Source organism: Nicotiana tabacum, chromosome 5 (genome assembly GCF_000715075.1).
Source record: "Nicotiana tabacum cultivar K326 chromosome 5, ASM71507v2, whole genome shotgun sequence".
Taxonomy (NCBI): Eukaryota; Viridiplantae; Streptophyta; class Magnoliopsida; order Solanales; family Solanaceae; genus Nicotiana; species Nicotiana tabacum.
In genome coordinates, this window is record NC_134084.1 from 15,312,075 (window position 1) to 15,384,163 (window position 72,089).

The 72,089-nt window shown below is 40.2% G+C and overlaps 2 protein-coding genes across 2 annotated transcripts; both read left to right on the forward strand.

The window, feature by feature from the left end:
* Positions 1 to 30,835: 30,835 nt before the first annotated feature.
* Positions 30,836 to 32,785, forward strand: LOC107790769 (uncharacterized). The gene has a single exon (XM_075252747.1). It carries the CDS (start codon positions 30,836 to 30,838, stop codon positions 32,783 to 32,785), a length of 1,950 nt encoding a protein of 649 aa, XP_075108848.1.
* A 4,427-nt stretch (positions 32,786 to 37,212) lies between these two features.
* LOC107792393 (pectin acetylesterase 8-like) lies at positions 37,213 to 39,878 on the forward strand. The gene is made up of 13 exons (XM_075252652.1): positions 37,213 to 37,323; positions 37,451 to 37,540; positions 37,660 to 37,742; positions 37,829 to 37,955; positions 38,011 to 38,090; positions 38,173 to 38,259; positions 38,356 to 38,480; positions 38,650 to 38,710; positions 38,826 to 38,882; positions 38,977 to 39,054; positions 39,150 to 39,255; positions 39,362 to 39,507; positions 39,600 to 39,878. The coding sequence occupies exons 1-13, from the start codon at positions 37,296 to 37,298 to the stop codon at positions 39,690 to 39,692; spliced, it is 1,161 nt and encodes a 386-aa protein (XP_075108753.1). The 5' UTR covers positions 37,213 to 37,295; the 3' UTR covers positions 39,693 to 39,878.
* The last annotated feature ends 32,211 nt before the right edge of the window (positions 39,879 to 72,089 follow it).

A 72,089-nucleotide genomic window follows, 5' to 3' on the forward strand; every position in this document is an offset into this window, starting at 1 on the left:
TTGAAGTCGGCACATACCTCCAGATAAGTCTCCATATTCCTTTCCCCGAAAGGGACACCTTTTGTTTAAGCACAGTTCTTTTTCACTTCTAATTATTATTCTATTTTTACCCATAATTTTTCTTTGAGTCCCTTTCGGTCTAATCCTGCATCAAAATCGAAGCAAAGAAAGGGCTGCAAAACTGGATATAGTTTCCCTGTAAGGTCAAGCACAATTTGGGGCATATATGGCATTGACGAAGGCACAAATCCATCTGTGATCTCATTTGATAAAGCTAACAAAGTGTCTCAAAGAAACTGAAAAGGTCGCCTAAGCAAAACCTACTTCATAAGAAAAGTTGATAAGCACTACAGACACAAACTGATATTGGGTGCAAGACAACTGAGCTTGATTTTAAAGAAAAAATAGCCTTGCCTTAGAGACAAGGGTAGCGGTACCATGGACATCTCGGTACCACGCTGACAGAATAGGTTCTTCGACAGTAGTGGCCGTGAACCAAGCTACTCAGGGCATCAAGGCCACAAACCAACCACCACTTTGAAAACTCATAAATTTTTCTTTGTTTGAAGCAGGAACAAAGCATGCAGAATGGTGATTCTAAAAAAATGAATGTCACCAAACGTAAACTCCTTGAAATCTCCATTTTTCTTTTACTTTTGGCATACGTTACTATTGTTCCCACCTCCTATTTTATTTAGATTAACCCAGGTAGAACTTTTTCGCCTAGGGGGATCCAGCTCATAGTTCCGGGTAGAAGTACTCTTCGCTTAGGATGTTTTACGTAGCTTAACCCAGGTAGAACTTTTTCTCCTAGGGGGATCCAGCTCATATTTCCGGGTAGAAGTACTCTTCGCTCAGGTTGTTTTACGTAGCTTAACCCAGGTAGAACCTTTTCGTCTAGGGGGATGCAGCTCATATTTCCGGGTTGAAGTACTCTTCGCTCAGGTTATTTTACGTAGCTTAACCCAGGTAGAACCTTTTCGCCTATGGGGATCTAGCTCATATTTTCGGGTGGAAGTACTCTTCGCTCAGCTGTTTTACATTAGCTTAACCCAGGTAGAACCTTTTCGCCTAGGGGGATCCAGCTTATAGTTCCGGGTAGAAGTACTCTTCGCTTAGGTTATTTTTACATAGCTTAACCCAGGTAGAACCTTTTCGCCTAGGGGGATCCAGCTCATATTTCCGGGTAGAAGCACTCTTCGCTCAAGTTGTTTTTACATTAGCTTAACCCAGGTAAAACTTTTTCGCCTAGGGGGATCCAGCTTATAGTTCCGGGTAGAAGTACTCTTTGCTCAGGTTATTTTTTCATTAACTTAACCCATGTAGAACCTTTTTGCCTAGGGAGATCCGGCTCATAGTTTTCGGGTAGAAGTACTCTTCGCCCAGATTTGCTTTTATTAGTTTAACCCAGGTAGAACTTTATCACCCAGGGGGATACAATTTTTTTTTTGGTCAGTAATACAGGGTGTCAACCCCTGGTTACATTTCTTTTTCAATAATACATGGCACCAACCCCTGGTTACATTTCCTTTTCAGTAATACAGGGTGTCAACCCCTGGTTACATTTCCTTTTCAATAATACATGGCACCAACCCCTGGTTACCTTTCCTTTACCAGTATAGGGTACGCTAATCCCTAGCTAAGCTTTCCAACATAGGGTCTCCACTCCCTAGTAGACTTTTAGTATAGATATAGGGCCCACTCCCCAATCCCTTTTTCTCAAGGATACACAATTCTGATTTTATTGTTTTCAATAAAGAAGTAGTTTAGAATTTTGTTACAATAACTCACGAAATTTTCCTAGAGAAAACTGGGGCAGAAAAATTTCGTTCGTTTGTTTGCTTTGGTGTCTGAGCAGGTTTTACCTCGAGGCACAGAGTTCAAGATGCCCAAAGAATGAGTCTCAATCCAGAATAAAGAAAAAGGAAAAGAAGTGAATCCAAAGTGCAGAAGCGAAGGAAAGATGTGGATTGCTCAAGACATAGTTAAAGTTACAAGCTCTTCATGTTCCGTTTTGATCTGAAAAGCTGAAGAAGAATGAACCATCGGTTGCAGCTAACAAGCATCAAGATTGAGATTAGAGTCTGCAGGAAGAACCATCCAAGACTCAAGATCAAGCTTCAGAAGACTCAAAGATAGAAATCTTGTAACTCATAGCTGATAGGCTTGTTTAGTTTCTTTTTTATTTTTGATGTAATAACAGACTTACGGACCGAAGCCTCGACGGAACCTCACTCGACTTTTCAACTCATCATTCCACAGTTCTCCTTGAACTACACGCGACCTGATTCCCCTATAACCCGGGATATGTAGGTTGTCCAAAACCAAGACTCGGTTGCACCCTTTCTCTTTTCTCTTATCCTTATTTCTTCCCTTTTGAATAAAAATATGTTCAAAAATTAGTCACATGGCTCACCTTATCTTTGCTTGAAAACTCTTCATGTTTCCAAGCAAAGAGGGGCAGCTGTGAGCACCTAATTTTTGACAATATTTAATTTTTTGTCACTTCTTCTATGTAAATATTTTAGGGGTTTTAACCTACAATTTTTAGCTTTGTTACACTTTTTATTATAGGGTAAAAATACAAAATTTTAAAAGGTGAATTATTACTATTACTATTATTTTATTTTTTATTTTTATTTTTAAAATAATAAAAAAATCCGAAAAATATTAATTTTTTTTTAATTTTCGGGTGAGATATAAAAAATAAGAAAAAAGGAAGTATGGAATAAAAAAAATAAAAGTAAAAGTGGGTGGAATTCTCTTTTAAAAAGTAAAAGAAAGTGGAAAATTAAAAGTAAAGTTTTGTGAAAATTTTAAAAAAAATAAAAAGTAAAGAAAGTTGGAATTAAAAAATAAATATAAAGGTAGCTGAAAATTAAAAAAAATTAAAGTAAAAGAAAGTAAAATTTTTATAAGAAAAGCAAAAGAAAGTGGATTTTCTACTCGTGTTATTCTTTCTTCCTCTTTCTTTCGAAAATTTCCAGCAATTCAACACCCCAAAACCCAACAAAAATACTTCAAAATATCCCCTTTTACACGCCAAAGAGTGGTGTTAACAGTCGAGGTCGAGGATTTCGTTGGAGCTCTGTTCACCGGCTTTGATGATCATCTTTGCTTATGCTTGTTCGGCGTTCGTCTGAGTTGTTGTACATATTCTTGGAGACTCATTTAATTGGAAATCTTCCATTAACAGGTTTATTCTTCCCTCTCTTTTTTTATCTTATTTTATGTGATTTTATTTATTTATCTTTAAACTTTATAAATAATAATGTAAATCAATCCTTAAATGTTATATGTTTAATCATGTTTCTGAAAATATAGTATTTAAGCTTGCTAAAAGTTTGGAAGATTTGGACATTAATAAGTTTAGGCTTCAATTGTTGGGATGTAGGGTATTGGTATATGATAATTTATTTATTCAAATATCTAAAATCATACACTTTTTCCACAAACAATTCCATAACTTTTGGCCTTACAATAATCTTAAATTAGTTTAGGAAAATATTTCAAGTGCGCTAGTTTATTTAGGTGCCCTTTAAATAATTAAATATCATGGCTATGTGTATGCTCTCCGTGGCATAATTGTAATATGTAACAAAATAAGTATTAGAACGCGTAACTTATTTCAAGATAACTTTTTTTCATAATTTTAATCAAGCAATAAAGCGGACATAGGTAAAAGATGAGAACTAATAAAACACAAGTTATCCAAAAAATAGTATAAGCCAAATATAGTCAATAAAGCGACCGTGCTAGAACCACGGGACTCGGGGAATGCCTTACACCTTCTCCCCGGTCAACAGAATTCCTTACCCGGATTTTGTTTTCGCAGATCAATAATAAAAGAGTCAAACTTTCCTTTGAATAGGGATCAAATAAAAGGTGACTTGGAACACCCAAAAATCAATTCCAAGTGGCGACTCTGAATAACAAAATAATCCCTATTTCAAATTTGTCACTTTAATTGGAAAAAACTCTTTAACCCACAATCCATAACATACATTTTCTTTTGGAGGGGTAGAAAAGGGGTGTGACACCTAGCATGTGCATATACGCTCGTCACCTCATATATGTATCACCCCCACATTTAGCAAATAATGACAATTAGTAGAAAAAATTTCCTCAAAAAAGTTAGACAAGACACTTACCTCAGACAAGCCAAGTCGATACACTAGAAGCGTCATCCCGCTCAAATCATCCTCGGAATGGCTCGAAACTAGACAAAGGCAACTCAGAATCATGAAATAATGTCATAGGAAACAAACCCAATCGATAAAGGTCGATTGTTGTGTATGCTGACCCTAAAACTGACCTCGTCGACCTAAGTAACTACCCTGAAAGCTTTGGAGCGCAGGTGCACTAATAGGATATCAAGACCCCAAATACCTGGTCATGATGACACCTATCACATTATTAGGCCAACCCAAACCATTAACTACAATAAATTACTTTTATAAAACCATTTTTCTAACACAAGTTTAAAACCTCAATTTTTCATAAGAAGTGCATAAAACAACCAAAAGGTGCGGAAATCAATACAATGTTAAACCAACATAGCCCAACCATCTGGTGTCACAAGTCTAGAGCCTCTAGCATATACAAATCCGACTGTCTGATACAAAACAAGTCTAAAATGCGGAAAAACAAGGATAGAGGAAGAAAGTAGGGCTGCGGACGCCATGAAGCTACCTTGCAGTCTCCGGCAAACTCTGACAATGCTGAGGACCCTCACTCTGCCGTTCGGGCACCAAGATCTGCACACACGGTGCAGGGAGCAACGTGAGTACCCCAACTCAGTAAGTAACTAAAGTAAATAAGGTCTGAAAGCAGTAACGAGCAGTTAAAAATCATACAAATGAATGAACAACAGGATAACAAATCAACTTCACAGTTTAAAACCAGTTTCGTCGTAAAGTCATCAATTTCAATTTAAATACTTGAAACTATATACTTAGCAATTTTTTCAACGGATGCTTATTTTAAAAGAAGAGTGAAATTAGTGAAAATATCATAACTGGGCCCCTCGGGCAAGGTGTCTCTCAGAATATGGCCTCTCGGGCAGCCTCTCAGTCACTTGTGACTCAACTCTCGTCACTCAGTACTCACTTTCAGCACTCAGGCTCATTAATATCTTATAATAATAGAAATCATAGTAACCACTGTGGCGTGTAGCCCGTTCCATAGTTTATAGTCGACTACGCTCACTAGGGGTGTACAGACTCCAGAGGGGCTCCTACAGCCCAAGCATCATATCGTTGCGGCGCGCAACCCGATCTAATATATATATCGCTGCGGCGTGCATCCAATATATATATCACTGCAGCATGCAGCCCGATCTATATAAGTATCGTTGCGGCGTGCAGCCCGATCCATAACTCATACATATATAAATGTCCTCACCATTAGGTTCTCAACTTCTCTCAGTCATTAACCTCACAGCCTCTCGGGCACAATAGTAGAAATTAGGGAACTCAGTCCAAACAGTCCTCACATTTAGAAGTAGAGTGATAAAACCAGTTTTAAACATTTAAATAGGTAAAACATGACCGAGGATATGCTTTCAACAAGTAGAGTGAGAAAAAATAATGCCCCTAAGGGTCTCAACAGGTCGGCACAAGGCCCCAAACATGGCATACAACCCATAATACAATATAAATGACTAAAGTACGGAACATCATAAGGTTCTAAATCAAATACGCAGCTTAATAGTTGCAACGGGACGGACCAAGTCACAATCCCTACCGGTGCACGCCCATACGCTCGTCACCTAGCATGTGTGTCATCGCAATTATCAAAACAAGTCAAATATCGGGGTTTTGTACCCTCAGTTCCAGATTTACAATGGTTACTTACCTCAAACTGGTGAAAATACTACTCTGCGACGCCTTTTCCCTTCGAATCGGTTTCCACTCGCGTCAAATCTATCCAAAATCAAAATCATGACGTCAACATATGCTAAGGGAACGAAGCCCAAGCGAAAATAATCAAATTATACCACAAATCTCGATTTATTAGGTTTAGATTCTATGATTTATTAGGTAGATTTCACATTAGAATCGGGTTTTAAGTCCAAAATTCTTACCTCCAACAAGTCCTCCTTGATTCCCTCTTCAATCTCTCTCAAAAAGCTTCTAAACCGAGTCAAAAATGATGGACTTAGGCCAAAACTTGCGAAAATGACCTTTTAAACATTCTCCCAGCGATCAGAAATCCTTCTTCACGAATGCGGTCAAAGCCTCGCATTCGCGAAGCACAAAAATTCCATTGACCAAAACTCTTCTTCGCGAATGCGATGCCTCAGCTTCACCAACCTTCGCGAACACGGGACTCCCCCTAGCGAACGTGAAGGCCAATTCTGATGCCTCCCTTCCTAACCCTTCGCAAACGCGAGGGTTTACTCGCGAAAGCGAAGAACAAAATACCTGCAACAGCTGAAACCAAAGCAACTTTTATTTAACTTAAAATGATTCATTCAACCCTCCGAAACTCACCCGAGGCCCTCGGGACCCCAACCAAACATGCCAACATATCCCATAACCTCATTCAAACTTGTTCCAACCCTCGAAACTCCCAAAACAACATCAAAACACCAAAATTACAATGGATTCAAGCCTAAGAATTCTAAAAACTTCTAAATTCCGCTTTTGATCAAAAACCCAACCAAACCACGTCCGAATGACCTGAAATTTTGCACACACATCCCAAATGACACAACAGAACTATTTCAACTCTCGGAATTCCATTCCGACCCCTATATCAAAATCTCACTTACCAACCAAAAATTGCCAAAATATCAACTTCGTCAATTCAAGCCTAAATCTACTCCGAACCTCCAAAACTCATTCCGATCACTCTCCTACATCCCAAATCACCTTCCAAAGCTAACCGAACCATTGGAACTCACATCCGGACCGTCTAACTCATAAATTAATATCCGGTTTACTTTTCCAACTTAAACTTCCTCAAAAGAGACTAAGTGTTTCAAACCTTACCAATTCCTTTCCGAACCCGAGCCAACCAACCCAATCACATATAAAATCTATAAACAAAGCAATAAGAAGCAAAAATGGGGAAAACAGAGCGGTAACTCATGAGACGACTGGACGGGTCATCACATCCTTTAAACAAACGTTCGTCCTCGAACGAGTTAAGAAACATACCTGAAGCGTCAAACAGGTGAGGTTATCTGCTCCTCATCTCTCGCTCGGTCTCCCAGGTAGCCTCCTCCATGGGCTAACCTCTCCACTGCACTTTCACAGAAGCTATATCATTTGACCTCAACTTTCGAACCTGACGACCCAAAATAGCTACTGGCTCCACATCATAGGTCAAATCATCATCCAACTGAACTGTGCTGAAATCCAGAACATGAGACGGATCCCCAATATACTTCCAGAGCATAGAAACATGAAATACTGGATGCACACTCGACAAGCTAGGTGGCAAAGCAAGCTCATAAGCTACCTCCCCAATCCTCCGAAGCACCTCAAAAGGTCCAATGAACCGAGGACTCAATTTACCTTTTTTCCCAAATCGCATAACACCCTTCATGGGCGAAAACTTCAATAGAACCTTCTCGCCAACCATGTAGGACACATCTCGAACCTTCTGTCAGCATAACTCTTTTGCCTCGACTGTGCGGTACTAAGCCTCTCCTGAATTACCTTCACCTTTTCTAAAGAATCCTCCACCAGGTCTGTCCCCAATAGCCTAGTCTCACCGGGCTCGAAACAACCAACTTGAGATCTACACCGCCTCCCATACAAAGCGTCATACGGAGCCATTTGAATACTCGACTGGTAGCTATTGTTATAAGAAAACTCTGCAAGTGGCAGAAACTGATCCCATGACCCTCCGAAATTAATGACACAAGCACGCAACATGTCCTCCAATATCTGAATAGTGCACTCGGACTGCCCGTCCGTCTGAGGGTGAAAAGTTGTGCTCAACTTGACCTGAGTACCCAACTCTCGCTGTACAGACCTCCAAAACTGCGAGGTAAACTGAGTGCCCCTATCCGAAATGATGGAAACTGGGACACCTTGCAAACAAACAATCTCCCGGATATAGATCTTTGCCAACCGCTCTGAAGAATAGGTAGTACACACATGAATGAAGTGCGCAGACTTGGTCAGCCGATCAACAATTACACAAACAACATCGAACTTCCTCAAAGTCCGTGGAAGTCCAACTACAAAGTCCATAATGATCCTCTCCCACTTCCACTCTGAAATATCCATCTGCTGAAGCAAGCCACCCGGTCTCTAATGCTCATATTTCACCTGCTGACAATTGAGACACCGAGCTACAAATCCCACAATGTCTTTCTTCATTCTTATCCACCAATAATGCTGCCTCAAATCCTGATACATCTTCGCAGCACCCGGATGAATGGAATACCGCGAGATATGGGCCTCCTCCAGGAATCAAATCCCAAAGCCTATCCATATTGGGCACACATATCCAACCCTGCATCCTCAACACCCTATCATCACCTATAGTCAATCTCTAGCATCATCATGCTGAACTCTGTCCTTAAGGACAAGCAAATGCGGATCATCAAACTGGCGCTCTCTGATGCAATCATATAAGGAAGACCAATGTCACGACCCAAAATCCCAACACGGTCGTGATGGCGCCTCTCGAGAGGACAAGGCCATCCAATCAACAAAACAATACATCTCTTTATAATTACTTAGTAGGAATAAGTCTAAATCATGGGCAATATAATCTTAAATGCAAAATAAACGTAATAGAACAAGGAAAACCCTCCCAACTCAGCCCGAAATCGGGGTGTCACAAGTCATGAGCTACTATAGAGTTTACTAATATTTTACAAAGTCTGGAATTATCATAAATAACAAAGATAAGGGAGAAAACGGGGTTGCGGACGTCAACAGCTACCTCGTTACTCCTAGTCACCGCCTGGTCTGGAAAGAATCAGCGCTCAGGAGCGAACTCAACTCTGCATGTATCTGCACACATGGTGCAGGGAGTAATTTGAGTACTCCGACCCAGTGAGTAATAAAAATAAATAATGACTAAAAACATGAAATCTCATAACCGCATAATATAGCGCTATCCCAAGCAGTAAAATCAGTTATACAGTAAAATAGTGAGTATCAGATAATTCTTCTTTTAAAACAGTAAAGACAAATAATTTCCAAAGTAAGGATAAATCAAAAGCTTGCCCCTCGGGCTCAATATGTAAATCTCAGTATAGTATCAGCCCCTCGGGCTCACTCCCAACTCACCAGCACACAACATCAGCCCCTCGGGCTCACTCCCAACTTACCACACATAAGCAATGGCCTCTCGGGCCGACTCCCAACTCACCTGGGTACCCTGCGCTCACTAAGGGTATGTACAGACTCCGGAGGGGCTCCTACAGCCCAAGCGCAATATCAATAGGCCTGAAAGCCTTCACACATCACACACGAGGCCTGAAAGCCTCCTCATATAACACTCGAGGCCTGAAAGCCACCTCACATCACTCAACGTATCCTCACGTATGGTCCTCGGCCTCAATCAGTCTAGAAAATAATCATAAGCCTCTTCGGCATCAGTAAAACAATAGTGCTCAGCTCAACAACATTATAAATATCATTAAATCTCGAATTGAGCATAAATGTAGCTGAGTTCACAAAATAATATAATTCAATTGGACTGAGTTCAAATAATATTTTAATTCGTGAGGAAAATAGTGATGTAAATTCACAAAAGATTTCAGATAATTGGCACGAAGCCCAAATATGGCAATAAGCCCAATCATAGTGAAAAATAATAAATCTTTATCAATTACGCGGTAAAAATATCAACTGGGATGGACCAAGTCACAATCCCTAATAGTAAATGACCCCGCGCTCGTCATACAACACGTGTCTCATCTCCACATAGCAGTATGTTGTGCAATCCGGGGTTTCAAGCCCTCAGTGCATCATTTAAAATCATTACTCACCTCAAGACGGTCCAATGTCTACTCTGCTATGCCCTTGCCTCTCGAATTTACCTCTCCGCACATCGAATCTGGTCAAAACCACAACGAATACATTACAATAGGCTAAGGGAATATAACCCAATCGAAAAGACTCGAAAAATATCGAAATTCGCAAAACCCGAGCCCTGGGCCCACTTCTCAAAAAATTACGAAAGTCACATCACCATATTCCCCGTCTCCCCACGAGTTCGTACATATAAAATTTACCAAAATCGGAGTTCAAATGGCCCCTCAAATCTTCAAATCTTATTTTCAAATCCCTAGGCCTAAATCTTCAATTTACTCCTCAAAAACATGTAATCTAGTCGGATTATTCGATGATAATTCAATATTATGGAGTAGAAATAATCACAAGTGACTTACCTCAAGATTTCCCAAGATTTCTTGCTAAAAATCGCCCAAAATCCGAGCTTGGAAGTCAAAAAAAATGACCAAACTCGGACTGCTGGACATTAAATCTGTCCAGAAATTTTCGGTACTGTTCACGCAGGGCACTGTTCATGCGCGTGAGGTCACTGTTCATTGTTCACCCGCGCGGGTACTGTTCACTGCTGCAGAAAATACAACAGCTTTTAAGAAATTTGCAGCACAGCCATTTTTCACTAAAATGGCTCTAACTCCATCATACGAAATCGGAATTAGACGATTCTTGTTCCTATGAGTCACAAATAATAATACGAAAACAACACTTCAATCGAAACTCAATTCGGAGCTCGTTTGACCAGTTCAATACCCATTTCGCTCGTTAAACAATTAACTCACATTTTACGTCAAAAACCCAATCGCGACTTGATGAAATTAAACCAAAATTTTTAGATCAGTCCTATAATTCATAATTTAAATTCTGTAAGTCTCAAAATCAAATTTGGATCTCTAGAACTAAAAATGAACCTTTAGATCATTACATTTATGCTCAAAACGGCAAAAAGCTTCCAAAAATGACCCGTTGGGCATCCGAAACACACCCGAGGCCTCCGGGACCTCGACCAATAACACAAACCAGTCCCAAAATACATTATGGACTTGCTCGAGGCCTCAAATCACATCAAACAACGCTAAACTCATGAATAAACCTCCAATCCAAGTTTTATGAACTTTAGAATTTCCAACTTCTATTTCCGATGCCGAAACCTATCAAATCACGTCCGATTGACTTCAAATTTTTCACATAAGTCCAAAATGACATAACGAAGCTACAAAAATTCTCGTAATTCCATTCCGACCGTCGGATCAAAATTTCACCTATCAACCGGAAATCGCCAAAATACTAACTTCGCCAAAATGAGCTAATTTCTTCACCGGACCTCCAAAATTAATTCCGATTGCGCTCCTAGGCCTTAAATAATCCCCCGAAACTAACCGAATCATCGGAATTCAATTCCGAGCCCTCTAACTCACAAGTCAACGTCCGGTTGACATTTTCAAACTAATTCTTCCTTAAAGAGACTAATTGTCTCATTTCATACCAATCTTGATCCGAATTGACTCAAATTCACCAAGTACGCATATTGAAACATGAATAAGCATTTAACAGGGAATACGGGATGAAAATACAGGAAACGACGGTTCGGGTCGTTACATTCTCCCCAACTAACATAAACGCTCGTCCTCGAGCGAGTTAAGAAACATACCTGGAGTTTCAAATAGGTGCGGGTACCTGCTCCGCATCTCCTGCTCGGTATCCCAAGTAGCCTCCTCCACGGGCCGACCTCTCCACTGTACTTTCACTGATGCTATATCTTTTGATCTCAATTTTTGAACCTGTCGACTCAAAATAGCCACTGGCTCCACATTATAAGTCAAATTTTCATCTAACTGTACTGTACTGAAATCTAAAATATGAGACGGGTCCCCAATGTACTTCCGGAGCATGGACACATGGAATACCGGATGAACACCCGACAATCTAGGCGGCAAAGCAAGCTCATAAGCCACCTCTCCAATCCTCCTAAGTACCTCAAATGGTCCAATAAACCGCAAACTCAACTTCCCTTTTTTCCGAACCTCATAACACCCTTCATCGGTGAAACCTTCAGCAAAACCTTCTCGCCCTCCATAAATGACACATCTCGGACCTTCCAGTTCGCATAACTCTTCTGACGCGACTGAGCTGTGCGAAGTCTTTCCTGAATCACCTTCACCTTTTCTAAGGTATCCTGGACCAAATCTGTCCCCAACAACCTAGCCTCACCGGGCTCAAACCAACCCACTGGAGTTCTACACCGCCTCCCATATAAGGCCTCATACGGTGCCATCTGAATACTGGACTGATAGCTGTTGTTGTAGGCAAACTCTGCAAGTGGTAAAAATTCAACCCAAGAACCTCCAAAATCAATCACGCAGGCACGCAACATATCCTCCAATATCTGAATAGTACGCTCGGACTGTCCGTCCGTCTGAGGATGAAATGCTGAACTCAACTCCACCTGAGTGCCCAACTCGTGCTGAAAAGTCCTCCAAAACTGAGAAGTGAACTGAGTACCTCTATCCGAAATAATAGTAACTGGAACACCATGCAACCGCACAATCTCCTGAATAAAGATCCTACCCAGCCGCTCCGCAGAATATGTGGTACACACCGGAATGAAATGCGCTGACTTGGTCAGCCTATCCACAACGACCCAAATCAAATCAAAATTCTTCAAAGACTGAGGAAGGCCACTCACGAAATCCATAGTAACTCTCTCCCATTTCCACTCAGGAATAATCATCTGCTGAAGCAAACCGCCCAGTCTCTGATGCTCATATTTCACCTGCAGACAGTTCAGACATCGAGCTACATATCCCACAATGTATTTCCTCATTCTCCTCCACCAGTAATGCTGTCTCAAGTCCTGATACATCTTCGCCGCACCCGGATGGATGGAATACCGCGAACTGTGGTCCTCCTCAAGAATTAAATCTCTAAGCCCATCAACATCGGGCATACAAATACAACCCTGCATCCTCAATACGCCATCATCACCTATAGTAACATCTTTGGCGTTATCATGCTGAACTCTGTCCTTAAGGACAAGCAAATGCGGATCATCATACTGGTGCTCTCTGATGCGATCATATAAGGAAGATCGAGAAACCACACTAGCCAATACCCGGCTAGGCTCAGAAATATCTAACCGCACTAACTGATTGGCCAAGGTTTGAACATCAACTGCAAGAGGCCTCTCCCCAACTGGGATGTAAGCCAAACTCCCCATACTGACTGCCTTTCGGCTCAACGCATCGGCCACTACATTGGCCTTTCCCGGATGATATAGAATGGTAATATCATAGTCTTTAAGTAACTCAAGCCATCTCCGCCGCCTCAAATTAAGATCTTTTTGTTTAAATAAATGCTGAAAACTGCGATGATCAGTGAATACCTCACAAGATACGCCATATAAATAGTGCCTCCAAAATTTTAAGGCATGAATTATAGAAGCCAACTCCAAATCATGAACATGGTAGTTCTTCTCATGGGGCTTCAACTGACGAGAAGCATAAGCAATAACTCTACCCTACTGCATTAGCACACAACCAATCCCAACTCTGGAAGCATCACAATATATTGTGTATGAACCTGTAGCTGATGGTAACACCAACACTGGAGTTGTGGTCAGAAGTTCCTTGAGCTTCTGAAAGCTCTCCTCACACTCGCCGGACCATACAAATGGGGCACCTTTCTGACTCAACCTGGTCAAAGGCGATGCAATAGAAGAAAACCCCTGAACAAATTGGTGATAATAGCCTGCTAGCCCAAGAAAACTCTGAATCTCTGTGACTGAGGACGGTCTAGACCAACTCTGCACTGGTTCTATCTTCCTTGGATCAACCTGTATACCCTCGCTGGACACTATGTGTCCCAAAAATGCCACAGAACTTGGCCAAAATTCACATTTGGAGAATTTTGCATAAAGCTTCTCCTCTCTCAATCTCTGCAACACTACACGCAAATGCTGGGCATGCTCCTCCTGGCTATGTGAGTACACCAGGATATCATCAATGAATACAATAACAAATGCATCCAGATAAGGCTGAAATACATTGTTCATCAAATGCATGAACGCTGCTGGGGCATTGGTCAACCCGAAAGACTAACCAAAAATTCATAGTGACCATATCTAGTCCTGAAGGCAGTCTTGGGAATATCCGACTCTCTGATTTTCAACTGGTGATAGCCCGAACGGAGATCAATCTTAGAAAATACCCTCGCTCCCTAAAGCTGATCAAATAAGTCATCAATGCAAGGCAAAGGATACTTTTTCTTCATTGTTACCTTATTCAACTGCCTATAATCAATGCACATTCCCATTGTGCCATCTTTCTTCTTCACAAATAAAACAGGTGCACCCCACGGGGACACGTTAGGCCGAATGAACCCCTTATCTAGGAGTTCCTGAAGCTGCTCCTTCAATTCTTTCAGCTCTGTTGGTGCCATACGATATGGAGGAATAGAAATGGGTTGAGTGCCTGGCACTAAGTCAATGCCAAAATCAATATCCCTGTCCGGCGGCATGCCCGGCAGGTCTGCAGGAAATACATCAGGAAAGTCCCTCACAACTGGGACAGAATCAATACTAGGAGTCTCAGCTTCAACATCCCGCACAAAAGCCAAATATGATAGATAACCCTTCCCAACCATACGCTGGGCTTTCAAGAAAGAAATTACTCTACTAGAGACATAATCAGTCATGCCACGCCACTCGATCCGCGGTACACCCGGCATAGCCAAAGTAACTGTCTTAGCATGACAGTCTAGAATAACATGACACAGAAATAACCAATCCATGACCAATATAACATCAAAGTCCACCATGCTCAATGGCAATAGATCAACTCGGTTCTCCAGACCCTCAATAATCACAACACATGACCGGTACACACGGTCCACAACAACAGTATCACCCACTGGGATAGATACATGAACAGGTAAAGAAGGAAACTCTCGGGGCGTACCCAAATAATGAGCAAAATATGAGGACACATAAGAATAGGTGGAACCGGGATCGAATAATACAGAGGCATCTCTGTGGCAGACTGGACAATTCCTGTAATGACAGCATTTGAAGCAATAACATAAAAAAATAGGCCCGTCCACCACCTTATCGACCTTAATCCCCGTAAGCAATAACTGACTCACCAACACGCCTCAAACTGGAACCAATATAGCACAAAATCGTGCAATCAACTTATTTAATAGCAAACTCCCCAACTTGGCTCAAATACATAGATCAAAATGCACTCAATAAATTATAATGCACATACTCTATTATTGTTGTAATACCATATTGAGATTGAACTCACTCCTTCATAAGCTTGTGGAAACACAAATCATCTAGAATTTTAACTCTTCTGCAATTCTTGCATTCACTCACATAATAGTTAAGCCCACTCTCTAGGCGACCAAATTTAGATTTCAATGCATATTCTTTACTTGTAAATGAGATCTTCTAATAGACAGTATAAGAATCGCACCACCTTAGAACACTCCGCAGGAGATAACCCACATGTTTCACTTCTAATTAATATTTTTGTATACCTTCCACCGTCATTCACATTACACAATCACTTAGTCTTCCTGAGTCTAAACTCATATCGTAACATGAAATTTACTTCACTCCAAACAGGAGACATGAAATGATTCTTCACGCGCCCATAACTCGGGGCTACACATCAGATCACAATGAAAATCAAACACTTAATAGTTCATCTATTATCCTGATGCCCTTCCTCGTCACCTCCAAGTCATATAGATATATCTCGCAGTACTAACATACTCCTCACGTGGCTATCCAACCATCATTCCCACTAATAGGGACAATACTTGACATATAATTTTAAAATTCTTGCTCGCACAATCAACACTTTGGTGCTCAAGCCATAGGCAAGGATCTACCCTCAAGTCCTCTAGACTGGCCTAACATCAAACTTATAGTGATTACGTCTCGCCCTTCGTCCGGGGAATTACAAGCCATCAAGGCATATCTAATACTGAGTGCTCGTTCGCGCATACGAACACGTGGATGGAATTGTAAGAGTTACTTTTTTTTCAGTTGAATCAAGGACGCACGATAAGAATTCAAGAATATAAAATTTTCCTAAAGGTACTGCAGCCTCTCGAGGATAAATACAGACGTCTCCGTACCGATCCGCGAGACTCTACTAAACCAGTTCATGACTCGCGAGACCTAGTAACCTAGGCTCTGATACCAACTTGTCACAACCCAAAATCCCAACCTGGCCGTGGTGGCGCCTCTCGAGAGGACAAGGCCAGCCAATCAACAAAACAGTACATCTCTTTATAATTACTTAGCAGGAATAAGTCTAAATCATGGGCAATATAATCTTAAATGCTAAATAAACGTAATAAAACAAGGAAAACCCTCCCAACTCAGCCCGAAATCGGGGTGTCACAAGTCATGAGCTACTACAGAGTTTACTAATATTTTACAAAGTCTGGAATTATCATAAATAACAAAGATAAGGGAGAAAACGGGGTTGCGGACTTCAACAGCTACCTCGTTACTCCTAGTCACCGCCTGGTCTGGAAAGAATCAGCGCTCAGGAGCGAACTCAGCTCTACCTGTATCTGCACACATGGTGCAGGGAGTAATGTGAGTACTCCGACCCAGTGAGTAATAAAAATAAATAACGACTGAAAACATGAAATCTCATAACGGCACAATATAGTGCTATCCCAAGCAGTAAAATCAGTTATACAGTAAAATAGTGAGTATCAGATAATTCTTCTTTTAAAACAGTAAAGACAAATAATTTCCACAGTAAGGATAAATCAAAAACTTGCCCCTCGGGCTCAATATGTAAATCTCAGTATAGTATCAGCCCCTCGGGCTCACTCCCAACTCACCAGCACACAACATCAGCCCCTCGGGCTCACTCCCAACTCACCACACACAAGCAACGGCCTCTCGGGCCCACTCCCAACTCACCTGGGTACCCTGCGCTCACTGGGGGTGTGTACAGACTCCGGAGGGGCTCCTACAGCCCAAGCACAATATCAATAGGCCTGAAAGCCTTCACACATCACACACGAGGCCTGAAAGCCTCCTCATATAACACTCGAGGCCTGAAAGCCTCCTCACATCACTCAACGTATCCTCACGTATGGCCCTCGGCCTCAATCAGTCCAGAAAATAATCATAAGCCTCTTGGGCATCAGTAAAATAATAGTGATCAGCTCAACAGCATTATACATATCATTAAATCTCGAGTTGAGTATAAATGTAGCTGAGTTCACAAAATAATATAATTCAATTGGACTGAGTTCAAATAATATTTCAATTCGTGAGGAAAATAGTGATGTAAATTCATAAAAGATTTCAGATAATTGGCACGAAGCCCAAATATGGCAATAAGCCCAATCATAGTGAAAAACAATAAATCTTTATCAATTACGCGGTAAAAATATCAACTGAGATGGACCAAGTCACAATCCCCAATAGTAAATGACCCCGCACTCGTCACACAACGCGTGTCTCATCTCAACATAGCAGTATGTTGTGCAATCCGGGGTTTCAAACCCTCAGTGCATCATTTAAAATCATTACTCACCTCAACACGGTCCAATGTCTACTCCGCTATGACCTTGCCTCTCGAATTTACCTCTTCGTGCGTCGAATCTGGTCAAAACCACAATGAATACATTACAATAGGCTAAGGGAATATAACTCAATCGAAAAGACTCGAAAAATATCGAAATTCGCAAAACCCGAGCCCTGGGCCCACTTCTCAAAAAATTACGAAAGTCACATCACCATATTCCCCGTCTCCCCACAAGTTTGTACATATAAAATTTACCAAAATCGGAGTTCAAATGGCCCCTCAAATCTTCAAATCTTATTTTCAAATCCCTAGGCCTAAATCTTCAATTTACTCCTCAAAAACATGTAATCTAGTCGGATTATTCGATGATAATTCAATATTATGGAGTAGAAATAATCACAAGTGACTTACCTCAAGATTTCCCAAGATTTCTTGCTAAAAATCGCCCAAAATCCGAGCTTGGAAGTCAAAAAAAAATGACCAAACTCGGACTGCTGGACATTAAATCTGTCCAGAAATTTTCGGTACTGTTCACGCAGGGCACTGTTCATGCGCGTGAGGTCACTGTTCACTGTTCACCCGCGCGGTTACAGTTCACGCGCGGGTACTATTCACTGCTGCAGAAAATACAACAGCTTTTAAGAAATTTGCAGCACAGCCATTTTTCACTAAAATGGCTCTAACTCCATCATACGAACTCGAAATTAGACAATTCTTGTTCCTATGTGTCAAAAATAGTAATACGAACACAACCCTTCAATTGAAACTCAATTCAGAGCTCATTTGAACAGTTCAATACCCATTTCTCTCATTAAACAATTAACTCACATTTCACGTCAAAAACCCAATCGCGACTTGATGAAATTAAACCAAAATTTCCAGATCAGTCCTATAATTCATGATTTAAATTCTGGAAGTCTCGAAATCAAATTTAGATCTCTAAAACTATAAACCTTTAGATCATTACATTTATGCTCAAAATGGCAAAAACATTCCAAAAATGACCCGTTGGGCATCCGAAACACACCCGAGGCCCCCGGGAACCCGACCAATAAAACCAACCAGTCCCAAAATACATTACGGACTTGCTCGAGGCCTCAAATCACATCAAACAACGCTAAAATCATAAATCAACCTCCAATCCAAGTTTTATGAACTTTAGAATTTCCAACTTGTATTTCTGATGCCGAAACTTATCAAATCATGTCCGATTGACTTCAAATTTTGCACACAAGTCCAAAATGACATAACGAAGCTACAAAAATTCTCAGAATTCCATTCCGACCGTCGGATCAAAATTTCACCTATCAACCGGAAATCGCCAAAATACTAACTTCGCCAAAATGAGCTAATTTCTTCACCGGACCTCCAAAATTAATTCCGATTGCGCTCCTAGGCCTTAAATTATCCCCCAAAACTAACCGAATCATCAGAATTCAATTCCGAGATCTCTAACTCACAAGTCAACGTCCGGTTGACTTTTCCAAACTAATTCTTCCTTAAAGAGACTAATTGTCCCATTTCATACCAAACTCGATCCGAATTGACTCAAATTGACCAATTACGCATATTGAAACATGAATAAGCATTTAACGGGGAATACAAGATGAAAATACAGGAAACAACGGTTCGGGTCGTTACAACCAAGAAACCACGCAAGCCAATACCTGACTGGGCTTCGAAACATCTAACCTCACGAACCGATTTGCCAAGGCCTGAACATCAACTTCAAGAGGTTTCTCCCCAGCTGGAATATATGCCAAACTCCCCATACTCACCGCCTTTCGGCTCAAAGCATCGGCCACCACATTGGCCTTCCTCGGATGGTACAATATAGTGATATCATAATCCTTAAGCAACTCCAACCACCTCTGCTACCTTAAATTGAGATCCTTCTGTTTGAACAAGTGTTGGAGGCTACGATGATCAGTAAACACCTCGCAAGACAGACCATACAAGAAATGCCTCCAAATCTTCAACGCGTGAACTATGGAAGGCAACTCCAAATCATGAACGGGGTAGTTCTTCTCATGTGGCTTCAAATGACGAGAAGCATAAGCAATAACTCTACCCTTCTGCATCAATACACAACCAATACCAACTCTCGAAGCATCACAATACACGGTATATGAACCTGAAGCTAATGGCAAAACTAACACTGGAGTTGTGGTCAAAGTTGTCTTGAGCTTCTGAAAGCTCTCCTCACACTCGTCTGACCATATAAATGAAGCACCCTTCTGAGTCAACTTGGTCAAGGGCGATGCGATAGATGAGAATCCCTAAATAAACCGGCGATAATAACCTACCAAACCAAGAAAGCTACGAATCTCTGTGGCTGAGGACGGTTTGGGCCAACTCTGAACTGCCTCTATCTTCTTCGGATCAACTTGAATACCCTCGTTGGACACCACATGCCCCAAGAAAGCCACTGAACTGAGCCAAAACTCACACTTGGAGAATTTTGAATAATGTTTCTCCTCCCTCAATCTCTGCAACACAACTCTCAAATGCTCCGCGTGCTCCTCTTGACTACGCGAGTACACCAGAATATCATCAATGAAGACTATGACAAACGAATCGAGATAAGGCCGATGAACAACCGGAACACGTTGTTCATCAAATGTATGAACGTTGATGGGGAATTGGTCAGCCCAAAAGACATCACCAAGAGATCATAATGACCATATCAGGTCCTGAAAGCTATCTTAAGAATATCTGAGTCCCTGCTCTTCAACTGGTGATAACTCGAACGGAGATCAATCTTTGAGAACACTCTCGCTCCCTGAAGCTGGTCGAATAAATCATCAATGCGAGGCAAAGGATACTTGTTCTTAATTGTTACTTTGTTCAATTGCCTATAATCAATGCACATCCTCATAGTGTCATCCTTCTTCTTCATAAATAGAACCGGCGCACCCCACGGTGACATACTAGGCCGAATAAACCCCTTATCAAGGAGTTCCTGAAGTTGCTCCTTTAGCTCTTTCAACTCTACTGGTGCCATATGATACGGCAGAATAGAAATGGGTTGAGTACCCAGCACCAGGTCAATACCAAAATCAATATCCCTGTCCGGTGGCATGCCCGATAGGTTTGCAAGAAACACATTGGGAAAATCCTTCACAATTGGGACAAAATCAATACTGGGAGTCTCTGCATTGGCATCCCCCACAAAGGCTAGATACGAAAGATATCCCTTCCCAACCATACGTTGGGCCTTCAAAAATGAGACCACTCTACTAGGAACATAATCAGTCAAACCTCGCCACTCAATCCATGGCATACCCGGTATAGCCAATGTGATTGTCTTGGCATGACAGTCCAGAATAGCACGACATGGAGATAGCCAACCTATGCCTAAAATGATATCAAAATCCACCATACATAATAATAAAAGATCCACTAGGGTGTCCAAATCCCAAATAGTCAGCACACACGACGGGTACACATGGTCTACAATAATAGTATCGCCCACTAGAGTAGATACATGAACAGGTAGAATAAGAGACTCATGGGGCGTATCCAAATAACGGGAAAAGTATGATGACACATAAGAAAAGATAGAATCGGGATCAATTAAAACTGAGGTATCTCTGCGGCAGACTGAAACAATACCTGAAATTACGGCATTTGAAGCAGCAGCATTTGGTCTACCTGAGAGGGCATAGAAACGAGCTGAACACCACCTGATCGACCTCCCCCTCTAGGGCGACCCCTAGCTACCTGACCTCCACCCCTATCTAGTTGGGCGGGTGGTGAAGTAATTGGAGCTGAAGTCGAGGTCTGGCCCCTCTGTTGAGATAGACCATCATGAAGATGATGACACTGTCTCCTCATATGCCCAAACTCTCCACACTCATAACAATTCCTCGGTGTTGGAGATGGGGACTGAAGGGAACCCCTGGCACCAGAATGACCAGTAGAAGGACCTGGCATGGAAGAACCCTAAATTGATGGAGCGCGGGATGAACTCTGGGCTAGAAGGGCACTGAGTTATGAGTGGCCCTGATGAGAACTGTGAGAACCATGACCCGACGATGCCCTACAATAACATGGGCGAGCTGAATGAGCATGCCTAAATAGACGGCCTCTGCCCTACTGGAACTGACCCCTCAAAGGAGCACTACTAAAGCTATCAGATCCCTGAGGCCTCTTGGCCTCCCTCTCCTCTCGCTCCTGGCAGCGAACCGACTCAATCTCACGGGCGATGTCAACAACCTCCTCGAAAGTAGCACCTGTCACCCTCTCCCTAGTCATGAGAATCCGAAACTGGTATGTGAGACCATCAACAAACCTCTTAATCATCTCTCTAACTGTCGGAACCAACCAGACCGCATGACGAACTAACTCAGAGAACCGTATCTCATACTGTGTCACAGTCATCTCTCCCTAACGCAACTACTCGAACTGTCTGTGCAGCTCCTCTCGGCGAGACTGTGGCATATACTTCTCTAGAAAGAGAATAGAGAACTGCTGCCAGGTAAGGGGCGCTGCACCAACAGGCCTACGCCACTCATACGCCTCCCACCAAGTGAAGGCAGTCCTAGAAAACTGAAAGGTGGTAAAAGCTACACTATTGGTCTTTAGAATACCTGTTGTACGAAGCATCCTCTAGCACTTACCCAAGAAACCCTGGACACCCTCGCCCTCTGCCCCGCTGAAAGTCGGAGGTTGAAGTCTGCCAAACCTCTCTAATCGACGCTGCTAGTCATCTGGTATAACTGGTGCCACAAACGCTTGAGCTGGTGCAATCAGCTGGGCCGGAGGTGCCCCCGGTGTCTGGAGTCCCTGCACAACCTACTCAGGTGTGCGAGCAACGGGAGTCTGGGTGCCTCTCCGGCCTGAGAAGTAGCTACGGTCGTAGTAACTGAGACTGCCTAAGCCAAACCGATACACACTGACAATATCTGAGATAAAGCCTCTTGAAGGCATGGAATCACAATAGGACGGCGGATGCCTGAGGTGGTGTTGTTGTAGCGTCCACATCTGGGACCTAATCTTGAACTGGGGCAGCTGGTGGATCTACAGGTGCTACCCTAGCTGCTCTGCCCATACCACGGCCTCCACCGCGTCCTCGACCTCTAGTAGCCCCAGCTGGTGGTACTAGTGGTCGTCCATCCTACCCGGTAGCATGTGTCCTCACCATCCGTGAGAGAATGGAATAACAAAAGTTTACTACTCGGATCAATGGATTCACACGACAAGAATTTCAAGAGTATGAAGTTTTTCCTAAAGGTTCTGCAGCCTCCCGAGGATAAGTACAGATATCTCCGTACCGATCCGCAAGACTCTACTAAAACTGCTCATGACCCGTGAGACCTATGTAACCTAGGCTCTGATACCAACTTGTCACGGCCCCAAATACCCGGTCGTGATGGCGCCTATCACATTACTAAGCAAGGCAACCCAAACCATTAACTACAATAAATTCCTTTTATAAAACCATTTTTCTAACACAAGTTTTAAACCTCAATTTTTCATAAGAAGTGCATAAAATAGCCAAAAGGTGCGGAAATCAATACAATGTTAAACCAACGCAGCACAACCATATGGTGTCACAAGTCTAGAGCCCCTAGCATATACAAATCTGATTGTCTGATACAAAACAAGTCTAAAATGCGGAAAAACAAGGATAGAGGAAGAAAGCAGGGCTGCGGACGCCATGTAGCTACCTTGCAGTCTCCGGCAAACTCTGATAATGCTGAGGACCCTCACTCTGCTGCTCGGGCACCTGGATCTGCACACATGGTGCAGGGAGTAACGTGAGTACGCAAACTCAAAAAGTAACTAAATTAAATAAGGTATGAAAGCAGTGAGGAGCAGTTAAAAATCATATAAATGAATGAACAACAGGATAACATATCAACTTCACAGTTTAAAACCAGTTTCATCATAAAGTCATCAATTTCAGTTTAAATACTTGAAACCATATACTAAGCAATTTTTCCAACGGAAGCTTATTTTAGAAGAAGAGTGAAATCAGTGAAAATATCATAACTAGGCCCCTCGGGCAAGGTGTCGCTCAGAATATGGCCTCTCGGGCAGCCTCTCAGTCACTCGTGACTCAACTCTCGTCACTCAGCACTCACTCACAGCACTCAATCTCATTAATATCTCATAATAATAGAATCACAGTAACCGCTGTGGCGTGCAGCCCGATCATAGTTTATAGTCGACTACGCTCACTGGGGTGTACAGACTCCGGAGGGGCTCCTACAGCCCAAGCGTCCTATCGCTACGGCGTGCAGCCCGATCTAATATATATATATATATCATTACGTCGTGCAGCCCTATCTATATAAGTATCACTGCAACGTGCAGCCCGATCCATAACTCATACATATATAAATATCCTCACTATTAGGTTCTCAACTTCTCTCAGTCATTAACCTCACAGCCTCTCGAGCACAACAGTAGAAATTAGGGAACTCAGTCCAAACAGTCCTCACATTTAGAAGTAGGGTGATAAAATCAGTTTTAAACATTTAAACATGTAAAACATGACTGAGGATATGCTTTCAACAAGTAGAGTGAGGAAAAAGAGTAAAAATGCCCCAAAGGGTCTCAACAGGTCGGCACAAGGCCCCAAACATGGCATACAGCCCATAATACAGTATAAATGACTAAAGTACAAAATATCATAAGGTTCCAAATCAAATACGCGGCTTAATAGTCAATACGGGACGGACCAAGTCACAATACCTACCGGTGCACGCTCACATGCTCGTCACCTAGCATGTGTATCACTGCAATTATCAAAACAAGTCAAATACCGGGGTTTTATACCCTCAGATCCAGATTTACAATGGTGACTTACCTCAAACTGGTGAAAATACAACTCCGCAACACCTTTTCCCCTCCAATCGGCCACCACTCGCGTCGAATCTATCCAAAATCAGAATCACGACGTCAAAATATGCTAAGGGAACAAAGCCCAAGCAAAAATAGTTAAATTATACCAGAAATCTCGAAATTAGCCAAACCCGACCCCCGGACCCACATCTCGAAACTCGATAAAAATTACATCAAAGGAATCATTATCCTCCCACGAGTCCATACATATAAAGAACACCAAAATCGGAGTCCAAATGACCCCTCAAATTCTCATTTTAAAGTCTCTTAATCTCAAGCTCTAATTCCTCAATTTTAGGCTTAGATTCCATGATTTATTAGGTAGATTTTACATTAGAATATAGTTTTAAGTCCAAAATTCTTACCTCCAACAAGTCCTCCTTGATTCCCTCCTCAATCTCTCTCAAAAAGCTTCAAAACGTAGTCAAAAATGGTGGACTTAGGCCAAAAATCGCAAAAATAGCCTTTTAAACATTTTGCCCAGCGATCAGAAATCCTTCTTCGCGAATGCAGTCAAAGCCTCGCGTTTGCGAAGCACAAAAATTCCATTGACCAAAACTCTCCTTCGCGAACGCGATGCCTCAGCTTCACCAACCTTCACGAACGTGGTCAGGCCTCTCGCGAACGCGATGCTTCCCATTCCGGCCCTTCGCGAACGTAGGACTCCCCCTCATGAATGCGAAGGCCAATTCCGATGCCTCCCTTCCTGACCCTTCGCGAACGTGAGGGTTCACTCGCGAACACGGAGAACAAAATACCTGCAACAGATGAAACCAAAATCTGCAACTTTTCTTTAACTTAAAATGATCCGTTCAACCCACCGAAACTCACCCGAGGCCCTCGGGACCCCAACAAAACTGCCAACATATCCCATAAACTCATTCAAACTTGTTCCAACCCTCGTAACTCCCAAAACAACATCAAAACACAAAAATTACATTGGATTCAATCCTAAGAATTCCAAGAACTTCTAAATTCCGCTTTTGATAAAAAAATTCCAACCAAACCACGTCCGAATGACCTGAAATTTTGCACACACATCCCAAATGACACAACAAAACTACTTCAACTCTAGGAATTCCATTTCTACCCCTATATCAAAATCTCACCTACCAACCGGAAATCGCCCAAATATCAACTTCGCCAATTCAAGCCTAAATCTACTCCGAACCCCCAAAACTCATTCTGATCACGCTCCTAAGTCCCAAATCACCTCTCGAAGCTAACCGAACCATTGGAACTCACATATGAGCCCTCTAACTCATAAGTTAACATCCAGCTAACTTTTTCAACTTAAGCTTCCTCAAAAGAGACTAAGTGTCTCAAACCTTACCAATTCCTTTCTGAACCCGAGCCAACCAACCCTATCACATATAGAACCGATAACAAAGCAATAAGAAGCATAAATGGGGTAAATAGAGTGGTAACTCATGAGATGACTGATCAGGTCGTCACATAGGAGTTGGTGGTGCACTGTAGGCTAGCTAGTCGGAATGAGACATATAAGAACCGCGACCACCTAAAGCACTGTGAGATGCCTGGAGTGCTGAATGAAACGGCATGGGAGGATGGCCCTTACCAAAATTACCCCTGCCTCAAGATGAGGCACCACTAAATCCACCGGAATGACAAGGCATCTTATCAGACCCCTGCCCTCTCTCCTATGAAAGAACATCTTCGATCCACCTGGAGACATTAGCAGCCGTCTGAAAAGAAATCTCACCCCTAGTCTCCTTGGCCATCTGAAGCTGATAGGGTGAGCGGGTCCCTCAATAAACCTCCTCACCCTCTCTCTCTATCTCTCTCTCTCTCTCTCTCTCTCTTGACCTCCTTACCCACACTCTCTCGGTAGGAAGCAGAAGAAGAGCATGACGGGCTAGATCCATAAAATGGGTCTCATACTGAGTGACTGACATACTTCCCTGCTGGAGACGCTCAAACTGCTTGCGATAATTCTCCCTCAGTGTGATATGAAGGAACTTCTCCAGAAATAGCTGCGAGAACTGCTCCCAGGTAAGTGCAGGCTAACCAAGCTAGTCTGGTCAACATATAATCTCTCCACTACCTCTTGGCAGAACCCGTCATCTGAAACACAGAAAAATTGACCCCATTGGTTTCAACTATGCCCATGTTCCACAACATTTTATGGTAGCGGTCAAGATAATCCTGTGGGTCCTCAGAAGTTGCACTACTAAAGTGAATTGGGAAGAGCTTTGTGAACTTGTCCAATCTCAATAAGGCCTCAAAAGAAATGGTTGATCGATCACCAGCCTGTGTCGCACCAACCAGCTAAACTACCTCAACTGAAGGGGTTGCTAAAGTCTGATACTGGGGATCCATCTGCTCCGGAGTGCGAGTAGCGGGAGTCTGTGCTCCTTCCCCAGCCTAAAAGACAGCTGGTGACATAGGAAATGTACCTGCCTCGGCCATACTCTCCATAAGGCCCACCAAACGGACTAGAGCGTCTTGAAGCACTGGGGTGGCGATGAACCCCTCCGGGACTTCAGCTGGTCCAATAAGTGCAGTTTGAGCTGGAATTGCCTCATCAAACTCCACCTGAGGATCCACTGTTGGTGTTGCTACTTGAGCTCAAGGTTGAGTTCTACCCCTACCTCGACCTTTGGCGTGACCTCGGCCTCGACCTCTGCCTCTCGTAGAAGCTGCCACTGGGGGCTCCGGCTACTGTCAAGCTGAAGATGCAGTATGTGTTCTCGCCATCTGCAAGAGAACAAGAGTAAAAGACTTCAATTAACAATGAGAGAACAAGCACAACAGAGGATAATAGACGTGAAATTTGTTCCTAAACTTCATAGCTTCTGGAAGATAAGTACAGACGTCTCTATACCGATCCTCCAGACTTTACTAAGCCTACTCATGACTCGTGCGACCTAGGCAACCTAGTGCTCTGATACCAACTTGTCACGACCCGAAATTCCCACCTTCGGGACCGTGATGGAGCCTAACATTTCATTAGCTAGGCAATTCGATGTTAGAAAATCTTTGAGCCAATTTTAATCAATTCTAACAAGTACAATTAGTTAAGTCAAAATAAAGCTAAAACTGAGTGCGGAATAACATAAAACACAATAACATCTAAGTACAACCCGGATCTGGTATCACAATTCACGAGCTTCTAGAGTTTCAACATATAGAGTTTGAAATAAGTTCAACTGTCCCAAATGATAAGAACTATAAATAAGGGAAAAGTGGAAAGGGATTTTAAGGTCTGCGGACGCCAGCAGATCTACCTCGAGTCTCCAAGTCAGCTGATCCGAGATAATGCACCTCATCGGCAACTAGGACCAGTACCAAAATCTGCACAAGAAATGTAGAGTGTAGTATGAGTACAACCGACCCAATATACTCCGTAAGTGTCGAGCCTAACCTCGGCGAAGTAGTGACAAGGCTATGGCAAGACATCTATGTACATAGACATGTGCAGATAACAGTATACATATAAGATAACAATAAATAAAGGCTAAACATATATTATTGGGAGAGGACATGCAAAAGGGGGAATAAGATATGATAAGTACAACATGGAATGATATCAAGAAATAGTAATAAGCCCTTAACCAGTAAAACGAATAAACATAATGAACAAACTGCACGGCATCACCCTTCGTGTTTTTACTCTCACTTTCATTATAAATCAATAGATACGGCATGACATCACCCTCTGTGCATTAACTCTCAAAATATGGCACGACATCACCCTTCGTGCATTATATCTCACAATATGGCATGGCATCACCCTTCGTGCATTAACACTCAAATATGACACTGCATCATCCTTCGTACATTAACACTCAAAATATGGAAAGGCATCACCCTTCGTGCATAAACAATCTCCCTTACCATATAACAGTGAACATATAACAACAGGGCGATAGAATGAATAAGAACAAGCCTTACATCAAAAATGGTTCCACAATACCAACCTCAACTTCAGAAAAAATACTCAATTACCATCGGCAGTTTATAAATGCGAAAAAAGTGATCAATTTAGTAATTAAACAAGTCTAAGCATGTATATCATGATCAAAGAAAGCAATAATTTACAAGAAACAAGTCTCACCCGCATGCTTTAACCCAACAACAACGCATAAGTACTTGTCACCTCACATATACATTATCGTCGCATCTAAAAATGTAGCAAATAGACAAATAAGTCTTAATCCCTCAAGTCAAGGTTAGCCACGACACGTACCTCGCTCCAAAGATCAACTCAAAGCTCAACCACAACTTTGCCTTTCAAACAAGCCTCCGAACTAACAAAATCTAGCAAATTACCAACCAAACAATTCAGAATAAACCTTAGGAACTACCCACGATTGCAAATGATTCAATTTAGGTCAATATTGAAAAATCAACAAAAGTCTACTCCCGGGCCCGCTTGGTCCAAACTAAAATTCGGACCAAAACTTGATTACCCGTTCACCCCCTAGCCCGGTTATGTAATTTATTTTGAAATCCGACCTCAATTTGAGGTCTAAAACCCAATTTTACAAAAATCTCTAATTCTACCCAAAATCCAAATTTCCACCATGAAAATACTAGATTTTAGGTTGAAATCTTATGATATGTAATCGAAAAGTAAAATAAAATAGGTTAGAATCGCTTACCAATGAATTAGAGAAGAAAGGCTCTTGGCAAAATCGTCTCTAGGGTTTTCTTGTTTTGAAAATTAGAAGAATGAGAGAAAATCCCGTCTAACTCAAATGCGAGAAAACCTTCGCAAATGCGAAATCCAAGAGTTTTTGCTATCATCGCAATTGAGAACATTTATTCGCAATTGCGAACATTGGCCATCCTGCAAAAGCATCATTTGATCGCAATTGCGAACAATCCCCCCTACTTCGCAATTGCGAAGCAATTGTTTGCAAATGCGAACCTTGTGGTGTCCATCTATTCTTTGCAATTGCAAACCCGATAGGAGTTCTGCATTATCGCAAATGCAGGGCCTCACCTCACAATTGCGAGGTCTGACGCAAGCACCAGAACTGAAGCACATCAGCTATGTTTTCTAAGTCCAACCCACTCAGTAGTCTATCCGAAACTCACGCGTGTCCTTCGGGCTCCAAACCAGATGCACACACAAGTCCAAAAATATCATACAAACTTGCTCGCGCGATCAATCACCAAAATAACACAAAGAACTACGAATTGGATACCAAATCAAATGAATTTTTTCAAGAAAACTGATGAACTTCTATTTTAACAACCGGGCATCCGAATCATGTCAAACCAACTCCATTTCTCATCAAATTCGACAAACAAGTTATAAATATAGTAACGGACCTGTAACGAATTTCAGAACCAAAATACGGACACGAAGTTAATAAAGTCAAACATTGTTTATACATTTAAATTCATTAAGCTTTCAAACATCAAATGTTTCAACAAAATACGAAAACTCGAGGTAGGGACCTCCGAATTCGATTCCGAGCATATGCCCATGTTCCAAATCACGATACGGACTCACCGGGACCGTCAAAATACGGATTCGGGTCCATTTGCTCAAAACATTAACCGAAGTCAAACAAATGGATTTTTAAGGCAAAATTTCATATTTCATCAGTTTTTAACATAAAAGACTTTTGAAAAAATATTCGGACTGCATACGCAAATCAAGAAAGGATATAATGAGGTATTTGAGGCTTCAAAATTTGAAATACAGAATTGGATTCTAAAACTCTAGATGACCTATCGGGACGTCACCGTAGGATGTGATAATGTTCAACTTATCTTACTCAGTCGAGCAAGTCATGTTCTAAGTAAATAAATGTCATGAACAATACAAGTTAAGAACTATAATTATTCTCTTAGTTAGTTGATTATTATGACAGTTGTACAGTTAGCTTAGCAGTTGTTAGTTAATTGTCTTAGCTTAGTGCTTACTTTTAGCTTTGTATATAGTGGAGACTCCACTCACTCTTTCAATTCAATTAGTTTAATTGCACAATTCTGGAACCTTCTCTCGTTCTCTCTCTTCTCTCTCTCTGGGTTCTCATGGTGGACAATCCACAGCTTCACTTCCATTGAAGCATAACTTCAGATAATGGTAGAAGCTTAATCATTGTTCCATTGACTGAATTTTTACATGGTATCAGAGCGGGAGCTTCGATTTTGTATTCGATTCACGAGATCTATTGGTTCTCCCTTTGTTGATGATTGTTCAAACCTAATCGCACATATACAGATTCATTTCTCCATGAATTTCGAGATATAGCTTAAGAACAGGTTTTGTTTTACTTCTGATTCACAATTCTCTGAGAATCATTGTTGAATTTCATTCATCTTATATTTTTAGATATCAAAGTTTCTTAGATTTCTCTGTAATTCAAAAGTACGAGGCCCGATGAGAACGACAATCCAACAGTACCAACTGTGAATGAGCCTCTGAGTCAATCAGGCATTGACATTAGTAATTCTCTATACATGCATCCATCTGATAATCCTGGGGCAACCTTAGTTCCTGCTCCTTTTGATGGCTTTGGTTATCGATCATGGAGAAGAAGTGTGATGCGAGCATTGTCTGTGAAGAATAAATTGGGATTTATTAACGGAGACTGTAAAAGACCAGATCTAGATTCTCCAAACTTTCGCTTATGGGAGAGGTGTGATGACATGGTCACATCATGGATCTTAAACTTTTTGACTAAAGAGATTGCAGATAGTGTTGAATACGTAACTGATGCATTTGAATTGTGGAGAAAACTTGAGGATCGATATGATCAAACAAATGGAACAAAGTTGTATCAAATTCAGAAGGAGATCAATGATATGTCTCAAGGATCACTTGATATTACCAGTTACTATACGAAAATGAAGAAACTATGGGAGGAGCTCAATACTTTGATTGCTAAATCTCATTGTACCTGCAACTGTTCGTGTGGGGCTAAAGAAAGTATGCATAAAGCAGAGCAGGATAGGAGGCTCATACAATTCTTTATGGGATTAAATGAGACATATACTGTTGTTCGAGGGAGCATATTGATGATGAATCCTCTTCCCTCAATTGCCCAAGCCTTTTCTTTGTTAATCCAAGAAGAAAGGCAGAGGGAAATCAAGCCCACTGGCCATCTGGTACTGGAATCATCAGTTTTGAATGCCAACACAACCAGACCTAACACATTCAGGACAAATTACTCTCCCAACAACAATCACAACAACAGAAACAGACCTTTTTGTGACTACTACAAGAGGCCAGGACACATTAAAGAGAAATGCTACAAGCTTCATGGATATCCACAGAATTTTGGTCACAATCAGAATCCAAACATAGGACAAAACAGTTTCAGTCAAAACACAAGGCAAGGTTCCAACTATAACTACAGCTATAACTCAAACAACAATAGTGCCAACAGATTCAACAGAGGCAACAGGACCCTAGCCAATGCACATGTGGCAGCCACTGAATCTCAACTTGAAGAGAATGATAAATATGTTAGTCATGACAATCATCAGAAAGTGAGCCTTACCAAGGAAGAGTACAACCAGTTGGTGACCCTGCTACAACAATTTCAGTCATCTGGGATAGGAGATTATGGAGGTGGTACCAATGCTACTTCAGGAACAGTAAACTTTGCAGGTATAATAGCTTGTACCTCCTCAATTGATTTTGGCAAACTTTCATGTGAATGTTTCAAGAACAAATCTGACTCATGGATTATAGATTCAGGGGCATCAAACAATATGACCTTCAACAGATCCCTATTAACCAATATAATCAACCTACCTAATCCCTTGATAGTCATACTTCCAAATGGCTATAAAGTAAAGGTGACAGAAATAGGCAGTGTAATTCTCAATTCTAAGATCACTTTAGATAAAGTGATGTATGTTCCAACTTTCAGATACAATCTAATCTCTGTTCACTCTTTAGCTTCTCACTTAAGTTGTATTTTTGCCTTCTTCAATCTCTGTTGTGTGTTGCAGTCCCCTTCAATGAAGAGGCCTCTGGTGATTGGTAAGGTGAAGGATGGGCTATACATCCTATGCCCAAGTTGCTTAAAGAAAAACAATGCAAGTCTTGCAGAAAAGGACAACTCTAGACTTCCTGCCATTTCTACTTGCTGCACTTGTGACACACACTGTCCAACTCATTCTATTGTAAATGTACCAGTCCACACCAATAAGTGTGTCTCCTTTCCCTCTCTCATTGTAAATAATTCATGTGCAAGTGCTAGTAAACATGTTCCTTTTGAGGATGTATCTTCTGAATTGCCTGGTTTCTTCTCTCAGTCTTGGTCTAAAAATAATGTAAATGTGTTGTGGCATAACAGGCTTGGACATGTTCCCTTTGTGAAGATGAAAAGGATTGCTTCCATTTCTGCTAATTTCTCCCCTAAACAACCCTTTTATCTGTACCATTTGTCCAATGGCTAGACAAGAAAGATTACCTTTTCCTCATAAAACCAGTGTATCTAACAAAATATTTGAGCTTTTGCATGTTGACCTGTGGGGTCCATATCATATCCCTACACATGATAAACACAAGTACTTTATCACCATAGTGGATGACTATAGCAGATCTACATGAACACATCTTTTGTCCAGCAAGAGTAATGCTATTGATATTCTTAAAAACTTCATGTCCTTGGTGGAAAACCAGTTTGGTATCAACATCAAGTCCATAAGATCAGACAATGGACTAGAATTTACCAGTGGAGAAGCAACCAAATTGTTTCAATCCAAAGGAATCATTCATCAAAGAACTTGCCCATATACACCACAACAAAATGGTGTGGTAGAAAGAAAACATAAATACCTTCTTGAAACAGCTAGAGCCCTCCTTTTCCAATCCAAATTAACTCTAAGATATTGGGGTGAATGTGTCCTCTGTGCTACATCTATAATAAACAGATTACCATCCAATTCCATCAACACTAAAACCCCATATGAGCTGTTGTATAAGAGGAAACCAAAATACTCTCATCTCAAGAGCTTTGGCTGCTTATGCTATCCCACTGTACCAATACCACATAGGGACAAGTTCAATCCCAAGACTGCCCCTCATGTCTTTGTTGTCTATCCTTTCAACACAAAGCGGTACAAAGTTCTGAATCTGGCCACTAGAAAGATTTACATTTCCAGAGATGTGGTGTTTAATGAATCTATCTTTCCCTTTAACTGTAGCATAAACAAGTCTTCCAATTCACTTATCTTTTACCTTGTTCCTTTCATTGATTCACTTGATGAGCATCTTTTTAAGAACACAGGAAACATGCAGACCACTGAAAACTTGAGTGACCAAGGAAATGTGGATAACACACCTATCTCTATGTCACTTATACATGCAGCCAGTCCTTTATCTCATGGAATATCTAGCCCTTCACCACATAACACATCATCAGAACACAACATTGAACAGACAGATACAGAACAAATCCATCCAACTATACAGTCACACAGAACTCACAACATTGAACAAACAGATACAGAACAAATCCATCCAACTAGGCAGTCACACAGAACTCATAAACTCCCTACATATCTACAAGACTATGTTCACCCCTTACCTCAATTCAAGAATAATTCCACTTCCTTAAATGCTTTATTTTCTGCAAACCAACACATTGCCTCTGATCTACTAACTCCTGATAGTCAGGCTCTTGTGAGAAATATTTGTCATGACAGGGAACCATCATCATATGAGGAGGCAGCTATTGATCATGCATGGCAAGCTGCTATGACACAGGAATTTGATGCATTACATTCAAATAATACATGGGACTTAGTAATGCTGCCACCTGGGAAGCAAGTAATTGGATGTAGATGGGTGTACAAAGTGAAACACAAAGGAGATGGTAGCATTGAGAGATTCAAGGCCAGATTAGTTGTTAAAGGGTACACTCAACAGGCAGGAATAAATTATATAGAAACTTTTTCATCAGTTGTAAAGATGACAACAGTCAGAGCTTTAACAACTACATCAGTCAAGAAAGGTTGGCTCATCTCACAGCTAGATGTAAACAATGCCTTCTTGCATGGAGATCTCAATGAGGAGGTATATATGCAGGTGCCACCTGGGCTAGTGTTAGAGAAGCCAGGCCTGATATGCAAACTGAATAAATCTCTTTATGGGTTAAAGCAGGCAAGCAGACAATGGTATGCAAAGTTGACTGAGGCACTTTATTCAAGAGGATACACACACTCCATGTATGACTACTCATTTTTTTACAAGAGAAATGGAAGTGACTCAGTGTATATTGCTGTGTATGTGGATGATGTGCTATTAACTGGGACTGATGAACAAGAAATTGCTCAACTTAAGAGGTTCCTACATGAGCAATTCAAGATCAAGGATCTGGAACAGCTTCACTATTTCCTGGGACTAGAGGTTATGTATAAGAAAGATGGGATCATGATATCACAAAGGAAGTTTGCATTGAACCTGCTAAAGGAGTATGATTGCCTGAAACACAAGACCTGCTCTTCACCATTGGATCCAAATGTGAAACTAAAGGCCGAGGAAGGAGCAGTATTGCAGGATCCTACTTATTATAGGAAGTTAGTAGGGAAACTGAATTTCTTGACCAATACTAGGTTGGACATAGCATATGGTGTTCAGCATTTAAGTCAGTTTATGCAGAAACCCAGGGAGCCCCATTTGAAAGCAGCATTCCATTTGCTAAGGTACCTGAAGAATGATCCTACCCTGGGAATCTTTATGTCAAAGGATGGAGATCACACAGTCAGATCCTACTGTGACTCTGACTGGGCTGCTTGTCCAGATTCTAGGAGATCCATCAGTGGTTATTTGGTGTTGCTAGGCAACAGCCCCATCAGCTGGAAGTCCAAGAAACAAGAGACCATCTCACTGTCTTCTACAGAAACAGAATATCGAGCCTTGAGAAAAGTTGTAGGTGAATTAGTGTGGCTACGCAGGTTATTTGAAGAACTGACTGTCCCCTTTTCTCTACCTATTTCAGTTTACTGTGATAGTTAGTCTGCATTATACATTGCCAGGAATCCAGTATTTCACGAAAGAACCAAGCATATAGAGGTCGACTGCCACTTTGTACGTGATCAACTCCAAGCAGGCCTGATCTCTCTTCAACATATCAGAACTGATGACCAACTTGCGGATGTTTTGACTAAAACCTTGGCAGGGATCAAGCACAGTGCTGCATTGGGCAAGTTGTCAGTGTTTGCTACACCTCCAACTTGAACAATACAAGTTAAGAACTATAATTATTCTCTTAGTTAGTTGATTATTATGACAGTTGTACAGTTAGCTTAGCAGTTGTTAGTTAATTGTCTTAGCTTAGTGCTTAGTCTTAGCTTTGTATATAGTGGAGACTCAACTCACTCTTTCAATTCAATTAGTTTAATTGCACAATTCTGGAACCTTCTCTCATTCTCTCTCTTCTCTCTCTCGGTTCTCATGGTGGACAATCCACAACTTCACTTCCATTGAAGCACAACTTCAGATAATGGTAGAAGCTTAATTACTATTCCATTGACTGAATTTTGACAACAAGCAATTGCATATAATCTTGTAGTTGCATATAATCAAGTAACTGCAACAATTCATACAATCTAGTCATTTTCTGTCACATTAATTTTCGGTTGTATATGTATATCTTATTTTAAAAGTAAGGCAAGCAACCAAACAATATATTATACGTATTCTATTCTAGACCTTGTATGCTTTATTTTATGTTATGTTGAAAAAGACATTAAAAATTGCTAGAATTTATGTCTTAAAGTACAGAATAAATTAAATTTCATATTCATCATGAGAGAATGTTGAAATAGATTGTTTTGATGGAAACCTGTAATTAGAGAAGTGTATCATTATTTCTCTCTATTCTGATATAGTGAGAGAACAGAGTCACATGCATGGCCAGAATTTTCTTGGTCCGAGGCAATACATAAATCTTCTTCAATATTAGCAAGAAAAGGTCACATAGCTAGGCATTAATATGGATACAAGAACATCCTCAATGTGGTAATACCATTTAATAAAGTTGGCCAGAAAAATTTCCTTCTTTTTTTTTACCCCCGAGAAATCCCCATCTGGTGTACAATTTTATTTTATTTTTTAAAAAAAAGGTCAGGAAATTAGGTGTATTCACTTCGTTCTTATTCTTTACGACTAGTTTAGAGAGAGAGGGAGCTATTTCTAAAGGATTTCAAGATGTGCATTATACATTTATTAATATAATATGACTAATCATAAAATATACTCCATATTTGTTCAGAAAATTTAGAATTTTGAAATAAATGTAAAATTGGGTTAGATAAATATATAGTATATTTTTTTAGGAAAATATTACTTTATCAACGATCTTTATGATTTAGGAAAATATTACATTATCTTAATTTACTCTGACTGTAGGGAGAAACAGAGTCACATGAATTGGCTTTGTCCTGCAAACATAAATCTGCTCCAAATTTAGAAAGCAAGAGTCACATAGTCAAAAACATTTTTAGTAACCGTGTGTTAAAGAAGATCTGTGCAACAATTTGTTTATAAGCAGTTCAAATATTAAGTATTTGGGGGACCGATTTAATTAATAGGCTGTGGAATTTGAAAATAAGCATATCACATGCATCGACTAACCCAAATATGATATTATATATTCCATTTATAGTAAAGTTGGCCAAAAATAGTTTCTGAAGCTCATTTAAGTGGCTGCTAAGAATGACCAAATTGGTTTCTGAAAATCACGTGCATGGATTATACGTGCTAATAGTGATCTCTAAATCACCTCTAAAATGAATAATTATGCTTTATTAATTCCAACCAAAGCAGTGCCTATAAAAAAGGCTCTAAATATTACCCTTCAAAAGCATAATTAGCTCAGTACTACTCCTTTCATCTTCTTCTGCTATAGAAAGAGAGAAAGCCCTTAAGCTTTTTTTTTTTGGTTCTCTTCTGGCTGTTAGAATGGAGAAAGTCATGGCTACAGTGTTTTGTACGTATTATAATACTCCGAATGAACTCCAACCACGTTCACTGTTTATTTAGTTTATTCTTTGCTCAATAAATTTCAATCGTACACTAACATTTACTACTAACATTTAGACGTTTATCTTGTTTAGTTTCTCTACTGTGTCTTTGGACTACAACTGAAGCGAAGGACCTCTACGTTAATATAACCTACCTCGAGACTGCCATAACGAAAGGAGCAGGTGACAATTATTTTAGTTTCGTACGAGTCTTACAATTTTATGTATTTCAAATTATATCTCTCTTTTTTAAATACGTAATTTATAATTTTAAGTTGATGTGTTTTATGTTGTTTTATTAGTATGCTTGGATGGAAGTGCTCCTGCATTCCACTTTCATCCTGGAACTGGCTCAGGAATTAATAGCCGGCTAATTCACCTTCAGGTTAATTAATTTAACTCAAATTTTTACTACTACTACGTATGTTATTTCGGTTACAATTTGGCTCATTTTCAAATCTGAATTTCTAGGGTGGGGGATGGTGTGAAACCACTTCAGACTGCCTGGCTCGTGCAACTACGGACTTATCTTCAAAAAATATGTCAAAAATAGCATATTTTACTGGAGTTCTAAGCAGCGATCCTCAATTTAATCCAGGTGGTTTATAGGCTATGTGTATTTACCTTTTTTTAAGCACTATGTTGTGGCACTAACGTCTACAACTGGAACAGAGTCAAGGTTAAGTATTGTGATGGGTCATCGTATACTGGCGATATTGAAGAAGTTGATCCCGTATGTGAAATCTTCTCATTTGTCGTGTTAGAAGTTTATCTTTGTAACTCAATGTCTAACTAGAAATGTCAAAATATTTCAGGATACTAACCTCCACTTTAGAGGAGCAAGAATTTTTGAAGCTATCATGGAGTATTTTTTAGGTCAAGGGATGATTTATGCTCAAAATGTATGTCTTCTCCCTACCCCGCTACACCCCCCCCCCCCCAAACTTCTGAATTCTGATCCCTTAGAATACAAAATAATTTCAATTTTTTTATGACAGGCTATCCTCAGTGGAACTTCAGCAGGAGGGTTGGGTGCAATCCTACATTGTGATAAGTTCAGATTATTTCTCCCATTAATTGCTAGAGTGAAATGTATCTCAGATGCTGGTTTCTTTGTTAATGTGTAAGTTTGGTCACTGCACTCAAATTTCTAAGTGCTCTTAAAAAAAAAGAGAGAGATAAAAACAACTGCACCTTATCATTAAATTCCTATAGTTGTGGAATAATTTTCTATGCTACAATTGAGTAGTTTTTTTTTTTTTAATTCTAATTCTCGAATGAGTTTTATGCAGAGAAGCTATATCTGGTGAACCACTTATTGAGGAGAAGTATAAGAGAGTTGTTGCTTTGCACGTAAGAAGCATTATTTAAAATAGTTTCTCTTTTCTTATCGTTATTATATATTCACTTTACTATTTTTGTTGTACCTTATGTATATAAACATTAATTGTTGACTCTTGTACTTTAGGGATCTGCCAAGAACCTGCCACTCTCTTGCACGGCCTTGAGCTCAGACCCAAATTTGGTAAGAACAATTTTATTTGTAATTTATTTCTTTGTGGAAAAAATGTTATCCAACATGATCTTTCTAATTAATATGAAATCCAATGATTTGGCAGTGCTTCTTCCCTCAGTACGTAGCAAGACATATTTGCACACCTCTTTTCATTGTCAATTCGGCCTATGATTCTTGGCAGGTTAGAAAATCAATTTTTATGATTAACAAATTGTTTTCATATATGCTTCCTTTCAAATTCTAAATGGTTTAGCCTTTTTTATTCTTGAAAATTAGATAAACAATAGTTTGGTTCCTCAAGTTGCTGATCCTAACAATGAGTGGCTATATTGCAAGCATGATATAAATATATGCTCACCAAGTCAAATCCAAACTCTCCAAGGTCAGTACCAATTATAGATGGAATTAATATATATAATTCTCTTTTAATCTGATTTATCTGACAATTCCTCTATTATTTAACTTGCTATTGAATTTTTACGTTTCAGATTTCAGGTTGAAGTTTTTGGAGGCATTGAACGAACTAGGACCAAGTATATCAAGAGGTTATTTCATTTCCTCTTGCCATTTCCACAATGGCATTGAAATACAAAATTACTGGTCCTCCAGAAACTCTCCAACGTTAGCTAACAAGGTCATTTTCAATTATTTTTTTTCTTTTATGTAATTTTCAGTTTTATTTATTGTGTTGTTATTTGATTTTTGAACTCTAATTTATTGAAACAGACAATTGCGGAAGCAATTGGAGATTGGTTTTTCGACCGAAGTGAATTCCAGGGGGTTTATTGCCCCTATCCTTGTGGCAAATTTTGCCAGTAGAGGTGCTCATATTGTACTACTATTTCATTTTATTTTTTTTTAGAAGTGGAGTATCTAGCAGTGTAAGAAGTTTTTTTTTTTGGTTTTTTTATTTTTTTTTTGTTAGTTAGCTCTAGTATCTTAGATATTGTCAGGCAACTACTCATGTAATTGCTTAAGATTATTCGTCAAACTTTAATATATTATCTCAGTTTGAAATGTTTATTTCGTTTTTTTAAGCCTATTGCAAGCATGCAATGAACTATGATTATTGCAAGAATGCAATGAACTATGCAATGAAAACATACAAAAAAATTTGAAACTCCCAAATGAGTAAATGCATTTGCATTATACGTTACAATGTCAATTAATCTATTTATTAACCATTTTATCTTACATAAAATTGATCAAGGATTATCAATCAGAACAAAACTGCTGTGAAGACGTAGCTAAAGACTGTCAAAATTACGTAAGGAAACTTAATTCCATCAATTTCTTTAATGTGTTCGTTGTTGCTAAATTTATTTATTGAGCTCTTTGCATTTCGTACATCAAATCTATTCAGCTTTTTTTTGTTTAATCTTAAATTCATATATTGAGGGATAACGTGAAATTAAGAATTTAAAAAAAAAATATAGGAATTGGAAGGGAAAGGAATCAATCAAGCTTCTTCCTTAGTTTTATTGATGCAAAATGCAAAGAACTCCTACTAATCAGTTCCTGTTTTTATTTCATCAATATGGCCATAAATGTATTTATTCAGTTTTAGGACATAAATCCCCGTAAATTACAAACTTTTGTAATATTCAATAATAGATCTTCTGAGTATAAATAAGTGTGAGGTATAATATGTATCAATAATGTTAACCATCGAAAATTGTTGTTCTCAATAAGCTGTGGGTTTTAAAATTAAGAAGCCATACTCACATTTTGTTACATTATTATTACGATTACCTATAGTTTGAGTTGGGGGAATTTGGGCAAGAGTTTATTAAATTCACAAGTGCAATTACCAAATATTATTTCGGATGAACAAGAATAGCTCTATTTTTTGTTTTGGGTAACACTTCAAAAAGGATTTTTACCTAATTAATTTATATTTTGAAAAAGATGGTCACCAATTAACAAAAGTATTATCGTGCAGGAAATATATATCAAGAAAAAGATGTGTTGTAAGAAAACTATAGCGGTGTTGCAAATTTGTATATTTGTCTTACTTTTATTTCCTGAGACATTGGTAAATTGTATTATAACTCATGAAGAAATGCTGCTCCTTTGCTATTTGGAATGCGTGGAAGACTATACAATTTATGGTTGGGACCTATTTAAGGATCATACTGCAGAACAAATTGACGAAAAATGCAAAAAGGGTGAAAGCTATAGGCCATGTGAAATTGAGGGAGAAGTAGTTCATTAAAATGCTATTTTCTTATATGATTCTTTTAACAATAGATAGTGAAAAATATATAATATAGGATCTTTATAGGATAATTTTCTTCTGTTCTTATTAGATTAAATTATGTATACATTGTTGGTAGTAGGTAGGTCTCGCTACCATTTCAGCATAATCAAAAGTTTATCGAAATATAATATTTTTGAGTATTGCAAATTAGGATGTTGAATCAATGCTTTGCTACTACCCAAACAATCAAAAGTAACAAAATAAAAAAATTCATATGTTAGATCCCTCTACTTCTCTCAATTACGAATTTAGTGGCAACAATTGTAATTGTATAGTACAATAGTCGTTGCCCGTTGACATTAGTAAAAACTCAAATGGAGAACGATCAAGGTGTCGTACTGTCCGTACTATTTTCTAGCATAAGTTGTGTGATGATCCAAAAGGTCATCTCGTATTTTAGGATCCAATTCGGGATTCCGAGGTTTTCAAAACCTTATTTTCTTCCTCCTCGATTTGTGTGCATAGTCCGAGCGCATTTCTGGAAAGCCTAATATGGAAATTTAAAAAAAGAAATTAAATTTTGCCTTAAAAATTAATTTAAGTTGACTTCGGTCAATATTTTGTGTAAGCGGACCCGGACCTGTGATTGGATGGTCCTGAAGGGTCCGTAATAAAATATGGGACTTGGGCGTATGCCCGGAATCGAATTCCGAGGTCCTTAGCCCTGAGAAATGAATTTTTGAAGAAAATTATTAACTGAAAAATATAATGGTTTTTTAGAAATTGAATAATACTTGATCTTGTTTGTATCGGGCCCGTATAGTGGTTCCGGAGCCCGATACATGTTTAATATGGTATTTAAGTCATGTCTGTAAAATTTGGTGAGAAACGGAGTTTATATGACGTGGTTTGGACCCTCGATTGTCAAAATAGAAACTTTAAGCGTTCTTGAGATTTTCATTGATTTTGATGCTAAATTCATTGTTTAAGATATTATGTTGGTGATTTGATCGCACGAGCAAGTCCGTATGATGTATATAGACTTGTGTGCATGTTTGGTTTGAAGTCCCGAGGTCTCGGGAGAGTTTTGGATAGGCCACGGAGTGTTTTGAACTTAGAAGTTTTGCCGGTGTGTATCAGTTCTGTTGCAAAGCCTCTGATCTCGCAATTGCGAAGAAGTCAAGGCAGGGGGACTTTTCAATTGTGACCAAGTGTTCGCATTTGCGAAGGCAGCGGAAATTGCGAAGGTTCGCATTTGCGATGTCCTTCTCGCAATTGCGAGGTTTCGCAAATGTGAAGCTCCAGTCGTAATTGCGACATTTGTGCCTGTTAAGTTGGGTCTTAGACGGGATTTTCAACTCATTTCTCAAATTTTCAAATCCTAAGCTCCTATAGGCGATTTTCCAAAGAAAAGTTCCTCCCCGAATCATAGGTAAACAATTTCTAACTCATTTCTATTAATCTACTTCATCCTTTTACAAGATTTCATCACAAAATCTAGGGATTTTCATGGAAAATTGGGTGTTTTGGGGTGAAATTTTGGGATTTAGACCTCAAATTGAGGTTGGATTCCAAAACCAATTACATATCCGGGCTCATGGGTGAATGGGTAATCGGGGTTTGGTCCGAACTTCGAGTTTTGACCAAGTGGGTCCGGAGTCGATTTTTGACTTTTTGGGGAAAATATTGAAAAATTAATAATTATGTATTATAATTGATTTCTTTAGCATTTATCGATATTATTAAGTTAATTATGATTAGATACAAGTGAATTGAAGGTGGAATCGAGAGGTAAAACAGTAATTGTGGCTTGATTTTGGCTGAAGAATTGAGATAAGTGTTGGGTCTAACCCTGGCTAAAGGGATTAGGTATTGTTGTCTTATTTGCTACTTGTTAGTTGTTGAGTACGACGTATAGGTGAGGTGGCGAGAATCTATAAGTTGTTGTCGGGTCATAGCATGATAGTGAATCTTAGACTTGTGATTATTGTGTTTCCTTATACGTACTGTCCATGCCTAAACTAGTTATTCTTCTTGTTAATAAAGTCTTAGCGTGTTCTCCTGATTTTGGGATAATTGTTGAGTATTGACTCTAGTTGAGATTCTCACTGTGAAGTAAATGTTGAAACGAGGTTGTTTATTGATGATTCCCTTGTTGAATTGTTATTGTTTCTGTTGTTTGGGTGAGGAAGAGTGTAAAGCACGAAGGATGATGCCGTGCACTTTACTATTTATCCATATGGTGAGGAAAAGTGATAAAGCACGAAGGGTGATGCTGTGCACATTTACATTATTCATATGGTGAGGAAGAGTGATAAAGTACGAAGGGTAATGCCGTGCACATTTCTATTTTTATTGCATGGTGAGGATTGAGCGTAAAAGCACGAAGGGTGATGTTGTGCATTTTCTGTTGCTGTGTTTATTTGTTGTTATCGGTTCAAGTGTTCTAGCTGTTTAAATTCTTTTACTGCTGTGATTCTTTGTGTTGGAACCCACATAGCATGTTGCCCCCTTCCCGTTCATTTCTGCTTATTTCTTAATGTTTGTTATTATGTTAGTATATTGTTTAACTGCAGAGGTTTATATTATTTGTCGTGTCCTAGCCTCGTCACTACTTCGCCGAGGTTAGGCTCGACACTTACCAGTACATGGGGTCGGTTGTACTGACACTGCACTCTGCACTTTCTGTGCAGATCTCGGTACTGGACCATACTGATCAGAGTTCGAGGTTGTTGCCTTCAGTCCACCGGAGACTCAAGGTAGATCTGCCGGCGTTCGTAGACCCGGAGTCCCCTTCGCTCCATTTTTAGTTCCTGTTTTCTTTCATTCCGAAAAACAAATGTATTTCCTTGAAACTAGTATTTGTAGAAATTCTTAGATGTTCGTGGATTGTGACACCAGATCATTGGGGTAGTCATGTATTAGAATTGTTGAATTGTTATAACACTTCCGTACTTTATCTTTGTTTGGTTTTAGCTATTATTTATTTCTGTTCTGGTTAATAATTAATGTGATAAAATCATATTTGTCGGCTTGCTTAGCTTTCAAGGGTAGGCGTTATCACGTTCCCGACGGTGAAAAATCCAGATCGTGACAAGATGGATCCTACAAAACTTGATTTTACAAGCCTGAATCACGAAACCTTAGCATCAAAACTTCTCTAATAAGGATGTATTGGTTTTGTGTCATGATATATTATAATTGATCAGATTCCTTCATGCTGGTGAATAATCCGTGGGATAGCAAAGGAAATATGTTATAGATTGATCAATCATACCTTTCGCAGCACCCTGGCTATCATCGTTCTCTGCTTCCAAATTAAGCTCGCTCATCCCTCCCTACAACATGCATTTCTTGCAATATCGAATCCCACAACTCAATACTAAATCATAAACCTGATGCTTGGAACTTAGTTAACAAAGAGATATATGGACATACTCATAACACATAATATTTCTTTGAAGAGTATTGTGACAAAGATGCTGGACCATCTCAATTATTAGCATTCGTTCATTCATTTACTGAATGCATCTTTCGTTTTTCAGAAATCTGTATATATACAGGAAGGAATTTAACCTTGTTTAGTGGATGTAAAATTAAACTAAATATATAAATAAAGAAATACGAAGGCATAATTGAAATGTTAAGAGGCTAATAAATATTTGTAAAATCCAAACAAGCTACAAAATATATGCTGCCAATAAAAAACCAGAGGTAAAGAACTGCATAAATATCAATAGCAGCGGGTTAGGAATTTAGCGATTGTATGATTACTTTATATTAATCTCAATCATTCAAGATATTAAAGTGAATTAATAAACTATTAAATTCGATAAGTTATTAAGAATGGCAAATTGATACATGAAAGAACTTCGCATTAAATACTATAAAGCATTCACACAAGGAGCATACATGGGATATTAATACTTCAATAACTCAAGACACTCTGCGAGCAGACTATATTTAGTTAAAAGCCTCTCAAGTACATGTAATGTGAAAGAAGTTAACTGAATATGCGAGCACAATTAAGATCGATAGATAATTAAAGTTATATTGAAAGAATTTTCTAGTAATTATGTCTAAAAGAATTATTCCACTGGGTATGTGTAACCCTAATAAAAACGTGTATGCTCTGAGTTCTTTGAATAAAGTAGAAACCAAAAGAAATTCATGCTAAAATCTGAATGGTAAATTTTGCCATGAAATCACACAATAAGAAATGATAATACTCTTATCTAACAAGGTACAATTACACTAAAGGCTCAAGAGTAGAAACTAAAAAGTAGCAATTAGCTTTAAAAATCAATATTTCTGAAAACCAATATGGTAAATCAAAAATCCAAATCAGAAATTGGTTGGATTCGATTATTTCGTAATAAATTGAATAAACAATAGTCTTATTAAGTGGTAAGAGATAAATGTGGGTCAGATTTTGAAGTATATAAAGTATTATGTAGAGATAATTTGAGATAAGAACATCGAACTTACCAAGGAAACGATGAAATGGATTCTCTAGTGTTGGAGCGGAACAAGGTTGCTTACATGAATATGCAACTGTAACGACTCAGTCGGTCGTTTCATGAGTTACCGCTCCGTTTTCCCCCTTTCTGCTTCTTATCGTTTTGTTCAGTTGTATTATATGTTATCGGGTTGATTGGTTCGGGTTCGGAGAGGTTTTGGTAAGGTTTGAGACACTTAGTCTCTTCTGAGTAAGTTTAAGTTGGAAAAGTCAATCGGATGTTGACTTATGTGTTAAAGGGCTCGGATGTGAGTTCCGGTGATAGCTTCGGAAGGTGATTTGGGACTTAGGAGCGTGGTCGGAATGTGCTTTGGAGGTCCAGAGTAGATTTAGGCTTGAATTGGCGAAATTGGAATTTTGGCGTTTTCCGGTTGATAGGTGAGATTTTGATATAGGGGTTGGAATGGAATTTCGGGAGTTGCAATAGGTCCGTTGTGTCATTTGGGATGTATGTGCAAAATTTCAAGTCATTCGGACGTGGTTTGATAGACTTTTTGATCAAAAGCGGAATTTGGAAGTTTTTGAAATTCTTAGGCTTGAATCCGATGTGATTTTGGTGTTTTGATATTGTTTTGGGCGTTCCAAAGGTTGGAACAAGTTCGAATGAGGTTATGGGATATGTTGGCATGTGTTGGTTGGGGTCCCGAGGGCTTCGGGTGAGTTTCGGATGGTTGAACGGACCATTTCAAGTTAAAGAAAAATTGCAAAAATTTGTTGCAGTGTTGCAGACAAATTGTGCTTTGCGTCCGCGAGTGGACCCTCGCGTTCGCGAAGGGTTATGATGGGAGGCTGGAGATTTGTCCTTCGCGTTCGTGGGGGAGGTCCCGCATTCGCGAATCGGAATAGGAAGCATCGCGTTCGCGAGATGTCTGATGCGTTCACGATGGTTTGACATGCTGAGGCATCGAGTTCGCGATTGTGTGGTCGCGTTCGCATAAGAGAATTTTGGTCAATGGTATTTTTGTGCTTCGCGAACCGCGATGCTTTGACCGCGTTCGAAAATAAGGACTTCTGATCACTGGGCAGAATGTTTTAAAAGGCCATTTTCGCGAGTTTTGGCCTAAGTCCACCACTTTTTAATCGGTTTTGAAGCTTTTTGAGAGATATTGAAGAGGGAATCAAAGAGAACTTATTGGAGGTAAGAATTTTGGACTTAATACTCAATCCTATTGTGATTTCTACCTAATTAAACATGAAATTTGGGGGATTTGAAGCTTAAATTGGGGAGTTAGGGCTTGGAAACTTGAGACCTTAATCTAGTGATTTGGGGGGACATTTATGGTCGGATTGTGGTATTCTTGGTATGTATGAACTCGTGGGAGGATGAGGATTCCATTGATATGACTTTTATCGAATTTCGAGACGTGGGTCCGGGGGTCGGGTTGGACCAATTTCGGGATTTTTGGTATAATTTGATTATTTTCGCATGGGCTTCGATCCTTTAGCATATTCTAATGTTACAATTCTGATTTTGGGTAGATTAGGCGCGAGTTGAGGCTGAGGCGAGAGGCAAAGGTGTCACGGAGTAGTAAGTAATCATTGTAAATATGAAACTGAGGGTACAAAACCCCGGTATTTCGTATCATTTTGATAAATAAAGTGACGCACATGCTAGGTGACGAGTGTGTGGGCGTGAACCGGTAGGGATTGTGACTTGGTCCATCCCGTAGCGACTATTAAGCCGCGTACTTGATTTGAAATCTTATGATATCCCGTATTTTAGAAATTTACACTATATTATGGGTTGTATGTCATGTTTGGGGCCTTATGCCGACCTGTTGAGATCTTTAGGGGCATTTTTACTATTTTCCTCACTTTATTTGTTTGGAAGCATATCCTCAGTCATGTTTTACCTGCTTGTTGTTTAAAACTGGTTTTATCACTCTACTTCTTAAAAAGTGAGAACTGTTTTGGACTGAGTTCCCTGATTTCCACTATTATGCCCGAGTGGTTGTGAGGTTAATGACTGAGAGAGGTTGAGGATCTAATGGTGAGGATTATAAATAATACGGATTGGGCTGCACGCCGTAACAATATTATATATGACCAACCGGTCATTTCATGAATTACCGCTCTGTTTTCCCCATTTTTGCTTCTTATTGCTTTGCTCAGTTGTATTATATATTATCGGGTTGATTAGTTCGGGTTCGAAGAGGTTTTGGTAAGGTTTGAAACACTTAGTCTCTTTTGAGTAAGCTTAAATTGGAAAGGTCAACTGGATGTTGACTTATGTGTTAAAGGGTTCAGATGTGAGTTCCGGTGGTTCGGATAGCTTCGGGAGATAATTTGGGATTTAGGAGCGTGATCGGAATGTGCTTTGGAGGTCCGGAGTAGATTTAGGCTTGAATTGGCGAAATTGGAATTTTGGCTTTTTCTGGTTGATAGGTGAGATTTTGATATATGGGTCGAAATGGAATTCCGGGAGTTGCAATAGGTCCGTTGTGTCATTTGGGATGTGTGTGCAAAATTTCAGGTCATTCGGACATGGTTTGATAGACGTTTTGTTCGAAAGCGGAATTTGAATGTTTTTGGAATTCTTAGGCTTAAATCCGATGTGATTTTGGTATTTTGATGTTGTTTTGGGCATTCCAAAGTTTGGAACAAGTTCGAATGAGGTTGTGGGATATGTTGGCATATTTGGTTGGAGTCCCGAGAGCCTCGGGTGAGTTTCGAATTGTTGAACGGACCATTTCAAGTTAAAGAAAAATTGCAGAAATCTATTGTAGTGTTGCAGACAAATTATGCTTCGCGTTCGCGAAGGGTTAGGATGGGAGGCTAGAGATTTGTCCTTCGCATTCGCGAGGGAGGTCCCGCATTCACGAAGGGTCAGAATAGGATGTATTGCGTTCGCGAGAAGTCTGACGCGTTCGCGATGGTTTGAGATGCTGAGGCATCGCGTTCGCGATTGTGTGATCGCGTTCGCATAAGAGAATTTTGGTCAATGGTATTTTTGTTCTTCGTTAACGCGAGGCTTTGACCGTGTTCGCAAAGAAGGACTTCTGATCGCTGGGCAGAATGTTTTAAAAGGCCATTTACGCGAGTTTTGGCTTAAGTCCACCATTTCTGACTCGGTTTTGAAGCTTTTTGAGAGAGATTGAAGAGGGAATCAAAGAAAACTTATTGGAGGTAAGAATTTTGGACTTAATAATCGATCCTATTGTGATTTCTACCTAATTAAACATGAAATTTGGGGTATTTGAAGCCTAAATTGGGGAGTTAGGGCTTGAAAACTTGAGACCTTAATCTAGTGATTTGAGGGGCCATTTGTGGCCGGATTGTGGTATTCTTGGTATGTATGAACTCGTGGGAGGATGAGGATTCCATTGATGTGACTTTTATCAAATTTTGAGACATGGGCCTGGGGGTCGGGTTGGACCAATTTCAGGATTTTTGGTATAATTTGATTATTTTCGCATGGGCTTCGATCCTTTAGCATATTCTAATGTTATGATTCTGATTTTGGGTAGATTCGGCGCAAGTTGAGGCCGAGGCGAGAGGCAAAGGTGTCTGATAAGTAGGATTTTAACAAGTTTTATACCCATACTTGCCTGCGCTTTGAGTGTAAATTGCTACAAAATAGTCCCAAAAAGCTTGTAGATTGCGCTTGATTGCAGGTTTGAGCTATAAAGTGACAAATCGTCAAAGATCGGCTCAAATTGGAGTAAAACTTGCTCAAGTGCCAAAGATCAGTAGAGTGAAGACATTCAGAACTTGGTGCGGACCACACCATCATGTCATGCGGCCGCACCATAAAAGTTCAGAGACTGGGAACTTACAAGCCATGCCCCATGCGATCGCGTCCCAGTTCATGCGGCCCGCGTCTCATTCATGCGGCCGCACAATGTTGCTATGCGGTCGCGTCCAAGAAGTTCAGAGAGTATTATATTCCAGAAGCAAACCATGCGGCCGCGTCCAACTTCATGCGGCCCGCGCTCCCTCCCATGCAGCCATACTCTATGGTCATGCGGCCCGCATCAGTGAAGTTCAGAGAAATTGCAAAATCTTTCATGCTGCCGCACAACAACTTTGTGCGGTCCGCGCCAGTTTTCATGTGGCCGTACCCCAACTTTGTGCGGTCCGCATCACCATTTTCAGAGAGCAAGATTCAGAGGTCAAGCAACCCAGTGCGGCCGCGTGCCATCTTTGTGCGGTCCGCACTAACCCCGCAGGGGCATTTTTGTCCAGTTTTTCTAGCCCACTATAAATAGAATATTTTACCATTTTTAGGTCAAGTTTTTTACAACTGACAGCTGCTGCACTCGTGAGACTTATGTTTTGGCCTATCTTGGGCATTTTTAGCTTAGTTTCATCATAGATTATTGTAGTTTAGCATTAGCAATTAATTAATATGGTTGTTTCATCTTCTATTTCTTCATTTTTTTGGTTTAATTATGTTTAGCTAAACCTATTAGCTAGGGTTGTGGCTCAACCCTAGTGTGGGTAATTAATGGGTGTTGTTTCTTACTGATAGATTGATATTGGGTGTTTGTTATTTGAGTTAATTTTATGGTTTAATTAAGGATTGATGGTTGCAAACATTGATTCTAGCTTAGTGGGTCTTGACCTTTCTTGAGAAAGAGAGTCTATGACCCCAGAAGTGACCCAACAAGGAATTGGGGTGGATCCATGAGAAATGGTAGTCCCAATTAACGGGTTAAACCTCGAGAGAGTAATCACTCTACTTGAACCCTAGTTGTTTGGTCTAATTGGCCTACCCAATTGATCTCGAGAGAGTCAATTGGGCAAAATTGCTCTCTCTTCCGAGAGGTGTGAGAGTGAGTACAAATGTGCACGGTTATAACATTGATCCCAAATATGTCAATCTATTATTAGTAACCTCTACCCGTTAGTTAACCACTTAGGTGATGCCACGACCCTAGTGTCTTTCTCTATATTAATCACAACTTAGAACATACCCTTTTAGCATAAATTAGCTTAAACTTGTAGTTGATAATAGTAGTGATTAAACATAAACCCAAAAAATGGTAGAAGTACAATTAGGAGCAAACAAGCATTCCTAGTCTAAACAAATACGCAACTCCATTCCAAGCTCCCTGTGGAAATTGACCCCGATACCACTATTCGGATAAAGGTATTAGCGCTCGTTCCTCCTACCGTTGTGTAAGGTTGAGTTCGTCGCGATCAACTCTTTTTGGCGTCGTTGCCGGGGAGCTTATGGTGTTGACTATTTGTGTTGCTAGAATTGTGTTTTGCTTCTCTTTCCTTCTTGTTTACTAACTTTGTTTGTGTCAATCAATCAGGTACAATGGCTCTTAATGCAAATGACCCTCTCGGTAATGTGATAGCGGGGGAGGAGGTAGAGGATCTAGAACAAGATGAGGTCTTACCTCAACTTCCACGGAGAGGTCGACATGTCAATATAAATGCAAATGATAACAACAACATTCCAGACCCTCCTCCGGCACCGCCGAGAGTGGCTCCCAGAGTTTTACCAAATCAAGGATACACCAGTGCTATTGTTCCTCCCCGAATCCGGGCGGGGAACTTTCAAATCACAAATGTTATGCTGACCTTGCTCGAGCAAAGAGGTTATTTCACGGGTGCCTCCGATTAAAATGCCTACAAGCACTTGAAGGGGTTCGTGGATACATGTTGGGGTAGCAAGCAGACAAACGTGTCCGAGGATGCGTTGAGATTGAGGCTTTTCCCGTTTTCTCTTCGGGGTAAAGCATTAGATTGGTTAGAAAGGCTCCCCAATCATTTTATTACAACATGGGATGAATTGGCGGACAAATTTATTGCCAAGTTCTTCTCTCCAAGTCATATGGCAGCTCTTCAGGATGAAATTCTAGCTTTCAAGCAAGAGCCAACGAAACCTTTGCATGAGATATGGGAAAGATACAGAACAATGGTGAAAGAGTGCCCTAATAACGATATGACCGAGGCTATGATTCAACAAACCTTTTATCGGGGCATCAACACCACAAATCAATGCATCGTGAACCAATTGGCCGGAGGGAACTTCATGAAACTTTCTTAACAAGAGGCATGTGATGTACTTGATGAAATGGCCGACACCTCTTCGGCATGGCAAAGCCGAGCAAACGTGACCCAAGGTGACCCCACGGTCACCCATTTGCACAAGGAATTGCACGATCATGGCCAAGCTATCGCCGAGCTTACAACAACTATGAATCAATTGGCAAAGGTGCAATTGCAACAAGTCCAAAACTCGCGCCAAGTCAATGCAATGGAAGGTGTTTCTATGTTGAAAAGGAGGCAAAGAGGACAACAACCTCAAGCTAATTGTGAACAATATGACAACAACAATGATGGTGGTATTTATTCAAATGAGTGCTATGATGATCAAAGCGAGTAGGTCCAATATGTCAACAACTATCAAGGGAATAGAGGTAACTCTTCAAACCAACAATGGCGTCCTCAAGGTAATTGGGGCAATCAACAACAAGGCGGAGGTAATTGGAATAACAACAACCAAAACAACAATTGGGGTAATCAAATCAACCAAGGAAATTGGCATGGTAATAACAATAATTGGGGCAACAACAACAATCAAGGAGGGTGGAACAATAGCGGGAACCAAGGCAACCGGGGGCAAGGTTTTCAAAGGCCCCCCATGTACCAACAACCGAACAATCCACACCCCTTTCCTTCTCAAGGTCTGAGTTCGTCCGGAAGCGAGATGGGGAGAATTGAAAGCATGTTCGAGCAAATGATGAAAAAGAACGAAGATTCCGAGGCCCAATTAGCTTCGCATAACATATCTATCCGGAACTTGGAAGTGCAATTAGGCCAAATCTCTCAGTCTTTAAATACTCGCCCAAAGGGTGCTCTACCAAATGATACGGTAGTAAACCCCAAGGGTGGGCACAATAATCATGTGATGGCAGTGACAACGCGAAGTGGAAGAGGCGGTGATGTGCATGCCTCAAGAGGAAACCAAGTTACGGTGGATGAAGATGAGTTACGAGATAATGAAATACCTTTGGTGGTTGAAGATGTAGTTGAACCAAGTGTGAAAGATGATGTGCGGATTGATGTTCATGAGGTTGAGGAAGAAACACAAGAGGCCGTGAACCCGTCTAGGGAACACGTGATTGATATGCCCGAGCCGGTGGTGCCCAAAGCTCGAGCACCCTTACCTCGACCTCCTTCGCCCTATCCTCAACGGTTGGCTAAGCAAAAGGGTGACAACCAATTTAAGAAATTCATTGAGATGATGAAGAGTTTGACTATCAACGTGCCTTTGGTGGAGGTACTCGAGCAAATGTCGGGATACACAAAGTTCATGAAAGATTTGGTTACAAAAAAGAGATAAATGGAGTGTGAGACAATCAAGATGACCCATCAAGTGAGCGCAATTGTACATTCTATGGCTCCAAAACTTGAGGATCCCGGTGCATTCACTATCCCATGTATCATTGGAAGTGCCGACTTTGCAAAAGCCCTTTGTGACTTGGGGGCAAGTATCAATTTAATGCCATATTTGGTCTTCAAGACCTTGGGAATTGGACAACCTCGTCCAACTTCTATGAGGCTTCAAATGGCGGACCGGTCAGTGAAGCGACCTTTGGGGATTATTGATGACTTCCTTGTTCGTGTTGATAAGTTCATATTGCCGGCCGATTTCGTTATCTTGGATTGTGAGGTGAATTTTGAGGTTCCAATTATCCTTGGAAGACTTTTCCTAGCTACGGGTAAGGCTTTGGTAGATTTCAAGGCGGGAGAGTTGACCTTCCATGTTGGTGATGAAAAGGTAGTGTTCCATGTATGCAAATCTATGAGGAAACCGAATAGCACCGAGGTGTGTTCGTTTGTTGACATTGTCTCGGCGGTGATAGTGGATGACACAAGTGCAATGGTGAATGTTGAAAACTCACTTGAAGTCGTTCTCTTGAACATGGATGTTGATGATGATGCTGGGAGAGTTGAATGTGTAAACGCTTTGCATGGTATGGGCTCGTATTCTTATGAGCCTAGGAAGTTATCTTTGGATCTTGAGAATCGCAAAACTCCCCCAACCAAGCCATCTATTGAGGAGTCGCCGGTGTTGGAGTTGAAACCACTTCCTCCTCACCTCAGGTATGAATACTTGGGCCCTAATTTCACTTTGCCTGTTATTCTTTCATCTTGTTTGACTAACGTGCAGGTTGACGCCACTTTGGCGGTTCTACAAAAGCGCAAGAGGGAAATTGGATGGACATTGGCGGATATATGGGGCATAAGCCCCTCCTTTTGCATGTATAAGATCATATTGGAGGAGGATGTGAGGCCCTCACTTGAACACCAAAGGAGACTCAACGAAGCTATGCAAGAAGTGGCCAAAAAGGAAGTTATCAAGTGGCTTGACGCCGGTGTGGTGTATCCTATTTCTGACAGCTCATGGACTTCTCCGGTGCAATGTGTACCGAAAAAGGGAGGAATGACTGTGGTAACCAATGCCAACAATGAGTTGATTCCTACTCGTACGGTGACAGGATGGAGAGTTTGTATGGACTATAGAAAACTTAACAAGGTGACTCGAAAGGATCATTTCCCGTTGCCGTTCCTCGACCAAATGCTTGATCGTCTTGCGGGTCGGTCGTTCTATTGCTTTTTAGATGGGTATTCGTGGTACAATCAAATTCTCATTTCCCCAGAAGATCAAGAAAAGACGACCTTTACATGTCCCTACGGCACATTCGCATTTTCGAGGATGTCGTTTGGATTGTGTAATGCCTTAGTGACCTTTCAACGATGTATGATGGCAATATTCACCGACATGGTGGAAGATATATTGGAGGTCTTTATGTATGATTTTAGCGTGGTGGGAAACTCCTTTGAGGAATGTTTGACAAATTTGGACCGAGTGTTGGCCCGATGTGAAGATACAAACCTAGTCCTCAATTGGGAAAAATGTCATTTTATGGTAGAAGAGGGTATTGTCTTGGGTCATAAGATTTCGAAGAAAGGTATTGAATTTGACAAAGCCAAGATTGAAGTTATTTCAAGGTTACCTCCCCCTACTTCTGTCAAAGGGCTGAGGAGCTTTTTGGGGCACGCGAGTTTCTATCAAAAGTTCATCAAAGATTTCTCTAAGGTAGTTAATCAGTTGTGCAAGTTGTTAGAGAAGGAGGCTAAATTTGTTTTTGATGAGAAGTGCATGGAGGCTTTCGAGCTGCTAAAACACAAGTTGACAACAACCCCTATCATCACTGCACCCAATTGGAGCTTGCCATTTGAGCTCATGTGTGACGCTAGTGATGTTGTGGTAGGGGCGGTCTTGGGCCAAAGAATCAACAAGATGTTCCATCCGGTGTACTACTCAAGAAAGATGATGAATGAAGCTCAAAGAAACTATATAGTCACCGAGAAGGAATTGCTAGCTATTGTGTTTGCCATGGAAAAGCTCCGACCATACCTTATGGGGGCCAAAGTAATTATCCATACCGATCATGTTGCCCTTAGGTATTTGATGACCAAGAAAGATTCAAAATCAAGGTTGATGAGATGGGTACTTCTTCTTCAAGAGTTTGATCTCGAAATTGTGGACCGCAAAGGAAGTGAAAATCAAGTGGCGGACCATTTGTCCCACTTGGAATAAGAGGGGAGGCCTTCTGACGGCCTTGAAATCAATGATGCGTTCCCAGATGAACAACTCCTTGCGGTATTTATGCATGATATGCTGTGGTTTGCTGATGTGGCAAATTTTTTTGTGACCGGTATAATCCCGTATGAGCTCTCTTCTAACCAAAGGAAGAAGCTCAAGCGGGATAGTTTGGATTATTATTGGGATGAGCCATATTTGTTCAAGATTTGCACCGATGGTGTGATTCGCTGATGTGTCCCGGAAGAAGAACAATTGAGTATTTTGGAGGCTTGTCATTCCTCTCCCTATGGTGGCCATCATGGCGGGGTGAGGACGGCTTCTATGGTGCTTAGTTGCAGTTTCTATTGGCCCTCCTTGTTTAAAGATGTCAGTGATTTTGTCAAGAGATGTGATGAATGCCAACGAACCGGTGGGATTTCTAAAAAGGATGAGATGCCTCTCAACACAATTCTAGAGGTAGATATTTTTGATGTGTGGGGAATCGACTTTATGGGCCGTTCGTGAGTTCTTATGGGAACACCTATATCTTGGTAGCGGTTGATTATGTGTCGAAATGGGTCGAAGCCGTCGCTTTGCCCAACAACGAAGCTTGAAGTGTGGTGGCATTCTTGAAAAAGAGTATCTTCACAAGGTTTGGCACTCCACGTGCTATCATTAGTGATGGTGGCTCTCATTTTTGCAACCGGGCTTTTGATTCATTGCTTGCCAAGTATGGTGTAAATCACAAGGTGACCACTCCTTATCATCCTCAAGCGAGTGGCCAAGTTGAGGTTTCCAACCGAGAGATCAAGAATATACTATCAAAAACTGTCAATGCCAATAGGACCGATTGGTCGAAGAAACTAGATGACGCTCTTTGGGCCTATCGGACAGCTTACAAGACCCCGATTGGTATGCCTCCGTACCGATTGGTGTTTGGGAAAGCTTGTCATCTTCCGGTGGAATTGGAGCATAAGGCTTTGTGGGCCTTGAGAAAATTGAACTTAGAATGGGATGTCGCTGCGAATCTCCGGGTTGAGCAACTCAATGAGCTAGACGAGTTTAGATTTCATGCCCACTCCAGCTCGTCCTTGTACAAGGACAAGATGAAGTATCTTCACGATAAGTATGCCCGGGGGAAGGAATTCAAAGTTGGTGACATGGTTCTTCTTTTCAACTCCCGGTTGAGGTTATTTTCGGGAAAGCTTAAGTCTAAGTGGAGTGGTCCATTTGAAGTTGTCGGTGTAACCCCATTTGGTGCTATTGATCTCAAAAACAAAAATGGTGAAGTTTTCCGGGTCAATGGGCATCGTTTCAAGCATTACTTGGGAAAGTTTGATAACAGTACCGTGGTGGCACTCATTCATTTGAAGTGACTTTGATGGTAACATGCGTCGTGCCGCGACGTTAAATCAGGCGCTTCTTGGGAGGCAACCCATGTCTTTTTCTTTCTTTTTGATTTCTGTGGTATATTAGGATTTTTGAGCTAATGGTTTGTGAGATGTTGCAGGAATTGCTATGGAACCAGTGCAAAAAAAACAACTGTGTAAAACAATAGTCTCTGAACAGTGACCGATGCGACCGCAATCCCACTTTGCGTGGTCCGCACCGGCCAAGGAAATTATTGCCAAGTCTCTGAACTGCCTTCACGCGGTCACGTCCCACTTTGTGCGGCCCGCGTTTTACTCATGCGGCCGCATCCCATTTCATGCGGTCTGCATGCTTTCGCTGCAGCTTCAGGTAAAAAGGTAAAACCCTAGTGCGGCCCGCGGTCGTGTTCACGTGGCCCGCGGTCGTGTTCACGTGGCCCGCGGTCGTGTTCACGCGGCCGCACTGGACGGTAAGTGATGCCCCCCCCCCCTTGTTTCCTATAAATAGACCATTAGGGTCTTCAGTAGAACTTTTCGCCAAAATTCACTCCTGAGCACTAAAAGTTACTATTCACCTTCAGAGATCCTTCTTAGTGTTAATATCAATGGAATTTCTTCCCTTTCCTGGTAACATATCTCTCACATTACTCTTTACTTAGCATTAATTTAAACTTTATACATGTTCCCCTAGTCATAACTTCTTCAATTTTTCTTTTTGATTTTTATTTTTTCATGATTAGAATAGTTCTATAGTGTTCTTGTTGCTCTTTGAAATGATGGGCATGTTATAAATGAGTAGGGACAAAGTAGGATGCTAAAACATGAAAGATTTGAGCCCAGTAATTAAAGCCCAAGTTGCCCCTATATTTTCAGCTCAGCGCGGCCGTGCACCTTGTTTGTGCGGTCCGCGCCATACCCCACGCGGCCGCATCAGTCTGTTACGGGGTCCGCGTAAACCTTGAGCCCAAAGGTTGATTCTCTCAGCGCAGTCGCATGTCGGGTTTGTGCGGTCCGCGCCATGCTCCATGTGGCCGCATGCCATGTTTGCGCAGTCCGTATGGGTGAGGTTCAGAGGGCACCACTTTTCAATATTATGGCCAATTCGGCCTCATGACCATTTTGTATGGACCGTGTTGGCTTCCATGCGGCCGCGCACCCTGTTCATGCGGTCTGCATGACCCCTTATTAGAGAGGTGTTGAATTCCAAAGTTGGTCAGTGTAGTCCGCATGCTTGGTTTGTGCGGTCCGCACTGCTGTCAGCTATTCTCTACCTGTGCTTCTGTTCTGTACTTATATTCTGCGACTACCTGAACTAACAATGTTAGAATAATTTGTGTGCAGAAAATGGTTAAACAACGAGGTCGTGGAGCTCAACAACCCGGACGAGGAGGTGACCCCTCCCGGGGAGGTAAAGCTAAATTGAAGAAACTTACTCCCCAATCAAAGCTAAAAACAAGAAAGCAGGTGGTGAGTGATGAAGAGCAGTCGGGGAGTGAGTACCTCCCCTCCCAGGATTTCTCAACGGATTCGTGGAAAGCCCCCGCAGGCCCTGCTAAAGCTCCAATTGTTATACAACCTGAGTCGTCTGAGGGCTCAGAAGCAGGCAGTACCAAATACTCCACCTCCCCCGCAGCTTTAGAATCCGGGGAGAGTGCAGAAGACAAAAACAAGAATGATGAGGAGGTCCCGGACAGTGGGGTACCTAGAGTTGGGGGAATTGAAAGAAGTAGAAACCCAGCTATATGGCAGGACAGATTTGTCAGCGAGGTAACCTTTCATAAATTTCGGGAAGTGTGGCCAAAGAAGAAGCTGATTCCAGAAAGAAGAATAGTCACCCGGGATTTGTTACCCTACCTTCCCAGAGTCTATGATCAATTTCTTACTAGAGTGGGGTGGGATTTCTTTAAAGATGTGCTGATCGATGCAAATGAACATATGGTGAAGGAATTCTACTGCAATGTAGCCCACACCAAAGAAGGGTCAATTGCAACCAAAGTGCAGGATAAGACGATAATGTTTTCGGCAGAGGCATTGAACGAATATTTGGGTTTCAACGAGGAGGATGACGTTTTGTACAGAGAAAAATTAGCGTTGAAAGAGGAAGCTCGACCTTGGGTGGCACAGTTCTTAGCTCAGCTGGGTACCATTCCAGAATAGATTCACGTGGGGAATAAAATATTGAGAAAGGACCTTAATTTTGAGGCGAGAGGATGGTTAACTTTTGTATGCAACAAGTTGGACCCTTCGTCCCATGACCAGACCATTCCAATCGCCCGAGCGGTTCTCATTGCGTCCATCATGGCAAGTTTCCCCATCAATGTGGGGAATGTTATATACAGTGTGATCACATCCATTGGCATTGATACGGACAGAAACTACCCCTACCCGAACACCCTCACAATGTACTTTGAAGATGCAAAGGTAAAAAAATACCCCTACGATGTTGAAGTCCGGCCGGTGTCCCCATTCTCATGGTTTAATATTCAGGGGCCGGACAACCCGAAGGGGGATAAGAAGGGAAAAGAATCCACCTCTGCCCCAATTGGCCAGTCTGAGGAGCCAGTTGCGGTAGAAGCCTCTGTTGAGCCACCCACTCCCGCTGCCACTACTGTTCCGGACATCCCATCCTCCTCTGCAGGTCCCAGTTCTTCAACTGGCCCAGTGGTTCCCACCTCCAGATCCAACCCCCTCACGGCCCAGCAATTAGCAAAGACATTGGCCAGTTTGAACAACTGGATGTCAGTCTCAACATCCAAGTTGTCCACTTTGGCTACCACAGTTGCGGCCCAGTCTGTTCCAGCCACAGTTGAGATTCCTCAGTCCATTGAGGAGACATTGAAGACACTCATGTCCAACCAGGAGAAGATTTTGGCTACTCAGGCTGCCTTGACAAAGGCAGTTGATGCACAGGGCAAAGCTCTAAAGGAGCTTGCCCGAGAACATAAAAAGATGAGAAAATCTCGGGCATCCAAGGATGAGGTGAAGGAGCTCCGAGCTGAGGTTGACAAGCTAAAGGCAGACCAGATGCCTTTAGACTTGTTCTTTGATGAGTCATCACCTCCACCATCAGTAGTTGTAGCGGAGCCACAACAGGAGGAGGAGCCTAGGCACCCAAGGAAGAAGAGGAAGCTTCCTAGCACTGAGGGTGTTGTGATAGAGGTAGCACAGGTTCAGAAGGATACTTCCAGTGCTCCACCAGATGTTCAGCCGGTCCATGACCCGGCCCCTATCCCAGCAGCAGAGCAGCAGCAGGCCAGAAACCAGTCTGAGGTTTCCGCCAGTACAGAGGACCAGGGGACCGCTGATCAGCCCATGACGACGGATCAGGCTTGAGGAGCCACTCTATATCCTTTCTCTATTTATATGCTTTTTTGGTAGTTGGCATTGGGGACAATACCAGCTTTTATTCGTGGGGGTGCGCCCTACTATTTTGTATTTTGATGGTTGATATATTTGGGATGATTGTACATATTTATTTGTTTCTTAGCTTATGTTGCTAGTTGATAGTTGGCCTTTATATAACTTTTCATTCTAGTTACTTTTCTACTTTATGTACATATACATTCCCCCCGTTGTATATTCTACTCCCCTATTGTACATATTCATTCGTTTTTTTTATTTTCGTTAAAATATTTCGTTTGCAGCTTCATAGTAAGCTCGTAGCCTTTTTGTTTTGTTTTGGCATTTGCAATAAGCCCTTGGTTTTCTTAATGCCACGGTTCTTTCCAAGGGTAGAGTGTTCTGCGAACCGGGTGGCTCTTCCCAATGATAGATGGCGTGACAACCTTCTTAAGGGTTTGAGTCCGTTTTTGATTTTTTGTTTTTTGATTTTCAAGTTTTGCAGTCAAGGATACCTCAGGCAAAGCTTTACTTGGGCCTAACACATTTGCCTTTGATCCCATGGTCAAAGACATAATGTTGTGCTTAGGATGGTGAAAGTCGTGGCCTTGAGACTCTTGTGTTGACCAAACAGTCATCATGTGGTCGTATTGAACCATTGTGCGCTTGAATCGTAACTAAGGTCGTTGTGGGCCCTCGACTCAACATCTTTAGCAATCCTTGAGTGTGTGTGGTGAGAATTCGATTTGCAAGTCCAGGTCCCGAGCCGATGGTCTAGAACTTGCCCCGAATGTTTGTTGAGGTGAAATCTTAGGTGAAATTTGGCTTGAGAAGTGATTGTAGGCTCTCCTTGATCCAAAATGCTAATATTGAAAAAATTTCATGACCTACTAATGAAATGATCCCTAGTTAACCCTTTTGATCCTTGAACCTTCTTCTTTCAAGAACCGAAGCTACAAGCCTATACCCGCTCTTAACGATACCCTCTCGTGGCACCCAAATCTTCCCTTGAGTAGATGGCAAACGTCTAAGTTTGGAGGGGAGACAAGAAAGAAAATAATGTGGTAAAAAGGTACAAAAGAAAAAAGAAAAAAGAAAAAGAAAAGATAAGACAAAAAGAAAGACCCAATTAAATAAGGTCAAAAAGGGGATTCAAAGAAAACAAAAGTGAAAAAGGGTGTGGAAAAAGTAAAAAAAAAAAAAAGAGAAATGTGTTGAATTGCATGAAAAAGGGTGACAATGTGTCTCTCTAACCCCTTGAAAAAAGAAGTGAATACTCAAATGAGTCAAGAAAGTGTGTCGAAATGAATCAAAAGAAGTGCTTAAGGGAAGATTGAACCCACTTGAACAAAACCATGTCCTACCCTTACCCAAAAGCCTTCACAATGACTCCATAAAAGCCCTACATGATTTTGAGTTGAAGGGAACCTACATTAGTGGATACTTACATAAGGGGCAAGCATATGGTACTTAGAACCGGACTTGTGGCCTCTTCCTTGAGAGAGATGAGTGGAAATCCATCAACCTCGGTTTGTGTGATAATACTTAAAAAGGTGAGGTTCGCTTAGGGAGAGTTGAGGGTGTTTGAGTTTGGGTTCCACAATGGCCAAGGTAATTGAGAAAAGTTCTTTGATGAAATGTGTCAACTCTTGAAGCTCTTGTGTTACACTTGATCCACAAGCTTTCAAAGTTTAAATGTGTTTATGATGCATTCGCATTGAGGGCAATTGTTAGTCCCAATTAACGCTTGTTGAGGTTACTTTAGGATAAGCTGAAATTGCTTGGATGTTGCCTTTGAGGGATGGGTTTTGTTTTATTCGCTTGAGGGAGTTGATAAGTAGGATTTTAACATGTTTTATACCCATACTTGCCTGCGCGTTGAGTGTAAATTGCTACAAAATAGTCCCAAAAAGCTTACAGATTGTTCTTGATTGCAGGTTTGAGCTATAAAGTGACAAATCGTCAAAGATCGGCTCAAATTGGAGTGAAACCTGCTCAAGTGCCAAAGATCAGTAGAGTAAAGACATTCAGAACTTGGTGCGGACCGCACCATCATGTCATGCGACCGCACCATAAAAGTTCAGAGACTGGGAACTTGCAAGCCATGCCCCATGCGACCGCGTCCAGTTCATGCGGCCCGCGTCTCACTCATGCGGCCGCACAATGTTGCTGTGCGTTCGCGTCCAAGAAGTTCAGAGAGTATTATATTCCAGAAGCAAACCACGCGGACGCGTCCAACTTCATGCAGCCCGCACTCCCTCCCATGCAGCCGCACTCTATGGTCACGCGGCCCGCATCAGTGAAGTTCATAGAAGCTGCAAAATCTTTCATGCGGCCGCACAACAACTTTGTGAGGTCCGCGCCAGTTTTTATGCAGCCGCACCCCAACTTTGTGCGGTCCGCATCACCATTTTCAGAGAGCAAGATTCAGAGGTCAAGCAACCCAGTGCGGCCGTGTGCCATCTTTGTGCGGTCCACACTAACCCCGCAGGGGCATTTTTGTCCAGTTTTTCCAGCCCACTATAAATAGAACATTTTACCATTTTTAGGTCAAGTTTTGTACAACTGACAGCTGCTGCACTCGTGAGACTTATGTTTTGGCCTATCTTGGGCATTTTTAGCTTAGTTTCATCATAGATTATTGTAGTTTAGCATTAGCAATTAATTAATATGGTTGTTTCATCTTCTATTTCTTCATTTTTTACTTTAATTATGTCTAGCTAAACCCATTAGCTAGGGTTGTGGCTCAACCCTAGTGTGGGTAATTAATGGGTGTTGCTTCTTACTGATAGATTGATATTGGGTGTTTGTTATTTGAGTTAATTTTATGGTTTAATTAAGGATTGATGGTTGCAAACATTGATTCTAGCTTAGTGGGTCTTGACCTTTCTTGAGAAAGAGAGTCTATGACCCCAGAATTGACCCAACAAGGAATTGAGGTGGATCCATGAGAAATGGTAGTCCCAATTAACGGGTTAAACCTCGAGAGAGTAATCATCCTACTTGAACCCTAGTTGCTTGGTCTAATTGGCCTACCCAATTGATCTCGAAAGAGTCAATTGGGCAAAATTGCTCTCTCTTCCGAGAGGTGTGAGAGTGAGTACAAATGTGCACGGTTATAACATTGATCCCAAATATGTCAATCTATTATTAGTAACCTCTACCCTTTAGTTAACCACCTAGGTGATGCCACGACCCTAGTGCCTTTCTCTATATTAATCGCAACTTAGAACATACCCTTTTAGTATAAATTAGCTTAAACTTGTAGTTGATAATAGTAGTGATTAAACAAAAACCCAAAAATGGTAGAAGTACAATTAGGAGCAAACACGCATTCCTAGTCTAAACAAATATGCAACTCCATTCCAAGCTCCCTGTGGAAATTGACCCTGATACCACTATTCGGGTAAAAGTATTAGCTCACGCTCCTCCTACCGTTGTGTAAGGTTGAGTTCGCCGAGATCAGTGTCACGGAGTAGTAAGTAATCATTGTAAATATGAAACTGAGGGTACAAAATCCCGGTATTTCGTATCATTTTGATAAATGAGGTGATGCACGTTCTAAGTGACGAGCGTGTAGGCATGCACAGTTAGGGATTGTGACTTGATCCATCTCGTAGCGACTATTAAGGCGCGTACTTGATTTGAAAGCTTATGATATCCCGTATTTTAGAAATTTATACTGTATTATAGGTTGTATGCCATGTTTGGGGCCTTGTGCCGACCTGTTGAGACCCTTAGGGGCATTTTTACTATTTTCCTCACTCTATTTATTTGAAAGCATATCCTCAGTCATGTTTTACCTGCTTATTGTTTAAAACTGGTTTTATCACTCTACTTCTTAAAATGTGAGAACTATTTTGGACTGAGTTCTCTGATTTCTACTATTATGCCTGAGTGGCTGTGAGGTTAATGACTGAGAGAGATTGAGGACCTAATGGTAAGGATTATAAATATTACGGATCGGGTTGCACGTCGCAGCAATATTATACATATATATTATGGATCGGGCTGCACGCCGCAGCGAATATTATATGGATCGGGCTGCACACCGCAACGATATATATATTGGATCGGGCTGCGCATCGCAGAAATATGACGTTTGGGTTGTAGGAGCCCCTCTAGAGTCTGTACACCCCTAGTGAGGGTAGTCGACTATAAACTATGGATTGGGCTGCACGCCGCAGCGGTTATTATGATTATTACTATTATGAGATATTGTTGAGTCTGAGTGTTGAGTGTGAGTACTGAGTGACGAGAGCTGAGTCACGAGTGACTGAGAGGCTTGCCCGAGAGGCTATATTTATGAGTGATACCTTGCCCGAGGGGCCCATTTATGATATTTTTACTGATTTCACTCTCTTTTTATAATGAGCCTCTGTTGAAAACTGCTAAGTAAATGATTTCAAAGTATTTCAATCGAAACTGAAGCATTATGAAGAAACTGGTTTTAAAACTGTTGAGTTTGACTTGATATTCTGTCGTTTACTCTTCTATTTAATTTTTAACTGCTCGTCACTACTTTCAGACCTTATTTACTTTAGTTACTTATTGATTTGACGTACTCACATTACTCTCTGCACCTTGTGTGCAGATCCAGGTACCCGAGCGGCAGAGTGAGGTTCCCCAGCATTGTCGGAGTTTGCCGGAGACTGCAAGGTAGTTGCATGGCATCCGCAACCCTGCTTTCCTCCTTCGTATCTTGTTTCTTTCTGCATTTTAGACTTGTTATGTATCAGATAGTTGAATTTGTATATTTAGAGGCTCTAGACTTGTGACACCAGATGTTTGGGCTGTGTTGGTTTAATGTTTTAATGATTTCCGCACATTTTAGCTGTTTTATACATTTTTTGTGAGAATTTGAGATTTAATCAGTGTAGAAAATGGTTTTATAAAAGAAATTTATTGTGGTTGATGGTTTGAGTTTGCTTGCCTAGCATTGTGATAGGCGCCATCACGATCGGGTATTTGAAGTCATGACAGAAACGAACTGAACCAATTTCAAGCATAATTTCTGTTGCATGTTAGCCAAGTTTGATCTCAAGCTGGAGAATGAAATATATTTTAATCGTTCTTTCAGTAAAATAAATACAACAAATTGTAAGAATGAAGATGCAGTTTTCAGTTCCTCAAAATCAAGAGATAAACAAATGTAGAAGTTGAAATGGAGAAAGAGAAGAGAAAACTGAGTAGCTGCTGGATTGAAAACCATATAGGAAAAACGTAGGAATAGAACATTCTAGTAAGAAAAGGAGAAGCTGAATAGAGACTTTAACACGTGTTCTTTGTTAAAGCAAGCTTGAGTTAGATTAAAATGTCAATATTTCCCTTGGTCGACCAACTTGGCTCTTCTATATAATAATATAATAGATCTATATAATAGAATAGAAAATTATGAAAACTGATAATTCATTTTTTTTGCTACTGAAAGGATAACTTTATAATAAAACATAGAAAGATTCGTTATTACATAACATAGAGGTAGATTCGTTGTTACATAACATAAAGGTAGACCGCATAGCGGCTTTTCCTGATTTATCTTTATTTAAAATATGTAAAACAAACTCCGGAGGTGTTTCCCATAATATTGTGTTATCTCCCTCTATTATTGTCGGTTGTTGTGCATCTATACTTTGCCAGAGTGTCAGCCACAGATTTGTTGTCACGATCCGAAATTTTTACCATCGGGGCCGTAATGGCATCTAACATATCACTTGCTAGGCAAGCCAAAGTTAGAACAATTTATCCATTTTTTAACAATTTAAATTAGATAATGAAAAAGAACTGAAATAACTACAATATTAATCCAAAGTAAAATGCGGAAGCTATAAAACCTAAAATATCCCTGGACCCGGGTCACAAGTGCACGAGATACTAGAATAGTACAAACAAGGGTCTGAAATAAACATAAAGATGTTTGAAGGAAAATATACGGCTAAATAAAAGAGAATGGGACTTTAGGAGATGCGGACGTTAAGCAATTGTACCTTAATTCTCCACAAGATGGCCAATCCGAGCATGCTAATAACCGCTTTCGGGACCGACTCCAAAATCTGTACAAGAAGCACATAGTGTAGTATGAGTACAACCGACCACATGTACTCTGTAAGTGTCGAGTCTAACCTCGATGAAGTAGTGACGAGGCTAAGGCAGGTCACCTACACTACAACCTGCACGCAGTATATAATAAAGTAGGAGAAGGAAATACATAACGAAATAAGACAGTAAACTGAAAAAATAGCTTAATCTTCAAAGGAAACCAGTACCGATCAGAATTACCAATCCTTAGAGTTTCCCATGAAAAATACTGAGAGCCAACAGAGAACAGAGAAATAGAAGCCCATAGGTTGTTGCGGTACACAACTCGATCCCACCGTACAACACAATTCCCCCTTATTCCACCGTACAATATCACAATCATAATCAATAAATATATGTTGTGGCGCGCAATCCAGTCCCACCATATAAAAAATCAGTATCATAATTCACCCTTATTTCACTGTATCAATCCGCCCTTATTTCACCTGTTGCGGCATGCAACCCAATCCTACCATATCAGCACAAATTCACCTTTATTCCACCATATCAATCTGCCTTTATTTCACCTATTGCGACGTGCAATCGATCCCACTATATCAGTACAAATATTCACTAACTGCAGTTAAATTAATAACTCAAATCACAAGAACCTATATGATTGATAAATATAAAGTTAAATCAAAAAGGAAACCTTGTACCAACTTGGAAATTCACATAGGTGATACTACACGGAAAGACAAGTCAGTAATGACAATTAGAAGGTGCAAGTAATTTAATTAAGGCAAATAACAACGAATCATGAAAGCATGAAAAGGTCTAACATATTTAATAGGAGAAACAATGATTAACAAGTAGCAAATAAATCATGGAAGGCATTTAGAACATATAACAGTTAAGGCAGGGAAGGAGAGAATTAAGGAAAAGCGAAAAATCAGGGAAACAAGTAATTCGGCGGCGTATAAGCACTCGTCACCTCGCATATACACCGCAACACATGAAATTCACATAGAACATAGTCTTCAGGGTTCCTAATTCCCACAAATGAAGGTTAAACTCAACACTTACCTTACTCCGCAGTCAACTAAGAGCTCTATCGGGACCTTTTCCCTAGAATCCGCCTCCAACCCACTCATATCTAACCACAATTGACTCAATAATATCAAATATTGCTAAAAGAATCAATTACAACGCATAAATTTAGAATTTTCAAACTTTTTCCCAAAAAGTCAAAAATCGACCCCGGGCTCACTTTGTCAAAATTCGAAATTCGGATCAAAATCCGATTATCCATTCACCCTCGAGCCCGGTTATGTAATTTGTTTCGAAATCCGACCTCAATTTGAGGTCTCAATTTCAATTTTTACAAAATTCCTAATTCTACCCAAACCCCCAATTTCTACCATGAAAATCTTAGATTTTAGGTGAAAATCTTATAAAATGTAATGGGTAATTAAAAGAAAGTAAGTTAGAATCAGTTACCAACAAACTGGGGAAGAAAAACTCTTGGAAAAATCGCCTCTAGGGTTTTCTAGTTTTGAAATTTTGAAAGAATGAATGAAATCCCATTTTGGGGACTATTTTAATCATTCGCGTCAGGTTTTCATTGTGTTCGCGTGAACCCTTACGCATTTGCAAAGAGCAAAGCCTCAATGGCTTACGCGATCGCGGGACACTCCACACGTTCGTAAAGGTTTAGCCCGCCTAACCTCCGTATTCGCGACAGTGGACCCGCGTTCGCATAGAGTCATCCTAAATTCCCAGCCCCCACCTCATTAAACTATGCGTTCGTGTGTGACCGGCCACATTCGCATAGAGCAGGCCCCCCAGTGCTCCGCATTCGCGACCATGGTCTCGCGTTTGCGTAGAAGAAAATCTCACCCAGCCCAGCTTACTTTTCACGATCGCGAGAGTACCTTCGCGATCGCGGAGAAGGAAACCAGATGACAACTGAAGCTAAGAAGAAAACCAGATTTTCTAAGTACAAACCACTCGTAGCCTATCGGAAACTCATCTGAGCCCTCAGGGCTCCAAACGAACTATGCACACAAGTTCAAAAACCTCATACGAACTCATTCGCGAGAGCAAAACGCCAAAATAATACCTAAAACTACGAATCGGACACCAAATCAAATGAAATTTTCAAGAAAACTTTAGAACTTCTATTTTAACAACCGGACGTCTGAATCACGTCAAACCAACTTTGTTTCTCACCAAATTTGATAGACAAGTCATAAATATAGTAATGGACCTATACCGTTCCGAAACCAAAATACGGACCCGGTGTCAATAAAGTCAAACATCAATCAATTCTTTAAAATCATTAAACCTTTAAGCTTTCAATTTTTAACAAAAAGTGATAACTCGAGCTAGGGACCTATGAATTCGATTTCGGGCATACGCCTAGGTCTCAAATCATGATACGGACCCACAGGGACCGTCAAAACACAGATTCGGGTCTACTTGCTCAAAACATTGACCGAAGTCAACTCAAATAGATTTTTAAAGTAACTTTCATATTTTATTGGTTTTTTAACATAAAAGCCTTTCGGAAAAAAATACCCGGATCGTGCACGCAAATTGAGGAAGGCTTAAAGAAGCTATTGGAGGCTTCAAAATATAGAATTAAGATTTAAAATTGTAGATGACCTATCGGGGCATCACAGTTGCCTTCCCGATATATATGGGTTATTGCTTTCAATCAAATAGCATCAAGAAGAAAACTACAATTATTAACTGATAATTATATTTTATGTGCTCCTTCGGCATTAGTAAATTAGAGCATCAATAAGGAAGGAGAAATATTGACCTAAAGTGGCTCTGCACCAACTAGGCTGGTCTTTTGCTTTAGGCTTTCCTATTCAGTCTATAATATTGGTATAGGAGACAGGTCAATCAGCGCTTGAGACCGCGACTTGGAATGGTGTCCTGGACCCAAGAAGGGTGCTCGCTGTGATCAACTGAGCCCAGTCATGACCAACTGAGGTCATTGGTCCTCAAGTGGGGAGCGGTTGTTATATATTAATTATATCCATCATCAATTAAAACGAGATATTTCGCAAGAGTTTATAGCTAAATGGAGTCTCCCACCTACTAGACTAGTCTTTTGTGGTGAGTTTTCCTGAAGTGGTTGTAATGCGAGATATGCAATTGTAAGTACCAATAAAAATTACATTGTGCATATATAGTGCTCTATATATTCTATTTATGTTATTTCTGATGGTTCTCATTCAAAAGTCAAAGTAACAGGCACTTTGGTTTGGTAGCCAACCTTGTTAAATTGGTTTGGTTTGGTAGCCAGCTTTGTTGAATTTCTTTGGTTTGATACCTAAATTTGTTGAATTGTGAAAAGTGTATGCAAATTGTCAAATATTGTAGGCTTTAGAGAGTGAAGTTTTGGCTATAAAAGGAGAGCTTCAACTCTCATTTCTTCACACCAACAAAAAGAGAAAGAAAGAGTGAGATTTCACAGACAAGGTATAAGAAAATAGTCTGCGAAGAAAATAGAGAGTGAGCGATATTGTAGTGAGGTGAGAATATCAAAAGAAGGTTATTTCTTTTGAGTGTTGTAGTGTCTTTGGAGTATTTTATTCGGACCTACAAATTGTAAAATTTCTTGCTATAGTGATATCAGTTGCTCGTCTTGGGGTCATGGTTTTTTTCCTAATTCAAAAGGGTTTTCCACGTAAAAATTTTAGTGTTGTTGTCACTCTTTTATTTTTGTTAATTATCGTATTTCGATGCTATATTATTATTTCGCTTTTAATACCGTAAATATTATTTTTGTGGAGGTTTATTCCCAACAATTTCAATATGGTCCAAGTCCTCCTCCATACTCCTATGATGTGCTTGGAAATTGAAGTGCACAAAATACTAAGTCAATGACCCCCATGTGCTTCCATCCCCAGTGACAATAACAAAGATACGTTTGTTCAACTTTATGTCTGGTTTTCGTTTTTTTGTTTTTCATTAGTTTCCGTTGTTCGCATGAGGACCTCGACTAATCCCGATGCTCATTAAGAAATAAGCGGTTGTATCAATCTTTGTTTGCATACACTAATCCGTTATTGGCATTAGGGATCTTATCTATGTTACTATAACCCTAGTTGATTTTCACTATTGTAATCCTTTTGATTTGCTAAGGGATATTAGTAAATAGTACAACAAGCTAGGAAGAAAGAAAATTACTTTTCGTCGGCAAACGCGCTTACTCACTCGTCTATAAAAGGAGTTAACATCTTTGCACTCAATCACACACCTTTTCTTTTTTCAAAAAAAAAAAAAAAAAACACAAACTGACTACACCTATCTTGATTTCCTCTAATACTTCTCTCAATGCTCATGCCAACAGAAGTATATATATATATATGCAACTCTTAGGTAATCAATTTTAGTCTTGTTTAACTCGTTATTCGGTTAAACTGCCAATTATTTATTTATTGATGTATAAATTGAGTCTTTATGTTTTTGTTTGTACGATAAGTTTGTTTAACAGTTGCATATAGTGGTAAAATTATTTTGGAATATTAAGAATGAATTAACAATATTCAATTTATTACTAATATTTATAGTTTTGTTTTTTTTAATTTCTACTGAGTCTTTGGGGACAAAAATCCTCGAAACCATCTTTGTTAATGCCACATTCTAGAGAGTGCGATGATAAAGGTAGCAGGGCAGAATTGTCTTTTCTAGAAAGTTAGAGAAAGATAATTCTCAGACCTGTTTCCTTTGCCATGGCACTTTCTAGAATGGTGGTATTAAGTGGGCGTTTTGAACATAAGAATTCTAAAATTTCTAAAGAAAAAGAAATTAAGTGAAAAAGATATTTGAAAATTATGGCTGTGTTTCGACATGAATATAATTTTGGGTTGTTTTTGAATTTTTATGAGTCATCTGAAGTGAAAATTTTTGAAAAGTAGCTTTTTTGAGTTATTCAAAATTCCGAAATTCATCTTTAAGTGAAAATCAAAAATTTCATGGTCAAACACTAATATCAAAAAAAAATGAAAAAATTTCGAAAAAAAGAAAAAAAAAATTATGGCCAAACGACCCCCTGAGAAAAAGGATTTTGAAGATTTATAGAAAACTATAAAAATGAACCCATAAATGTTAGTACTACTAAATTAGATATTATTGTAATTCATTCTTAAACATTTCTAGATGATTTTATCACTAAATGTGAGTGTTAAGCAAACTTATCGTAAAAACAAAAAAGATAAGATCCTCAATTTAATATATCAATAAATAGTAATTGGCTGTTCAACCTAATAACGAGTTAATAACCAAGACTAACTTTCAGTACCACATTGAAATCGAGAATTTCATACTTATTTTATCACCCAACTATGCTTAATTATTGTAAATTTTTACCATATTTATTACTCCTTCCATTTACTTTAACTTGGCATGTATACTAAAAACAAACTAGTATTAATACCCGCACGGATGCACGGACATTAATCATGTCAAATAAGTTATTTGGATTGTATGTAAATAATCTTAAAATTTACACTTTCTCAGTAAATATAAATAATCATTGGATATTAACTACATGAAAAAAATTAACCATTTCTTTTCTTTTTTGATATCATTCTTGTCGGTGTCACTGGATCCTAAAAATAGTGAGGAAGCAAAATAATAACTCATATTTATGACAAAACAATCAAATGTTGAGGCAATGAATTACTCTTTGGATAAGACTTAACTCTTTTACTACTACTTGAACTCTTATTTGATGTGTTGATATCTCTTAAAAAATATTTTTTTCTTAAAATTTCAGTTTCTAAAACATTATTTTTCAATAATAATTATTTTTATAATAATATAATTGAAAATATTATTCTTAATTCAAAACTCATTTTAATTGGCTATCTAAAAATATAAAAAATTCTTTAGCTAGTGAATTATTTTTACTCCATTTTGGTATTTGATATTAACCATGTAAAATATCTGAGTTATTTGAATTATATGTAAATAACCTTAACATTTAAACCTTCTAAATAATTATAGATAATTAATTAAGAAATACTACATGGAAAAAGACTAACATTTTCTCAATTCTCGTAGTGATAATTTTATTTTTGCAATATTCTCATAGGTGTCATTGGAACCTAAAAATAGTCACAACGTGAAATAATAACTCATATTTATGACAAAGCACAAAGGTTGGCACGATATAAATGATTCTTTGATTACGACATGA

What these genes read in the sequence shown, in the direction of transcription:
- LOC107790769 (XM_075252747.1), top strand. Translation starts at nt 30,836, where the DNA reads ATGCATCCATCTGATAATCCTGGGGCAACCTTAGTTCCTGCTCCTTTT.
- LOC107792393 (XM_075252652.1), top strand. Translation starts at nt 37,296, where the DNA reads ATGGAGAAAGTCATGGCTACAGTGTTTT. An exon ending in TGCCATAACGAAAGGAGCAG is followed by an intron (nt 37,541 to 37,659) that starts GTGACAATTATT and finishes TTGTTTTATTAG; the next exon opens with TATGCTTGGATGGAAGTGCT. An exon ending in CTCCAACGTTAGCTAACAAG is followed by an intron (nt 39,508 to 39,599) that starts GTCATTTTCAAT and finishes TTATTGAAACAG; the next exon opens with ACAATTGCGGAAGCAATTGG.